This window comes from Eleutherodactylus coqui, chromosome 6 (genome assembly GCF_035609145.1).
Source record: "Eleutherodactylus coqui strain aEleCoq1 chromosome 6, aEleCoq1.hap1, whole genome shotgun sequence".
In the NCBI taxonomy this organism is placed as follows: Eukaryota; Metazoa; Chordata; class Amphibia; order Anura; family Eleutherodactylidae; genus Eleutherodactylus; species Eleutherodactylus coqui.
In genome coordinates, this window is record NC_089842.1 from 113,692,517 (window position 1) to 113,764,605 (window position 72,089).

A 72,089-nucleotide genomic window follows, 5' to 3' on the forward strand; every position below is an offset into this window, starting at 1 on the left:
ATAAAACTTTTGATAACTTCTGTATGGCTCATAAATAATGCACAATGTACATTACAAAGTGCATTAATATGGCCATACAGAAGTGTATAGACCCACTTGCTGCCGCGGGACAACCCCTTTAAGAGGTAAGTCCCTCAAGTTGTCGGGGTGGTTTACACAACAACAAAGTTTAGCAGTTGCCATCGTACTAACTATAAGTTTGATATATCAGAATGATTCACTAGCTCACACAGGAAAGACAAAGTAAACACAAATTGAGGTACAAAAACTCAAGAAAAAAACAATATGCTGAAATAACAATAAAGAGAAGTGCTTTATACTGGTTACAACATGCACTAAACAGCAGAACCTTTATAGGCTAATGCCGCTACCTTTCTCGCACAACTACAATGTTCTGTAGTGTTCATATTTAGAACTTCATCCACTGTATCTTACATACAAATAAAGAGTTCAGCATAGTCACTGCTTTAATTATATATACATAATTCACCAGAAAAGGAGAGCACAAATGCACTTTTAATAAACAGAAAAAAAATGTAAATTACATAGAACCCTTATGTGATACATCATTTCCCAAAGTAAAATTAGGATTCTACACCCAAAAATCCATAAGAAATGATGTATCATGCACCAGATGCAAAAATGTTGTTGACTAGTGTTATGTGCTGACTTGTATAGTTATACTAAATATTTATTTTATTTCATTAGGCAAGGTCTGTTTCAGTTCAACTCTAAAATCAATTATTCAATCCCTACTAGATGGTTGATCATGCACTCCTTTTGAAAAACTATTGTAGACTGACAATTTTCTGTGGATTTTTTCCCCATTGATATTATGACAATAAAACAGATTTGTTTGACGTTGATTAATGTTTTATGTTAGGCTATTATAATACGTTACCTTGACTATCACATGAAGATAATAATACTCATGTGATAAGTCATTCCTGCTAACAAAAATTGCAGATCGATTTCCTAGTGATCATATAAAGACCTCCAGGTACAGAATCGGTCACTCAGTACTTACTTATCAGACTGTGAAGGTTAGATAATGGATTCCTCTACTCATAAGCTCTATCATGTACATGGCTTTGATTCCAGACACTTTCTGGAGGCTTACTTGTCAGATAAACCTGAGATGGTCTTTGGAGAGGAGTCCTTGATATTTCCCATTGAAAATCTTAAAAAAACTTTCACAGCAGGTATGTATTTTTCTACATTTAACTATTCCTATTTAATTTTTCAGTTTCTACATTTAATTTGTTGTACTTTTTTATATTTTTATTATAGAAGAATGTTTATACCTACAACACTAACTGTATCATTATCAATAATGCAACACGCACCCAACACTATGCAGCCCATGAGGAGACTGGGTGGGGGATTTTCTTATCTCCTCTCAGTACTTTAATTGATTTAATTGAAGGAGGATGAGCGACGGGAGAACGAAAACTGCACGATGTAAGTGCAGTTACACACAACAATTATTGCTCAAAAGACTGCTTTTCAGCAAATTTTGAGCAATAATCGTTGTGTCTCAATGGACCTTAACACAAAACCAAACCTTTTACTTACTTCTAAAAATTCAGTTATGGGACAATTCAAAGCTACTATTATCAGGCAATTGTGGTTTACTTATTTCTACTTCTGTCATTTCGTGACCTCTTCCACCTTTGTTTTTAATTAATTTAATTTCCAGAATTTAGTGCTCAATGCAAGATTTAATCTGTTTAAGAAAATGCACCAGCAATACGTTTATGCTCACCAATAGCAGAAATAATAATATTTTTCAACTAAAGATGTTTAGCACATTCTTCTCTGTGCATTGTTGTCATATTGCTGTGTTTAATAGAAGATTCTATGGAACTAGGAACAATTGTGATACCGGAGCAGATAAAAAGTCAACATTGAGATGGTCAAGAAGATACTGTAGGAGAACTAGTGAACAGAGATTATACCTGTGTAGTATCTAGTACCTAGTAAATGGTATAAAAATCAGACCCCCAGGCATCCCAAGAAAGAACTGCAGATATGGCTCTTCAGTGAAACTCAAGTAACCAAAAAGGTATCTAAGAATGCTATGAAAAATAGAATTTAGTTTATAAAAAATGTTTTCTAGATACTAATGCGCACTCCTAGGATTTCTGAGCCTGCATTTTGCTGTGTTTTATTAACCCCTTCCCTACAGACATACAGCTACTGTATATGCATCTTATTTGCACATACTCCATGCAGGTAGAATGTATATAGATATCCACAGCATATGCTGTGCATAGAATTGGCTTGGGAGCTGAGCTCTCTCCATACAAGGTAGGTATCCACTGTCTTTGCAGCTGACACTTACCCACAACAGCTGCAATCACAGCTGATAACCTTTTAAATGCCTTTGTCAGTTCTGACAGTGGCATTTATATTTCCTGACCGATGTGGATTTATTTGCCCCAAACAATTCTCCAAGGTTTACCCTGATGCTTTGCCTATTTAAACGTGCATGTGGCACATCTTTATTAGGTAGCGTATTAATACAATGTAATTAGGAGGTGATGGGTAGCGCTCACTTGAAGGGTGTTAAAAGATGAAGTTGGTGAAGGGTTAACATTGCAAAAGAAGGCAAATGTTCGTGGTTGCTTGGAAAATCTCATCTATATATATATATATATATAAAGCTGAAAGCCCTCACTAACTCACTGACTCACTCACTGACTGACTGACTGACTCACTGACTGACTCACTGACTCGCCAAAAGTTCTCCAACTTCCCGATGTCGTAGAAACATGAAATTTGGCGCGAGCATAGATTATCTCTAGAGATGAGCGAGCACCAAAATGCTCGGGTGCTCGTTACTCGAGATGAATTTTTCGCGATGCTCGAGGGTTCGTTTCGAGTAACGAACCCCATTGAAGTCAATGGGCGACTCGAGCATTTTTGTATATCGCCGATGCTCGCTAAGGTTTTCATTTGTGAAAATCAGGGCAATTCAAGAAAGTGATGGGAACGACACAGAAACGGATAGGGCAGGCGAGGGGCTACATGTTGGGCTGCATATGAAGTTCACAGGTCCCACTATTAAGCCACAATAGCAGCAAGAGTGCCCCCCCCCCAACAACTTTAACATCTGAAAAGCCCTCATAAGCAATGCATACCTTAGCTAAGCACCACACTACGTCCAACAAAGCACAATTACTGCCTGCATGACACTTCGCTGCCACTTCTCCTGGGTTACATGCTGCACAACCCCCCCCCCCGCATGACCCAGTGTCCACAGCGCACACCAAACTGTCCCTGCCCAGCTTTCAGCTGCCCTCATGCCACACCACCCTCATGTCTATTTATAAGTGCGTCTGCCAGAGGAAAAGCAGGCACACACTGCAGAGGGTTGGCACGGCTAGGCAGGGACCCTCTTTAAAAAGGGGCGGGGCGATAGCCCACAATGCTGTACAGAAGCAATGAGAAATCCAATCCTGTGCCACCTCCATCTGGAGCTGCACACGTGGGCATAGCAATGGGGAACCTATGTGCCACACACACTATTCATTCTGTCAAGGTGTCTGCATGCCCCAGTCAGACTGGGGTTCTTTAGAAGTGGAAACAGATGCATTTACAACTCCCTGTGGACCCACAGCATGGGTGGCTTCCTGGAACCCACCAGCGGTACATAAAAATATCCCATTGCATTGCCCAACACAGCTGAGGTAGTAATGTCATGTTTAATGCAGGTGGGCTTCGGCTCACACTGCATGCCCCAGTCAGAATGGGGTTCTTTAGAAGTGGACACATGTAGTTACAACTCCCTGTGCACACACAGCATGGGTGGCTCCCTGGAACCCACCGGCGGTACATAAAAATATCCCATTGCATTGCCCAACACAGCTGAGGTAGTAATGTCATGTTTAATGCAGGTGGGCTTCGGCTCACACTGCATGCCCCAGTCAGAATGGGGTTCTTTAGAAGTGGACACATGTAGTTACAACTCCCTGTGGACCCACAGCATGGGTGGGTGCCAGGAAGCCACCGGCGGTACATAAAAATATCCCATTGCATTGCCCAACACAGCTGAGGTAGTAATGTCATGTTTAATGCAGGTGGGCTTCGGCTCACACTGCATGCCCCAGTCAGAATGGGGTTCTTTAGAAGTGGACACATGTAGTTACAACTCCCTGTGCACCCACAGCATGGGTGGCTCCCTGGAACCCACCGGCGGTACATAAAAATATTCCTTTGCATTGCCCAACACAGCGGATGTAACGTCAGCTGTAATGCAGGTGGGCTAAAAATTCCTTTGATTACACTGTAGGCGAGGGCCCACAAAAATTGCTGTATCAACAGTACTAATGTACATCAGAAAAATTGGCGATGGCCAACCAAGAGGGCAGGTGAAACCTATTAATCGCTTTTGTTAATGTGGCTTAATTGGTAACTACTAGGCCAGGAGGCAGCCCAGTTAAAATAAAAATTGGTGGAGGTGAAAGTTTCAACGCTTTAATGAGCATTGAAACGTATAAAAATTGTTTAGAAAAATTATATGACTGAGCCTTGTGGGCCTAAGAAAAATTGCCCGTTCGGCGTGATTATGTGAGGTTTCAGGAGGAGGAGCAGGAGGAGGAGGAATATTATACACAGATTGATGAAGCGAAAAGGTCCCCGTTTTTGATGGGGATACAGAACGATGCTTCCATCCGCGGGTGCAGCCTACCTATTGCTTAGGTATCGCTGCTGTCCGCTGGTGGAGAAGAGAAGTCTGGGGAAATCCAGGCTTTGTTCATCTTGATGAGTGTTAGCCTGTCGGCACTGTCGGTTGACAGGCGGGTACGCTTATCTGTGATGATTTCCCCAGCCGCACTAAACACCCTCTCTGACAAGACGCTAGCCGCAGGACAAGCAAACACCTCCAGGGCATACAGCGCGAGTTCAGGCCACGTGTCCAGCTTCGACACCCAGTAGTTGTAGGGGGCAGAGGCGTCACGGAGGACGGTCGTGCGATCGGCTACGTACTCCCTCACCATCCTTTTACAGTGCTCCCGCCGACTTAGCCGTGACTGGGGAGCGGTGACACAGTCTTGCTGGGAAGCCATAAAGCTGTCCAGGGCCTTAAAGAGTGTTGTCCTGCCTGTGCTGTACATGCTGCCTGATCTCCGCGCCTCCCCTGCTACCTGGCCCTCGGAACTGCGCCTTCGGCCACTAGCGCTGTCGTATGGGAATTTTACCATCAGTTTGTCCGCCAGGGTCCTGTGGTATAGCAACACTCTCTAACCCCTTTCCTCTTCGGGTATGAGAGTGGAAAGGTTCTCCTTATACCGTGGGTCGAGCAGTGAGTACACCCAGTAATCCGTAGTGGCCAGAATGCGTGTAACGCGAGGGTCACGAGAAAGGCATCCTAACATGAAGTCAGCCATATGTGCCAGGGTACCTGTACGCAACACATGGCTGTCCTCACTGGGAAGATCACTTTCAGGATCCTCCTCCTCCTCCTCAGGCCATACACGCTGAAAGGATGACAGGCAAGCAGCATGTATACCCTCACCAGTGGGCCAAGCTGTGTCTTCCCCCTCCTCCTCATCTACCTCCTCCTCCTCCTCACGCGCTGAGATATGGACAGGAGGGTGCTCTGACTATCCAGCGACATACTGTCTTCCCCCGGCTCTGTTTCCGAGTGCAAAGCGTCTGCCTTTATGCTTTGCAGGGAACTTCTCAAGAGGCATAAAAGAGAAATGGTGACGCTAATGATTGCAGCATCGCCGCTCACCACCTGGGTAGACTCCTCAAAGTTTCGAAGGACCTGGCAGATGTCTGCCAACCAGGCCCACTCTTCTGAAAATAATTGAGGAGGCTGACTCCCACTACGCCACCCATGTTGGAGTTGGTATTCCACTATAGCTCTGCGCTGCTCATAGAGCCTGGCCAACATGTGGAGCGTAGAGTTCCACCGTGTGGGCATATCGCACAGCAGTCGGTGCACTGGCAGATTAAACCGATGTTGCAGGGTGTGCAGGGTGGCAGCGTCCGTGTGGGACTTGCGGAAATGTGCGCAGAGCCGGCGCACCTTTCCGAGCAGGTCTGACAAGCGTGGGTAGCTTTTCAGAAAGCGCTGAACCACCAAATTAAAGACGTGGGCCAGGCATGGCACGTGCGTGAGGCTGCCGAGCTGCAGAGCCGCCACCAGGTTACGGCCGTTGTCACACACGACCATGCCCGGTTGGAGGCTCAGCGGCGCCAGCCAGCGGTCGGTCTGCTTTGTCAGACCCTGCAGCAGTTCGTGGGCCGTGTGCCTCCTATCTCCTAAGCTGAGTAGTTTCAGCACGGCCTGCTGACGCTTGCCCACCGCTGTGCTGCCACGCCGCGCGACACCGACTGCTGCCGACGTGCTGCTGCTGACACATCTTGATTGCGAGACAGAGGTTGCGTTGGAGGAGGAGGAGGAGGAGGAGTGGGGTTTAGTGGAGGAAGCATACACCGCCGCAGATACCACCACCGAGCTGTGGCCGCAATTCTGGTGGTGGGTAGGACGTGAGCGGTCCCAGGCTCTGACTCTATCCCAGCCTCCACTAAATTCACCCAATGTGCCGTCAGGGAGATGTAGTGGCCCTGCCCGCCTGTGCTTGTCCACGTGTCCGTTGTTAAGTGGACCTTGGCAGTAACCGCGTTGGTGAGGGCACGTACAATGTTGCGGGAGACGTGGTCATGCAGGGCTGGGACGGCACATCGGGAAAAGTAGTGGCGACTGGGAACTGAGTAGCGCGGGGCCGCCGCCGCCGCCATCATACTTTTGAAGGACTCCGCTTCCACAACCTTATACGGCAGCATCTCCAGGCTGATAAATTTGGCTATGTGCACGTTTAACACTTGAGCGTGCGGGTGCGTGGCGGCGTACTTGCGCTTGCGCTCAAACACTTGAGCTAGCGACGGCTGGACGCTGCGCTGAGAGACATTGCTGGATGGGGCCGAGGACAGCGGAGGTGAGGGTGTGGGTGCAGGCCAGGAGACGGTAGTGCCTGTGTCCTCAGAGCGGGGTTGGATCTCAGTGGCAGGTTGGGGCACAGGGGGAGAGGCAGCGGTGCAAACCGGAGGCGGTGAACGGCCTTCTTCCCACCTTGTGGGGTGCTTGGCCATCATATGCCTGCGCATGCTGGTGGTGGTGAGGCTGGTGGTGGTGGCTCCCCGGCTGATCTTGGCGCGACAAAGGTTGCACACCACTGTTCGTCGGTCGTCTGCACTCTCAGTGAAAAACTGCCAGACCTTTGAGCACCTCGGCCTCTGTAGGGTGGCATGGCGCGAGGGGGCGCTTTGGGAAACAGTTGGTGGATTATTCGGTCTGGCGCTGCCTCTACCCCTGGCCACCGCACTGCCTCTTGCAACCTGCCCTGCTGCTGCCCTTGCCTCCCCCTCTGAAGACCTGTCCTGAGTAGGCGTAGCAAACCAGGTGGGGTCAGTCACCTCATTGTCCTCCTGCTGCTCTTCCTCCGAATCCTCTGTGCGCTCCTCTCTCGGACTTAATGCCCTTACTACTACCTCACTGATAGACAACTGTGTCTCATCGTCATCGGCCTCCTCACCCACTGAAAGGTCTTGAGACAGTTGCCGGAAGTCCCCATCCTCATCCCCCGGACCCCGGGAACTTTCCAATGGTTGGGCATCAGTGACGATAAACTCTTCTGGTGGGAGAGGAACCACTGCTGCCCAATCTGAGCAGGGGCCCGAGAACAGTTCCTGGGAGTCTGCCCACTCCTAAGAATGTCTCATTTTCATGGAGTGAGGAGGCTGGGAGGAAGGAGGAGCAGCAGCCAGAGGATTCTGAGTTGCAGCAGTGGACAGCGCAGAACTCTGGCTGGACGATAGGTTGCTGGAAGCACTTTCTGCCATCCACGACAGGACCTGCTCACACTGCTCATTTTCTAATAAAGGTCTACCGCGTGGACCCATTAATTGTGAGATGAATTTGGGGACGTCAGAAACGTGCCTCTCTCCTAATGCCGCAGCAGTCGGCTGCGATACACCTGCATCAGAAGCTCGGCCTGTGCCCACACCCGGACTAGGGCCTCCGCGTCCTCGGCCGCGCCCACGTCCTCTAGGCCTACCCCTACCCCTCAGCATGCTGTATTACCAGGAATGCAGAAACACAACACTGTAATTAAATGTGCCGCTTATTGGCCTGTGGTTTGAGGCTGAGTTCGCTTACGGAACACCAGGAAATAATTTGGCGCAAGCCTGCTGTAACACTTAGCTGGCTGTGTATTTATTTGTAGCAATTTTACCCCCAGCAGACACGGACCCACAACACTGAGCAGATTGACAGGCAGGCCAAATAGATTTTTTTCAAATCTTTTTTTGCAAAAGTAAGGACCACTGCGTATATTCAATCTATAATATATGTCTTCTGGCCCTGCCTACACAATTCTGTCCCTGATGTGTGTGTCACGGAACTGCAGTGTTACACTGTTATTAAGTGCAACAGAACGGTGATTTCAGAGCCAGGAAATTATTTGGCGCAAGCCTGCTGTAACACTTAGCTGGCTGCGTATTTATTTGGAGAACTACAACCCCCAGCAGACACGGACCCAGAACACTGAGCAGAGTAACAGGTAGGCCAAATAGAATTTTTTCAAATATTTTTTTCCAAAGGACCACTGCGTATATTCAATCTATAAGATGTCTTCTGGCCCTGCCTACACAATTCTGTCCCTGATTTGTGTGACGGAACTGCAGTGTTGCACTGTTATAAAAGGGGTTGTCCCGCGAAAGCAAGTGGGTCTATACACTTCTGTATGGCCATATTAATGCACTTTGTAATGTACATTGTGCATTAATTATGAGCCATACAGAAGTTATCATAAGTTATTCACTTACCTGTTCCGTTGCTAGCGTCCTCGTCTCCATGGTGCCGTCTAATTTTCAGCGTCTAATCGCCAAATTAGACGCGCTTGCGCAGTCCGGGTCTTCTTCTTTTCTCAATGGGGCCGCTGGTGCCGGATGCCGACTCCGTGTAGCTCCGCCCCGTCACGTGCCTATTCCAGCCAATCAGGAGGCTGGAATCGGCAATGGACTGCACAGAAGAGCTGCGGTCCACCGAGGGAGAAGATCCCGGCAGCCATCTTCAACCGGTAAGTAAGAAGTCACCGGAGCGTGGGGATTCAGGTAAGCGCTGTGCGGATTTTTTTTTAGTTCCCTGCATCGGGTTTGTCTCGCGCCGAACGGGGTGGCTGTTGAAAAAAAAAAAAACCCGTTTCGGCGGGGGACAACCCCTTTAAGTGCAACAGAGCGGTGATTTCCGAGCCAGGAAATAATTTGGCGTACGCCTGCTGTAACACTTAGCTGGCTGCGTATTTATTTGGAGAAATTTTACCCCCAGCAGACACGGACCCACAACACTGAGCACAGTGACAGGCAGGCCAAATAGATTTTTTTCAAATCTTTTTTTCAAAGGACCACTGCGTATATTCAATCTATAAGATGTCTTCTGGCCCTGCCTACACAATTCTGTCCCTGTAGTATTACTGCAGAGCGCAATGCTCTGCACGGCCGATATAGCAAAAAAAAAAAAAAAAAAGGGCAACACTGCTAACAGCAGCCTCCACAGTACTGCACAAGGTTAGATGTGGCCCTAAGAAGGACCGTTGGGGTTATTGAAGCGTACACTAACTCCTAACACTCTCCCTACAGCAGCTCCAACACAACAGCACTTTCCCTCAGCTAAGTCACAACTCATCTGAGGCGAGCCGCGGGTGGGGCCGATTTTTATACACCTGATCTCCCCAGCCACTCACTGCAGGGGGGGTGGTATAGGGCTTAAACGTCTCAGGGGGAAGTTGTAATGCCTTCCCTGTCTTTCAATTGGCCAGAAAAGCGTGCTAACGTCTCAGAGAGGAAAGTGAAAGTTACTCGAACATCGCGTGGTACTCGTTACGAGTAACGAGCATCTCGAACACGCTAATACTCGAACGAGTATCAAGTTCGGACGAGTACGTTCGCTCATCTCTAATTATCTCCAAAATAGGAAAATTAATTGAGTCCCAACTCGATTATTCAATTCTAGCGCAAAAGAATTGGCGTCGAAATTTAACGTACATAATCTAAATCACTCACTTCCCAATGTTATAGAAACCTGAAATTTGGCACGAGCATTGATTATGTCATAAATAAAAAAAGCTAATGGGTCCCAACTCGATTATTCAATTCTATGCGCAAAAGAATTAGCGTCCAAATTTTACGTGCGGAATGTAATTTTCTCACTTTCCGGTGTCAAAGAAACGGGAAATTTGGCACGCACATTGATTATGTCATGAATAGGAAAAGCTAATGGGTCCCAACTCCATTATTCAATTCTATGCGCAAAAGAATTAGCGTCCAAATTTTTCATACGGAATCTAATTTTCACTTTCCGGTGTCATAGAAACAGGAAATTTGGCACGAGCATTGATTATGTCATAAATAGGAAAAGCTAATGGGTCCCAACTCCATTATTCAATTCTATGCACAAAAGAATTAGCGTCCAAATTTTACGTGCAAAATGAAATTTTCTCACTTTCCAGTGTCATAGAAACGGGAAATTTGCACAAGCATTGATTATGTCATAAATAGGAAAAGCGAATGGGTCCTAATGCCATTATTTAATTCTAGCGCAAAAGAATTGGCGTCGAAATTTTACGTGCGGAATCTAAGTCTCTCACTTCCCAATGTCATAGAAACGTGAAATTTGGCACGAGCATTGATTATGTCATAAATAGGAAAAGCTAATGGGTCCCAACATGATTATTCAATTCTATGCGCAAAAAAATTAGCGTCCAAATTTTACGTGCGCAATGAAATTTTCTCACTTCCCGGTGTCATAGAAACGTGAAATTTGGCACGAGCATTGATTATGTCATAAATAGGAAAAGTGAATGGGTCCCAGCTTTATTATTCAATTCTAGCGCAAAAGAATTGGCGTCGGAATTTTACGTGCGGAATGTGATTTCTTCACTTTCCGGTGTCATAGAAACAGGAAATTTGGCACAGGCATTGATTATGTCATAAATAGGAAAAGCTAATGGGTCCCAACTCGATTATTCAATTCTATGCGCAAAAGAATTAGCGTCCAAATTTTACGTACGGAATCTAATTTTCTCACTTTCTGGTGTCATAGAAACATGAAATTTGGCACCAGCATTGATTGTGTCATAAATGGGAAAAGTTAATAGGTCCCAACTCCATTATTCAATTCTAGCGCAAAAGAATTGGCGTCGAAATTTTACGTGCAGAATGTAATTTTCTCACTTTCCGGTGTCATAGAAACGAGAAGTTTGGCACGAGCATTGATTATGTCATAAATAGGAAAAGCAAATGGGTCCTAATGCCATTATTTAATTCTAGTGCAAAAGAATTGGCATTGAAATTTTACGTGTGGAGTGTAATTTCTTCACTTTCCGGTGTCATAGAAACAGGAAATTTGGCACGAGCATTGATTATGAAATAAATAAGAAAAGTTTTTGGGTTCCAACTCGATTATTCAATTCTATGCGCAAAAGAATTAGCGTCCAAATTTTACGTACGTAATCTAAATCTCTCACTTCCCAATGTCATAGAAACGTGAAATTTGGCACGAGCATTGATTATGTCATAAATAGGAAAAGCTAATGGGTCGCAACTCGATTATTCAATTCTATGCGCAAAAGAATTAGCGTCGAAATTTAACGTACGTAATCTAAATCTCTCACTTCCTGGTGTCATAGAAACGGAAAATTTGGCACGAGCATTGATTATGTCATAAATAGGAAAAGCTAATGGGTCCCAACTCCATTATTCAATTCTATGCGCAAAAGAATTAGCGTCCAAATTTTACGTGCGGAATGTAATTTCTTCACTTTCCGGTGTCATAGAAACAGGAAATTTGGCACGAGCATTGATTATGTCATAAATAGGAAAAGCTAATGGGTCCCAACTCCATGATTCAATTCTAGCGAAAAGAATTGGCGTCGAAATTTTACGTGCGGAATGTAATTTTCTCACTTCCTGGTGTCATAGAAACGGGAAGTTTGGCACGAGCATTGATTATGTCATAAATAGGAAAAGCGAATGGGTCCCAACGTGATTATTCAATTCTAGCGCAAAAGAATTGGCATCGAAATTTTACGTGCGGAATGTAATTTTCTCACTTTCCGGTGTCATAGAAACATGAAATTTGGCATGAGCATTGATTATGTCATAAATAGGAAAAGCTAATGGGTCCCAACTAGAGATGTGCGAACGTACTCGTCCGAGCTTGATACCGGGGCGAATATTAGCGTGTTCGGGATGCTCGGTACTCGTTAGCGAGTACCACGCGATGTTCTGGTTACTTTCAGTTTCCTCTCTGAGACGTTAGCGCGCTTTTCTGGCCAATTGAAAGACAGGGAAGGCATTACAACTTCCCCCTGTGACGTTCAAGCCCTATACCGCCCCCCCTGCTGTGAGTGGCTGGGGAGATCCGATGTCACCCGAGTATAAAAATCTGCCCCTCCCGCGGCTCGGCTCAGATGCCTTGTGAGTTAGCTGAGGGAAAGTTCTATCGTGCTGGAGCTGCTGTAGGGAGAGTGTTAGGAGTTAGTGTAGGCTTCAAGAACCCCAACGGTCCTTCTCAGGGCCACATCTAATAGTGTGCAGTACTGTGTTAGCACTGTATTTTTTTTTCTTTTTCAAAATTGGATCTGCAGAGCTTTGCGCCCTGCAATAGGGACAGAAGTGGTGGTTAGGCAGGGAGAGTGTTAGCAGTGAGTGTAGGCTTCAAGAACCCCAACGGTCCTTTCTAAGGCCACATCTATCCATGTGCAGTACTGTCCAGGCTGCTGTTGGCAGTGTTGCATATTTTTTTTTTTTTCTCAAAACCGGCTGTGCAGACCATTGCACCCGGCATTAATACTACAGGGATAGAATTGTGTAGGCAGGGCCAGAAGACATACATTATTCATTGAATAGACGCAGTGTGGCTTTTCCTTTGAAAAACAAGGGAAAAAATTCTATTTTGCCTGCCTCTGACAGTCCTCAGGGCTCTGGGTACGTGTGTGCTGCGTGCAGAACATTAAAAAAAAAAATCAGACGCAGCCAGCTACGTTTTACTGCAGGCTTGCGCCAATTTTTTTCCTGCATGGGAAATCCCTGATCTGCTGTAGTGAATAACTTTGCATCACTGCAGTTCTGTGACACATTTGCAGGGCCACAACACAGTTATTAAACTTAGTAGTATTCATTGAATACACGCAGTGTGGCTTGTCTTTGAAAAACAAGGGAAAAAATTCTATTTCGGCTGCAGGCTTGCGCCAATTTCTTTCCTGGCTTGGAAATCACTGGTAATACAGCATGCTGAGGGGTAGGGGTAGGCCGAGAGGACGTGGACGCGGCCGAGGACGCGTAGGCCCAAGTGAGGGTGTGGGCACAGGCCGAGCTCCTGATCCAGGTGTGTCGCAGCCGACTGCTGCGCGATTAGGAGAGAGGCACGTTTCTGGCGTCCCCACATTCATCGCCCAATTAATGGGTCCACGCGGGAGACCTTTATTAGAAAATGAGCAGTGTGAGCAGGTCCTGTCGTGGATGGCAGAAAGTGCTTCGAGCAAGCTATCATCCACCCAGAGTTCTGCGCCGTCCAGTGCTGCAAATCCGAATCCTCTGTCTGCTGCTCCTCCTTCCTCCCAGCCTCCTCACTCCACTACAATGACACATGCTCAGGAGCGGGAACACTCCCAGGAACTGTTCTCGGGCCCCTGCTCAGATTGGGCAGCAGTGGTTCCTCTCCCACCAGAGGAGTTTATCGTCACTGATGCCCAACCATTGGAAAGTTCCCGGGGTCCGGGGGATGAGGCTGGGGACTTCCGGCAACTATCTCAAGACCTTTCAGTGGGTGAGGAGGACGATGACGATGAGACACAGTTGTCTTGCAGTGAGGTAGTAGTAAGGGCAGTAAGTCCGAGGGAGGAGCGTACAGAGGATTCGGAGGAAGAGTAGCAGGACGATGAGGTGACTGACCCCACCTGGTTTGCTACGCCTACTAAGGACAGGTCTTCAGAGGGGGAGCAAGGGCAGCAGCAGGGCAGGTTGCAAGAGGCAGTGCGGTGGCCAGGGGTGGAGGCAGGGCCAGACCGAATAATCCACCAACTGTTTCCCAAAGCGCACCCTCGCGCTATGCCACCCTGCAGAGGCCGAGGTGCTCTAAGGTCTGGCAGTTTTTCGCAGAGACGCCTGACGACCGACGAACAGTGGTGTGCAACCTTTGTCGCGCCAAGATCAGCCGGGGAGCCACCACCAACAGCCTCACCACCACCAGCATGCGCAGACATATGATGGCCAAGCACCCCACAAGGTGGGACGAAGGCCGTTCACCGCCTCCGGTTTGCACCGCTGCCTCTCCCCCTGTGCCCCAACCTGCCACTGAGATCCAACCCCCCTCTCAGGACACAGGCACTACCGTCTCCTAGCCTGCACCCACACCCTCACCTCCGCTGTCCTCGGCCCCATCCACCAATGTCTCGCACCGCACAGTCCAGCCGTCGCTAGCGCAAGTGTTGGAGCGCAAGCGCAAGTACGCCGCCACGCACCCGCACGCTCAATCGTTAAACGTCCACATAGCCAAATTTATCAGCCTTGAGATGCTGCCGTATAGGGTTGTGGAAACGGAGGCTTTCAAAGCTATGATGGCGGCGGCGGCCCCGCGCTACTCAGTTCCCAGTCGCCACTACTTTTCCCGATGTGCCGTCCCAGCCCTGCACGACCACGTCTCCCGCAACATTGTACGCGCCCTCACCAATGCGGTTAGTGGCAAGGTCCACTTAACTACGAACACGTGGACAAGCACAGGCGGGCAGGGCCACTACATCTCCCTGACGGCACATTGGGTGAATTTAGTGGAGGCTGGGAAAGAGTCAGAGCCTGGGACCGCTCACGTCCTACCCACCCCCAGAATTGCGGGCCCCAGCTCGGTGGTGGTATGTTCGGCGGTGTATGCTTCCTCCACTAAAGCACCCTCCTCCTCCTCAACCTCTGTCTCGCAATCAAGATGTGTCAGCAGCAGCAGGACGTCGCCAGCAGTCGGTGTCGCGCAGCGTGGCAGCACAGCGGTGGGCAAGCGTCAGCAGGCCGTGCTGAAACTACTCAGCTTAGGAGATAGGAGGCACACGGCCCGCGAACTGCTGCAGGGTCTGACAGAGCAGACCGACCGTTGGCTTGCGCCGCTGAGCCTCCAACCGGGCATGGTCGTGTGTGACAACGGCCGTAACCTGGTGGCGGCTCTGCAGCTCGGCAGCCTCACGCACGTGCCATGCCTGGCCCACGTCTTTAATTTGGTGGTTCAGCGGTTTCTGAAAAGCTACCCACGCTTGTCAGACCTGCTCGTAAAGGTGCGGCGGCTCTGCGCACATTTCCGCAAGTCCCACACGGACGCTGCCACCCTGCAACATCGCTTTAATCTGCCAGTGCACCGACTGCTGTGCGACGTGCCCACACGATGGAACTCTACGCTCCACATGTTGGCTAGGCTCTATGAGCAGTGTAGAGCTATAATGGAATACCAACTCCAATATGGGCGGCGCAGTGGGAGTCAGCCTCCTCAATTCTTTTCAGAAGAGTGGGCCTGGTTGGCAGACATCTGCCAGGTCCTTGGAAACTTTGAGCAGTCTACCCAGGTGGTGAGCGGCGATGCTGCAATCATTAGCCATGCTATGCATCTTGAGAAGTTCCCTGCAAAGCATGAAGGCAGATGCTTTGCGCTCGGAAACGGAGGCGGGGAAGACAGTATGTCGCTGGATAGTCAGAGCACCCTCCTGTCTATATCTCAGCACATTCAGGAGGAGGAGGAGGAGCATGAGGAGGATGAGGAGGAGGGGGAAGAGAAAGCTTGGCCCACTGCTGAGGGTACCCATGCTGCTTGCCTGTCATGCTTTCAGCGTGTATGGCCTGAGGAGGAGGAGGAGGAGGAGGATCCTGAAAGTGATCTTCCTAGTGAAGACAGCCATGTGTTGCGTACAGGTACCCTGGCACACATGGCTGACTTCATGTTAGGATGCCTTTCTCGTGACCCTCGCATTACACGCATTCTGGCCACTACGGATTACTGGGTGTACACACTGCTCGACCCACGCTACAAGGAGAACCGTCCGACTCTCATTCCCGAAGAGGAAAGGGGTTCGAGAGTGTTGCTATACCACAGGACCCTGGCGGACAAGCTGATGGTAAAATTCCCATCCGACAGCGCTAGTGGCAGAAGGCGCAGTTCCGAGGGCCAGGTAGCAGGTGAGGTGCGGAGATCGAGCAGCATGTACAGCCCAGGCAGTGCAACAGTCTTTAAGGGCCTGGACAGCTTTATGGCTCCCCAGCAAGACTGTGTCACCGCTCCCCAGTCAAGGCTGAGTTGGCGGGAGCACTGTAAAAGGATGGTGAGGGAGTACGTAGCCAATCGCACGACCGTCCTCCGTGACGCCTCTGCCACCTACAACTACTGGGTGTCGAAGCTGGACACGTGGCCTGAACTAGCGCTGTATGCCCTGGAGGTGCTTGCTTGTCCTGCGGCTAGCGTCTTGTCGGAGAGGGTGTTTAGTGCGGCTGGGGGAATCATCACAGATAAGCGTACCCGCCTGTCAACCGACAGTGCCGACAGGCTAACACTCATCAAGCTGAACAAAGCCTGGATTTCCCCAGACTTCTCTTCTCCACCAGCGGACAGCAGCGATACCTAAGCAATACGTAGGCTGCACCCGCGGATGGAAGCATCGTTCTCTCTCACCATCCAAAACGGGGACATTTCTGCTTCATCAATCTGTGTATAATATTCCTCCTCCTCCTCCTGCTCCTCCTGAAACCTCACGTCATCACGCTGAACGGGCAATTTTTCTTAGGGCCACAAGGCTCACTCATATAATTTTTCTCAAAAATTTTTATACGTTTCAATGCTCTTAAAAGCGTTGGAACTTTAACTTGAACCAATTTTCCGTTAAACTGGGCTGCCTCCAGGCCTAGTTACCACTTAAGCCACATTAACCAAAGCGATTAATGGGTTTCACCTGCCATCTTGGTTGGGCATGGCCAATTTTTACTGAGGTACATTAGTACTGTTGGTACACCAATTTTTTTGGGCCCTCACCTACTGTGTAATCATAGCAATTTCTATGTTCTTCGCCTGCACTCATGGTACAGAAAGGTGTGTGGGGTTGGCCTACACTTTAGCTACATAAATGTAACTTGGGCCTTGGCTATACTGCAGCTACTGGAATGGAACTAAGACTGCGCTCCCACTATACTGCTGCTTCGGAATTGTTCCTGGGGCCTATGTAGGCTGCTACTATTACTTAAATGGAACTTAGACTATGCTCCTCCTATACTGCTGCTTCGGAATTGTTACTGGGGCCTGTCTTGAGTGCTACTATTACTGAAATGGAACTAATACTGTGCTCCCCCTATAATGCTGCTAGTGATATGTTAGTGGGGCCTGTCCTAATGCTACGGCTGAAATGTTACGAATTATGGGCTCTGCCTATACCGCTGCTAATGGTATGTCTCTGGGGTGTGAAAACAGAGGCTTCCCAAAGACATGATGGCGGCGAGGCGAGGCGAGGCCAACGCGAGGCCAACGCGGTTACTGTTAAGGTGCATATAACCACGGACACGTGGAGAGGACACGTAGTGCCTCAAAAACATCCCCCTCCTCCTCCAACAATGAAAACATTCTTGGCAAATGCCTTTGCATTGGTTCGTCTGGTGACAGTCCAAGAATTTCACCTTTACCGACACAACAAGAGAGCCCCCCCACCATCCCCCGCCACGGCCCACTTAATCATGGCCACATTCCGAAAACCAACAAAATAAAACCGCGCTACTAGGTCCGCAGTCACCACCACATTACCACCAACGTGGTTACTGTTAAGGTACATATTAACAGTCTGACTGGGGCATACAGACACCTTGACAGAATGAATAGTGTGTGGCACATAGGTTCCCCATTGCTATGCCCACGTGTGCAGCTCCTGGTGGAGGTGGCACAGGATTGGATTTCTCATTGCTTCTGTACAGCATTGTGGGCTATCGCCCCACCACTTTTAAAGAGGGTCGCTGCCTAGCCGTGCCAACCCTCTGCAGTGTGTGCCTGCAGTTCCTCCTCATGGCAGACGCACTTATAAATAGACATGAGGGTGGTGTGGCATGAGGGCAGCTGAAGGCTGCGCAGGGACAGTTTGGTGTGCGCTGTGGACACTGTCGTGCAGGGGGGGAGGGGGGTTGGGCAGCATGTAACCCAGGAGAAGTGGCAGCAGAGTGTCATGCAGGCAGTGATTGTGCTTTGTTGTAGGTAGTGTGCTGCTTAGCTAAGGTATGCCATGCTAATGAGGGCTTTTCAGAAGTAAAAGTTGTTGGGAGGGGGGGGGGGGGCCCACTCTTGCCGGTATTGTGGCTTAATAGTGGGACCTGTGAACTTGAGATGCAGCCCAACATGTAGCCCCTCGCCTGCCCTATCCGTTGCTGTGTCGTTCCCATCACTTTCTTGAATTGCCCAGATTTTCACACATGGAAACCTTAGCGAGCATCGGCGAAATACAAAAATGCTCGGGTCGCCCATTGACTTCAATGGGGTTCGTTATTCGAAACGAACACCCGAGCATCGCGAAAATTTCGTCCCGAGTACCGAGCACCCGAGCATTTTGGTGCTCGCTCATCTCTAGTCCCAACTCCATTATTCAATTCTATGCGCAAAAGAATTAGCGTCCAAATTTTACATGCGGAATATAATTTTCTCACTTTCCGGTGTCATAGAAACTGGAAATTTGGCACGAGCATTGATTATGTCATAAATAGGAAAAGCGAATGGGTCCCAACTTGATTATTCAATTCTAGCGCAGAAGAATTGGCATAGAAATTTTACGTGCGGAATCTAATTTTTTCACTTTCCGGTGTCATAGAAACGTGAAATTTGGCACAGGCATTGATTATGTCATAAATAGGAAAAGCTAATGGGTCTCAATTCGATTATTTTTTTTTAAACATTAAGTTTTTTATTGAGGAAAAGAAAATGATATACAACCGGATATTGCATGTGATACACGGTCAACAAAGTGTGCTGATTTAGAAATATAATAAACATGCCGATACAAAACCTTCCTCTATATTTTCTTAAATAACTCTTGGACTGAATCTCTACAACGATTAAGCTTGTCAATTATTTCTTGTACATAAACTTTGTAAACACTTTCTTTGTTATATTGTAATATGCTACCAATTACTCACATAGGTTAGTCATATATATCCATAACCAGAGCATCACATGAAAGTACTAGAATAAAAGAGACATTATACAAAACAAAACCAAGGCATCACAAGGCATTTAAATGCAAACCATTTATGTAGATTCCCTCCACAAGCTCCACATCTCCTCGTGTTTAGACATGGTATTTCCCCTGAATGCCAACCATCTCTCGTATACTCTCTGCTCCGCCATTTGGGTTGTAAATTCTTGAAATAATGGGGGGGCGGGTCCCTCCAGTGTCTTGCAATCAAAGTCTTTGCAGACATCAAGGCATGCCCTACCAAAAACCTAGTTGGGTGGGGGGGGGAAGCCCTCCAGGCCTACCAACAACATAATCTGTTTTGCGTTTCTTTGTACGTGAATCTGTAAGACTCTGTCTAATAGGTTTAGAATTTCGTTCCAATAAGCGTACAGTTTAGGGCAGGACCAGAAGATATGGGAGAGAGTGCCCCTTCTCCCACATTTCCTCCAACACCCACCATCTCCTCTCTGAAATCTGTTGCAAAGAAGTGCCGGGGTGTAGTACCACCTCATATTAATTTTTACTTGCACTTCTAGTATTCCCATCCCTTTAGTGGCTTTTCCAGCCAGTTTAAAGGCATTTGTCCAGGACTCGATCGGGATATCTGTTTTTATCTCTTTTTCCCAATTCAACATATGCACTTTTTTGGTCGGGGTGTTATTGCCGGTCAGTATGTCGTAGTAGACCCTCGTTTCGGATTTCTCCACCTTAGGTAAGGAAGAGATCCTATTCATAATGTCCCGTGGTATTTTTATTGTGTGTAGTTGAGTTTTAGACAGGAAATGTTGTATCCTCGAGAATTTGTATGAATCTCCTTGTTGCAAGTTATATAAGGACCGCAAGTCGTTAAAGGTTTTTGCCGTGTTTCCTGACAGTAAGTCAGTCACGTTTAGTACGCCTTTCCTTTTCCATTCCCTCAGATCCAAATCCTGTAAGAACATACACATAGTCTCTAGGGGAATTTGAGGGGTTTCCAGAGTATCATATGATGCTACTTTCTTTGTTAGTTCCCTCCACACCTCGAAAGAAGCAATCATGGTGGGTGAAAGGCCTCTTGTGTCCACTGTCAGATTTGTTTTTGAGTTTGGGGGACCTGACATGGCTTCCAAAGACGCCGCCAAGAGGATTGGCCTGCAAGAGTCAAGCCTCGCAAAGCTACGCTCCATACCCACCCAGCCCATCCTATCCTCCTGTAGGAGCCAGTTCCTAGTTTGATTCAGGAGAGAAGCCTTAAAGTATTTTGTTATATCCGGAATATCCGCTCCACCCCCAGACCGCCTCATCGCAAAAATAGACAATGCCAAGCGAGGCTTCTCCCCCCCCCCCCACACACACACACACGTAGCCTGACAGTTGTTTTTGAATTTTCAGTAACGTAGCTCCCGAAACCACGATCGGCAGGACTCTAAATAAATATAAAATTTTGGGAAGGAGTTTAATTTTGTATGTCATAATTCTGCCGTACCATGTTAAGTTGAGCTTAGCCAGACGCTCTCTCTCTTTTTGTATGGAGTCTAGCAGCGGAGGGAAGTTAATTTTTTCTAGATCATTCGTATTGGGAGATAGGTGAATACCCAGATACGGGAGATTGTTTTTTCTCCACTCAAATGGGAACTCTTTTTTTATCGCTTCTCTCAAGTCCCTTGGCACATTCACTCCCAAGATCATGGATTTGCTAATATTTAGTTTGTATTGTGAAACCTCACTAAAGTCTTGTAGGATTTGCTGGGCGGCTCTCAGTGAATCTAGCGGATGTGACAAGGTAAGGATTACATCATCCGCGAAGAGTCCGATTTTGTGCTGTCGAGAATTTAATGGGATCCCTCTAACTTCGGACGACGATCTGATAAATTCTGCTAGCGGCTCGACCGTGAGGACATACAGGATAAGGGACAACGGGCAGCCCTGTCTAGTGCCATTCGTTATTACAAAGGGTTCTGATAATATTCCATCTACCAGCGTCCTGGCAGATGGTGCAGAATACAGGGCGCGGACGGCCCGCACCAGCCCCTCTCCCATGCCAAATTTCTCCAAGGTCTTAAATGCATACTCCCAATGAACACGATCAAATGCCTTTTCGGCGTCGAGTGCAAGCATCACCGCGGGGGAGCGGGAGGACTTCAGGGAGTGCAGGAGGTTTATTATCCTACGCGTGCCGTCCGAGGCCTGTCTCCCCTTCACAAAACCGACCTGGTCGGAGTGGATGATTTCTGGGAGGATTTTAAAGAGTCTTCCTGCAAGGGTTTTGGAGTATATCTTAACGTCAGTATTTAATAATGATATAGGTCTAAAATTTGAGGGGTTGTCGGGAGATTTGCCTTGTTTGGGTAAAACTACTATAGTTGCTTGAAGGGATTCACCCGGAAATGAGCCGCGCCGCATAGCTATATTGAAATTCTTTACTAAGTGTGGGGCTAGTGAGCTCTGGAATAATTTATAGTATTCGGCCGAAAAGCCATCGGGGCCCGGGGCTTTTTGATTTTTCATAGCTAGGATTGTATCTGCGACCTCCGCCTCCGACATCTCCTTATCAAGTTCTTCCGCTTGGGAGGTGGATGTTTTTGGTAAGTTTAGTTTGCTTAAAAATTCCTCTATCGCGGCGCTCTTTGGATGGTCTGTGGAGGGATCATCCTTCAAATTGTACAAGTCACTATAGTACAACCGAAATTTTTCTGCGATTTGTTTGGGGTGGGATATTTTAAACTCTTTCTTTTTTGAGTTCCACACGAAGGGAATGTTAGCTCAAATTATTCTTTTTTTTACTAGGTTGGCCATCCACTTTGATGGTTTGTTTAGCGAGGAATAAATATTAGCCCTCCGTGCAGTGATTTCTTTATCGAAATCACATTGTAAGATATTCCGTAGATCAAGTCGTGCTTTAATTAATTTATAATGAGTGAGCGTAGATGGAGTTGTCTGCATTTCGTTCTCTAAGATTTGGTTATTAGCCACTAAGAGCTCTGTTTTTTTGAGTTTCTTTCTTTTATACCTGGCGCCCAATTTTATAAGGACCCCACGCATAAAAGCCTTGTGGGTGTTCCATAGAACGCTCGGGTCCATACCTGGAGTGTCATTTAGCGCAAAGAATTCTTCCAGGTTGTCTTTTATTTCTTTCTTATATTCTGGGATTTTCATTAAGTATGTGTTGTTTTTCCACGGTCTGGCGGATTGGCGGGGGCTACCCAGGGCTAATGTTGTCATTATCGGGGCATGGTCCGACCATGTGGCCGTACCGATTTCCGCCTTTGCCACTGTGGTAATTAGTTGTTTGTCGACTAAGCACAAATCAATACGCGAGAACGTTTTGTGTCGTGGTGAGTAAAATGTATACTCCCTTGACGATGCATTAAGACAGCAGAACGTATCCAGGAGAGCATTTCTCCGGAGCCAATGGCCCAGTGAAGTGGCCCTCCTCGTGGGATGGTGGGTGGTGTCTATGCTACCCTCTGGTATCAAATTAAAGTCCCCGCAAAAGATCAACGGACCCTTTGCTATTTTAGAAATCTTCTTCAGGAGCCTGTTCAGGAAGTGTATTTGTTTTGCGTTCGGCACGTAAACGATAATTAATGTAATTTGTGTTCCATTCAGAGAGCCCACTAGAACTATATAACGACCCTTGGGATCGCATAATTGTTTTTCAACATTGAACGAAATGGACTCTGACTGCAACCAAAACGCCTGCCTGTTTTTTTTGGGCGCACGCGTATGCAATATGGGGGAAACTCTTATGTGTCATGCGTGAACAATCTGTGTCGAGTAGGTGTGTCTCTTGGATACATACAACGTCTGCGCTGCATCGGGGGGCCTCTTTCCATACGGAGCTTCTCTTTTGTGGGGAGTTCACCCCGTTGGCATTCAGTGATAGTATTTTCAACGCCATTTCCATTGAAACGGCATAGCGGAGCTAGGAGCAGGGAAATCCAAGTAGTAAGCAATGCCTGTTGAAACAAAACTACAAACAAAACGGAAAAAGCAAATTTTGGTTATGCAGAAATACATGCAGCTGAGGGGAGTGCCTTTAAGATGCAAGAACACGCTGCATGTCGAGTGAAAACAGCAAAACCTACTGGAGTAGGATAGGCAAGCGGCTGCTTGCTGACTCATTTAGGGGGATAAAAGTTCGCAGGAGTGTGTGCGTGTGCGACCTTCACACCTGTGGGTCCGTAGTACGGAAAGGCTTCATGGGGAAGTGTATAAGTCCTGTATGTCCGCGTGGGATAGGACCATTAAGAATTTCTCGCCCGGGTTCCTCCAGGGCGGCTTTCTGCACGAGTGGATGAAGAGTCGTTTATCTTGATGCCCCACACTTTCATAGTAGCTTTAGCTGAGGCTGGGTCATGAAAGATGTGTAAGGAGTTCTCCCTTGTTGCAATAATTTTTGTGGGAAAACCCCACCTGTATGGGATCTTCGCCTCTCTCAAGGCTAATGTAATGTCCGCAAAGTTGCGTCTCGCCTCCATGGTGGCTTGAGACAGATCGATAAACAAACGTATCTCCGAATAGGGGCTCGGCAAAACTTTAAATTTCCTTGCGGCGTTCATAAGAGCCTCTTTTGTGCTATAATAGTGGATACACACTATAATGTCTCTTGGACTATTCTCTTTCAAAAATTTTGGTAGAGGTAGCCTGTGCGCTCTATCTATTTTGAGCTCATGTTCAGGGATGTTAGGAAGGATTTTCTGAATTAGGCGAATAACATAGTCGTGAATTTCTGTGTTGGTAATCTTCTCTGGAACGCCTCTTATTTTAATATTATTGCGCCTATTTCTATCTTCAAGGTCCGCTATTTTATTCTGCAGCTTAGTAACAGTGTTCTCCAAATCATAGTGCGCATCTATAAGCTTGTTATGAGATTTTACAAGCTCCTCCATTTTATTTTCTGTGTTGTTCAGTCTATTAACCTCTAGGACAGAGGTGTCCACATGTTGGGTTAGGCTTTTCAGATCTGCCTGGATCGTATTTCTTAAGGCCATTATGGCCTTTTTAATATAAAGTTCGGAAGCTGGTCTTTCTGTGGCTACTAAATTATCTATTTCTCTTTCTTTTGCAACACTGGAGACATTCTCCTCGGGATTATTGCCCTCTGTTACTACCGACATTTTCTGCCGTTGTTTGGCTGGGCTATTAGAGGCAGAAGCAGGCTGATCTCTCTGCAGCGTGGCCGCCGCCATTTTGTTTTTTATATTGCGGCCAGGGGGGGGCACCTGATTTCTTCTTGCCCTCTCCCTCTTTCCCCTTGGCCTGGTCCTCCTGCCTCTTCCCGCACGCTACCTTCCTCCACGCTACACCCAAGGAGCGGGACAGGGGAGTTGCGGGGATTCCTTACCGGACCTCCGGCTTCAGGCGCTGCCGCTTCATCCGCCACCATTTCAGGGAGAGGAGCGCGTGGAGCGAAAAACTCCTCCAAACGCATCGGGTTGGCTTTGGAAGTCCTCCTCCTGGATGCCGCCATGTGCTGTGAAGCTTCCCCTGGCAGTGTGGTGAAACAAAAAAGCCCTCCGTCGCTTTTGTTAGTCGCTAAAGGTCGCTACCGAGCGGAGCCTATGCAGACACGGCCATCTCGGTCTCTCTCCAAGCCACGCCCCCCCAACTCGATTATTTAATTCTATGCGCAAAAGAATTAGCGTCCAAATTTTACGTGCGGAATGTAATTTCTTCACTTTCCGGTGTCATAAAAACAGGAAATTTGGCACGAGCATTGATTATGTCATAAATAGGAAAAGCTAATGGGTCCCAACTCAATTATTCAATTCTATGCGCAAAAGAATTAGCGTCCAAATTTTACGTGCGGAATGTAATTTTCTCACTTTTCGGTGTCATAGAAACGGGAAATTTGGCACGAGCATTGATTATGTCATAGGGAAAGCTAATGGGTCCCAACTCCATTATTCAATTCTAAGTGCAAAAGAATTAGTGTCCAAATTTTATGTATTTAATCTAATTCTCTCACTTCCTGATGTCATTTTATATAAAGGAAACGTTGCATGGTTACCTCCACGTGGCGTTTCCTGGGTAACACAGAGAACTATGCAAAATGGTGAACATATGTTTTTCCTCAGTATCTCTAAAGAAACCACGACTTCATAAGATTTTCCATGTGAACACCAGATAAACACCAGTACCAAATTAACTCGGGCGAAGCCGGGTATATCAGCTAGTGTATAAATATGAGAGAGCAGCTAGAGGGAGCTCCAATCATGTAAATGAGGGAGAAGGATGAATGCAAACAAAAGAAGAAAAATCCTCAGCGCTCGATCAAGCAAGAAAATTTGGCAAGATTAAGGAATAAGTTGCATAACTTACTTCATGGAGGTGCCTATGTGCAGGTGCCTCCTAATCCCGGATGGCATATCACAAAGTCAGTGGACACCCACAGCGATGAAAGTTCCACAGTTTAATACTCACAATGATATACAACGCGTTTCGGCCCGGGGCCTTTTTGAAGTATACATTATGTTAAAAATCATACATATGTATATAAAATCTAAAATTACCTGACAAGATAAGTGCGGGTGCAGCAAGTAAGGTTTCTGGATTCACCGGCGGCGTCACGTGACGTTTACGTCTTGCACGGTGACGTGTAGTCACGTGGGTACAGTAGAAATAGGAAAGTCCCGCAGCACACCTAACACATGCACTTCAGTGCAGAGGTTCCAGTCTGTATATGCCAAGCCACCTGTGGGGTCATGAAACCAACCCCAAATAAATGCAATGGTATCCAAGGAGGCAGCAGCATCAACGGTGTAGAGATTGTAAAAAAAAAAAAGGCTTTATTGCTCCATAAAATGGCGACGTTTCGACTTAATCTAAGTCTTTTTCAAGCCTAATACATTGCCATGAACACACATCTTATATAGTGAGGACAGACAGGGAGGACACTCCTCCAACTCCTTAATCAGTAAGTAATACAACACACATGAAACAAAAAACAGACATGGACTATACAAAAGACAAGGTTCTCTACACATATACATTAAGGTAAAACCTGGACTGCATCCATGTGTTGGGCTGCTCCACACAGCGTTCCACTATGTCTCCATTCATGTGTTCAGCCGGATATACTGTCAGGGGAATCTTCCTGGCGCACCGCGCGTACGCGGATTGCGTCACAACCAACCACAGTAACACTGCCGATCAGCGTTTCGGCCATCCACTATATGGCGCTGACTCTAGCAGGAACTAGTCATGTATAATGGCACTTCTGGAATTAGAATAAGCACGGCCAACCACAAGATGGCACCTCCGTAATAGGAAACAATGGAACACGCCAACCAAGGGTGCCTATACATAAAGTATATTATATATAGTAGCAAAAATTACTTTGGCACATAAGGGAATACTGCAAATTCACAAAAAGCTCTCACAAGGTGCCAGCAAAACATTAAAGTCACCTATACTAATAAGGCAAAACAGAAGAGAATAATTGTAGATAATAAAACCTATATCCAAAAAATGTGTGCCAAAAAATAAAAAAAAATTTTAAGAAAAAAAATTTTTTGAAAAATTTTTTTTTGAAAAAATGAAAAAAGTGTTAAAAATAAAAACATGATGAAGTAGTATATGCGCATGTGTGTAAAGAATAATTGTATAATGGTGAAAAAAATCTAAATAAATATACATAAATTCACAAAAAAAAATTCACAAAAAAAAATATTAAATATAAATAAAAACCAACATATAACTGGACAAAAAGTGGACAGAAAATAGCAAACCTAAATAGGTGTGAATAACTAGTCTTTCAAAAGTACGGTGCATAAGCAAGTAAACTTCAAAAAAAAAATTATAAAGATAAAAAAAATGTTTTAAAAACGCTAATTGAAAAAAAAATTTTTTGCTTTATTGATACGGAATTTTTTTTTTTTTTTTTTATATAATGCATGACAATGTTACAGAGAAAATACAAATTGTCAACTGACAATATTAGACATAGCAAGGACATAATTGTAATAGTGAATAAATAGCCGGAAAAAACGCGAACTGTGGAGAAGACCAACACAGAGACCAGGAGAGAAATCTAGGGAAAAAAGAAAAAAGGATTAAAAACAGGCATCTAAAAACTGTATACATCAGATGAGGATCCTTAAATATAAGGGACAAAGACATACTCCATGTTTAAACCAAAAGGATGTAACTAGAGATGAGCGAACATGTCCGTTACGGACACATCCGCACCCGGACACCGGCTTTGCCGAACACTGCAGTGTTCGCGCGTAAAGGTCCGGGTGCCGCCGGGGGGCGGGGAGATGCGCGGCGGCGCGGGCGGCAGTAGCGGGGAACAGGGGGGAGCCCTCTCTCTCTCCCTCTCCCCCCCCACTCCCCGCCGCACCCCCCCCCCCCCCCCGCGCTGCCACGGCGGCCCCCGAACTTTTTCGCCCGAACACTGAAGTGTTCGCAAAGTTCGGTGTTCGGGCGAAAAAGGGGCGGGGCCGAACGTGTTCGCTCATCTCTAGATGTAACGTATTGAGGGTGTGAATTCAGCGCAACTCTTTCTTTTTGAGAAGAGCCTCCCTGTCACCTCCTCTGGTCAACGGTGGAACATCATCAATAATCCTGAATTTAAATTGACTTATACTATGCTTTTTCTCATGGAAATGCTTGGGGATCGGCAGGTCCAAGCACTTGGTACGTATAGTACTCTTATGTTTAATCATACGACTACGCGCTTCGAGAATCTTTTCCCCCACGTATCCAAGTCCGCAGGGGCAGGTGACCAAATAGATGACATAAGAGGAGGTGCAGGAATATCTCTTCCTAATTTTGAATTTCTGGCCTGTATATGGATGATGAAAGCTATCACCCTTGACAAGATTGCCGCAGCAAACACAGCCAAGACAGGGAAAATTGCCCTTCTTGGCTGGTGCTAGTACTCGCTGTGTATGACTCACCTTCGGTACAATTGATTTCACTAACTTGTCACGTATGTTTAGGGGTCGTCTATAGGCCATCATCGGTTTTTCGTTAAATTCTGGTACCACACTTAAGCCTTTTGTCAGAAGGGACCAATGTTTGTTTATTATGGAAGAGGCCTGCCCACTATGTCTACCAAAAGTGGAGATAAAAGGCACTCTTGCTGGTTTGGTGGTTTTACTTTTAGGTATCAACAAGGTGTCACGCTGCAGTTGTCGTACTCCGTCAACTGCCCTGTTGATAAGAGGTCTCGGATAACCTCTCTGCAAAAATTTAGTGAAAGTTAGTGAAATCAATTGTACCGAAGGTGAGTCATACACAGCGAGTACTAGCACCAGCCAAGAAGGGCAATTTTCCCTGTCTTGGCTGTGTTTGCTGCTGCAATCTTGTCAAGGGTGATAGCTTTCATCATCCATATACAGGCCAGAAATTCAAAATTAGGAAGAGATATTCCTGCACCTCCTCTTATGTCATCTATTTGGTCACCTGCCCCTGCGGACTTGGATACGTGGGGGAAACGATTCTCGAAGCGCGTAGTCGTATGATTAAACATAAGAGTACTATACGTACCAAGTGCTTGGACCTGCCGATCCCCAAGCATTTCCATGAGAAAAAGCATAGTATAAGTCAATTTAAATTCAGGATTATTGATGATGTTCCACCGTTGACCAGAGGAGGTGACAGGGAGGCTCTTCTCAAAAAGAAAGCGTTGCGCTGGATTCACACCCTCAATACGTTACATCCTTTCGGTTTAAACATGGAGTATGTCTTTGCCCCTTATATTTAAGGATCCTCATCTGATGTATATAGTTTTTAGATGCCTGTTTTTAATCCTTTTTTCTTTTTTCCCTAGATTTCTCTCCTGGTCTCTGTGTTGGTCTTCTCCACAGTTCGCGTTTTTTCCGGCTATTTATTCACTATTACAATTATGTCCTTGCTATGTCTAATATTGTCAGTTGACAATTTGTATTTTCTCTGTAACATTGTCATGCATTATATATAAAAAAAAATAAAATAAAAATTTTTCCGTATCAATAAAGCAAAAAATTTTTTTTTCAATTAGCGTTTTTTAAAAAAATTTTTTATGTATCTTTATAATTTTTTTTGAAGTTTACTTGCTTATGCACCGTACTTTTGAAAGACTAGTTATTCACACCTATTTAGGTTTGCTATTTTCTGTCCACTTTTTGTCCAGTTATATGTTGGTTTTTATTTATATTTAATATTTTTTTTCGTTAATTTTTTTTCGTGAATTTATGTATATTTAATTAGATTTTTTTCACCATTAGGCCTTAGTCACACGGGCGTTTATTGCCGCGATTTGCGCATGTGCATGCGTCCGGCGATTTTTTAAAACCATTGCTTTGCAATGGTATCGGACACATGAGCGCTTTTTATGCGCTCGTCCGATAAATTATGGAACAGAAATCGCAGATCGCACCTATCTGCGATTCCTGTTCTCTTCTCTATATGCGCTCAACGGGGCCGGCGGCAGCAGCGCCGACCCCATTGAGAACATACAGAAGACAAATCATTCTTCTCTGCCACAGCTGGAACAGCTGTGGCAGAGAAGAACGATGTTTGCCCATTGAATTCAATGGAGTCGGCAATACAGCCGACTCCATTGAAAGCAATGGGCTGCCGGCGTGCGCGGGATGAATTGTCGGGAAGGGGTTAAATATATAACCCCTTCCCTGCAATGCATCCTTAAATGTGAAAAAATAAAAAAAATGTATGTACTCACCGGCTCCCGGCAGCTGGAGATCCCGGCAGCCGGCCTGCAGTAGGTGTGAAGGGGTGTGACTCAGACTGGCCCCTGATTGGCTCAGCCTGAGCCAATCAGAGGCAGATCTCAGTCACACCCATCCATGAATTCATGAATGGGTGTGACTGAGACTTGCCTCTGATTGGCTCAGCGCTGAGCCAATCAGGGGCAAGTCTGAGTCACACCTCCTTCACACCCACTGCAGGCCGGCCGCCGGGATCTCCAGCAGCCGGGAGCAGGTGAGTACATACATTTTTTTTACTTTTTCACATTTAAGGATGCATTGCAGGGAAGGGGTTATATATTTAACCCCTTCCCGACAATTCATCCCACACTCGCCCGCAGCGCTTGCATTCAATGGAGCCGGCTATATTGCCGGCTCCATTGAATGCAATGCGCTGGACAGCTCCGGCCCGTTTCTAATGAAACGCGGCTAGGAGCAGATTTTCGGGCGATTTTTGGGCTGATTTTTCGGCGCCGGTCACGCGATTTGCGCATGCGCATCCGTCATGCGATGCGCAAATCGCGTGAAAAAACGCCCGTGTGACTAAGCCCTTATACAGTTATTCTTTACACACATGCGCATATACTACTTCATCATGTTTTTATTTTTAACACTTTTTTCATTTTTTCAAAAAAAAAATTTCAAAAAATTTTTTTTCTTAAAATTTTTTTTTTATTTTTTGGCACACATTTTTTGGATATAGGTTTTATTATCTACAATTATTCTCTTGTTTTGCCTTATTAGTATAGGTGACTTTAATGTTTTGCTGGCACCTTGTGAGAGCTTTTTGTGAATTTGCAGTATTCCCTTATGTGCCAAAGTAATTTTTGCTACTATATATAATATACTTTATGTATAGGCACCCTTGGTTGGCGTGCTCCATTGTTTCCTATTACGGAGGCGCCATCTTGTGGTTGGCCGTGCTTATTCTAATTCCAGAAGTGCCATTATGCATGACTAGTTCCTGCTAGAGTCAGCGCCATATAGTGGATGGCCGAGACGCTGATCGGCAGTGTTACTGTGGTTGGCTGTGACGCAATCCGCGTACGCGCGGTGCGCCGGGAAGATTCCCCTGACAGTATATCCGGCTGAACACATGAATGGAGACATAGTGGAACGCTGTGTGGAGCAGCCCAACACATGGATGCAGTCCAGGTTTTACCTTAATGTATATGTGTAGAGAACCTTGTCTTTTGTATAGTCCATGTCTGTTTTTTGTTTCATGTGTGTTGTATTACTTACTGATTAAGGAGTTGGAGGAGTGTCCTCCCTGTCTGTCCTCACTATATAAGATGTGTGTTCATGGCAATGTATAAGGCTTGAAAAAGACTTAGATTAAGTCGAAACGTCGCCATTTTATGGAGCAATTAAGCCTTTTTTTTTTTTTACAATCTCTACACCGCTGATGCTGCCGCCTCCTTGGATACCATAGTCACGTGGTTACGTCTCATAGGAAGATTGTTAGAATGCGTGTAGTGACGTATGGTCACGTGATTGCGTCTCATAGGGGAGTTACTGGAGCGTCATTCGGACGTAAACGTCACGTGACGCCTCTGGTGAATCCGGAAACCTTACTTGCTGCACCCGCACTTATCTTGTCAGGTAATTTTAAATTTTATACATATATGAATGATTTTTAACATAATGTTTACTTGAAAAAAGCCCCAGACCGAAATGCGTTGTATATCATTGTGAGTATTCAGCTGTGAAACTTTCATCGCTGCCGGTGTCCACTGACTTTGTGATACGCCATCCGGGATTAGGAGGCGCCTGCACATAGGCACCTCCATGAAGTAAGTTATACAACTTATTCCTTTATCTTGCCAAATTTTCTTGCTTGATCGAGCGCTGACGATTTTTCTTCTTTTGTTTGAATACAATGTAATTGTCACATTGTGCTTAAGGGACCTGTAGTTCTGTGGGTTTCCAGCAGCACACTTGCACAGGTGTGGGATGATTTTGTTGGCTGCATGTGTATTGCTCCAGTCCGCCAATTACCACTGGTCTGCTACACATAAATGCCAGCATCACTTGCTAGAGGGAGCTGGACATTTATCTTTCTCATCTTTCCCTCTCAGAACGCTGGTGTTTGGAGTCATGCATATGTTGCTTACTGTTGCTTCATGCATGAGGATTTCAGTGTGATTCCCTGTTGATATAAACAGTGTCCTGTTCAGCTTGTATGCTATTTACCATCTATGGTGAGCCAGGCACCTCGGTTCCAGCTTGGGGCTGCCTCTATTTAGACAATCGCCCTGCTTACAGGCAGGACTCCCTGTGGTTTGAGTTTTCTCATTAGGGTAGGAACTTACAAGATAACAAGGACCCTTGTCATGGGTTCATGAGCTTAAGTATCTTGGCCCAAAATATGACGCAATACCTTATAGTATTCTTTTGCTATTCCATCTACTTATGCGTTTAGTATTCTTGGTAAATGTTTTAGCATTTGTCATTTGTTGTTGGATGTCTGCTCACAAGTCTCATTTACTGTTCAGTCTGTTTCAGTGTCTGTTTGAATGAATTCTTCTCCTATTTGTGTTTGTCCTGGGCATGGTGTGAATTATGCTCAAGTTGGACATGATGGTAATGCATTACAATGGTATTGCATTATGCAAAATAAGAACTCAAACGATCACAAGTTCAAGACTCCTATAGGGACTAAAAATAACGGCTTTTTATTATTATAAAAAATAATTAAAAGTTTAAAAAAAACTTTTTCCAGTCATTGCTTCAAAATATAATTCAATTTACAAAATGTAAAAACTGGTATTGCTGCATTCATAAGGGTCTAGTTTATTAAAACATCACATAATTAATCCTGCATGGTGAACATTGTAAGATAAAAAATGCAATGCAGAATTGTGCTTTCTTTGATCACCTCCAAAAAAAGTTAATACACTACCATAAAAGCTTTAATATACCCCCAAATCATACCAAGAAAAACTAGCTCACCATGCAAAAAATAAGCCATCACACAGCCCTGTTAGATTTTGTTTTAAAGTTATGGGAGTTAATAGATGGCAATAGAAAGCAATAGATTTTTTTAATGAAAATAAGTATTTTTTTTGAAGTAGTACTAGATAGAAAACTTTATAAATTTGATATTGCTGCAATTGTATGACCCACATACTAAATATAACATCTAATTTGTTACTGTGTGCTGAGTGCCATAAAAACAACCCCCTCCAAAATGGTACAATTACATTATTTCTCATTTCGCCCAACTTAAAAATGTTTTAAAGTTTTCCAATATATTATATGGTATGTTAAATGGTGCTATCTAAAAATACAACTCATCCTGCAAAAAAAAGCCCTCATGTAGATATGTCACAGAAAAAAATATATTAAAAAGATGATTTTTTAAAGTGGAAATACCAGAACAGCAGAATGTGACCTGGACATAGGAGCATCAGTGACTCTTGGTTATGAAAGGGTTAAATACACTCTTATCTTTTTTAATATATATATATACTCATGGGTGCATGCTGGTTTTGTCTTTTTTCCCACTTTGATATTTATTCTACATCATGATCAATGAGTTGCAGGGAGACAAGTGGACAGCTGCACCCCTGGTTATTGATGATACATAAAGTGAAATAACACCATTCCATCATCTTAGCATCTCACCTTTTAGTAATTGTTGAATATATTTGGATGGTTCTGGTCACACTAGCCTTTTGAGCCTCCTTTCTCCTTTTCTCTTACTGTAACCAGAAGACTTCAAGGTCACCCAGCAGTCTGCTCTTTCTGAGAAAAATTAATGGCATTAACATACTGTAGGAAAGCTTTGGTGGTCCTGCTCTTATAAAGGGCTATTTACTTGAGACTACCCATTATCATCTACCCTACTATGCAATTTTAAGTCAAGAGCAATCACAAAGATTGTCTATCATTTTGAAGGATCTGTCCTGCACTGCATTGCTAGGGTAATCTGTTGATTCGAAAGGGCACTGTGTCATGCTGAATTTTCCATGTGGTTGTGCTGCATGGAAATTGAACAGTCACTGTCATGGTTCCTCACAGATTACAGCTGATTGCTGTAATCCTGCAGGTCCTGGAAGGGTGATACTTATGATCTTATTGTCAAGGGAATCTTCTAACAAGTAGGGATTAATCGAAGTGTAGAACCACTTTAGTGTGGTTTTAAGAAGTATTAGATAAAAGGAGTTGTCTGGCTGTGATAAGATTGTTTAAAACTGGATCCAAATATGGTAAAACAATAAAAACAGCGGTACTTACCGATCCTCTTCCTCAGTGATCCAGTGCTGCAGACCTGTGGTCCACAAAGTCTTCGTTTAAAAAAGTGCCATTACTGGGAGCTGGGACATTTCAGCTGGGAGATTGGCACATGCCCGCTGCGGCCTGTGATTAGTAGCTGATCCTAAGCAAAGACCAGAAGGATCTAAGGACTGTAGCAGCGAATCACTAAGCCAGTGAATTCACGTAACAGTTGCCTTGTCAATGCCATATTTGGTTATTTTTTCAATAAGGTTCATATGAAATATTTTGTCAAATGCTTTGCTGATGTCAAAATATACTACATCAGTTTCATTTCCCTGATCAAACCAGTCCGTGTTCTGTAATAGAAGACAATTAAATTGGTCTAGCATGACTTGTTTATTACAAACCCATGCTGGCTCTGATTAATTACTATATTCTTACCCAAGCACTTGCATACAAGCTGTTTAATAATTTCTTCAAAGGTATTTCCCACTATAGAAGTTAGGCTCACAGGCCTGTAGTTGCCTTAGTCCACCTTCTTCCCTTTTTTGAAGATAGGCACAACATTTGGCCTTCTTTAATCTTCTGGGACTTCTCCTGTTCTCAAGGAATTTTCAAAGATTGAGGGGAGTGGTTCAGTAATTACTTCTGCTGCTTCCTACAGTATCCGATGATTTAATTCATATGGACCCTGAGAATTGAATTCATTTAAGTTAGCTAAGGATTCCCTCACCATTTTCTGCTTATAGATGGCCTGCATTCTATTATTCCTTCAATAGTACAGGGGAAATCAGTTTATGTTACATTTACTTCCTGAGAAAAAATGAATATGAAATAGGAATTTAAAGGTTCCGCCTTCTCAACATAATTTTTAACCAATTCACAATTTTCATCCTGTAAACATTCTATGGCATCTTTGAATTTTCTTTTGCTTTTGATATACCCCAAATAATCCCATTTATTGCTTTTGGCCTTTCTAGCAAGACTCAGTTCATTATCAGCTTTAGCTATTCTGACACTTGCACTACAGTTTTTGCAGACTGCATTATATTCTTTGGATATGCCCTGCTCTATCCATTTAATAAACTGATTTTTCTTCCTTTTTAGCATGTATTTAAGTTCTGTGTTCATCCATCCTGGTCTCTTTAAATACTTCCCATTCTTCCTTCTTTTAGGGATTGTTTTTTTTTTTTAAACAATCTTGTTTTTATTGAATACAGAGATAATCGTATACAAACAATGGGTGGCTTCTTACATAAATAAAGCCGTCATAGGATATTATTATCAGATCAAAAAATTATGAGCGTTACATATTTGGGTAGGGATAAGGTGCACAATTCTTGCTTCGAAGGTTGTATAGATATAGGTTGGGTGCAATCAGCTGATGGGTGCTATGTGTGCGTGTGGGAGCCACATCCCCACATCGTTAGGGGTCTGTTCAAATGTGTAATCAGCGAGGTATGCGAGTGGGGGAGAGGACAATGGAGGAAACGATTTGGTAAATCGGATCTACTGAGGGCTCCCACCCGCACCTGTTACAGCGTCCCGGCTTTTTATTTGCGATCTTTGGTAAGAAACTTAACAATGGGGGGGGGGGGGGACAGCCATCGAGAGGAGCACCCAAGTGAGTATGTTGCTGCTAGGTACTCTTATACGTCACCCCGTTTAAGGCTACTTGGATAGAGCTGTGTTATCTAGTCTTTTAGGTGTGTGTACCACGGTGACCAGAGTTTGAGTAATTCTTCCCTCGAGTTGGTTTCCCATGCGGCTAGTTCCTCAAATCTATAGATTTGTGAAATTTTATCTTTCCACTGTGCTATCGTAGGTGTCTGATTTGATTTCCATAGTGGTGGAATGAGTAGTTTTGCTACCACAATTAGTATGGTGGGGAGACAAATTTTTGAAGGTGTGAACTGTTTCGAGGGTTTCCAAAGTAAAACTTCCTCGGGTGTAAATGTGTATGTGGTGTTACATATTTTATTTATCTGGTTTGTGAGGTTTTGCCAGAAGGGGTTGATTTGTGGACAGTGCCACCAAATATGTACTAGGTTCCCTCTATCTGAGTCACATCTCCAACATCTGTCGATTTGTGTAGCATTAGGTTTGGAGAGCGAGACCGGTGTTTTATACCATCGGGTTGTCAATTTGAATGAGTTTTCCTGAATGAGGACGCATTTCGAGAAACCATGTGAGTTTGTCAAGATTTTTTTAGTCTCTTCCCTATCAAAGGTTGTCCCCAATTCTCCTTCCCAAACTCCAAAGAAACCATGGCTTGTCGGGCGCGGCGTTCAAAAGTAGGCCTCTGTATACGTGTGTCATGAGTTTCTTTGGTCTCTCTGGGACAGTGAGGTAAGCTTCGAACCAAAGCGGGTCTCGCAGTTCTCTTTGAAATTTCTCCTGAAGCTTTTTGAGTGAGGAATAGATACCTGATATGTCTAGGAAGTTTAGAGAGTGGTTTGGTAAGAGCAGGTCGATATGTGAGGGGTTGTTTATTTTAGTTCCCTTAATGATGTCTTGGATTGTTAGAGAATTTAGTTTAGCCCAGGTGTTGGTTGGTTTAATTAGCTTATTAGCTATAATAGAGGGGACCAGTGATGCGGGAATCATTGGTGCTAGCTTGTGTTGATCTCCCGTTTCTGTTCTGATAGAATGCATTACTTTGATTGTGCCTCTTAGTGTCAGGCTGAGTGTTTGTTTTTTAAAAGACATTTTATTGTTGGTCCAAAGGAGGAATTGACCAATTTGATCTATTAGCGTTCTCTCTAGATTTAAAAAGGGCGAGTCTAGTTTGCGATCCACCAAGTCAAACCATCTAGCCATGTGGATCGCTTTGTAATAGGTAGATATGTCTGGTAGGCAAAAACCTCCTTGTGGGTTCTTTTGTGTCAAGTATGAAAATGCTAGTCGTGGTTTCTGCTTATTCCAAATAAATGTCCTGAACAGTTTGTTAAGATTTAAGAAGAATTTGCAGCGGATCTCTATCGGGACTGTTTGTAGAACATAGAGAATATATGGTAGTATTTAGGTTGATACCAGTTTTTTTCTACCCAGCCACGAAAGCAGGGGTGTGTTGCGAAAACCCAGGTGTGGGTGGAGCCACCGAACAGTGGCCGAGCTCTTCACCGCAAGGACTAAGCCAGTTGCATAGAAGGCCAGGCCTAGGTGACAAATCCCACCTGCGTGTTTGGGGGGTGGCTGGCCGCACTCCATTGATTCTAGCAGACCACCGAGACTTCGTATTAGAGAAAATAGCGAGTCGTCTTTGAGTGAGATTTTATCTTAAATATTTTGGCTTCTAATGTCAGACAACTCCTATTGTTATTGAAACTAACCGAACTGAGCTGTATGTGAACAGCCTTTTTTAACAGAGTCTAAAAACATAACAAGGATTAGCTAAATTCAGGATAAGACCTGTCCCAATGGCCGGGGGTCCCGATTCCTCCACGTCCCGCTTCATGGGGTACTTCTGTGGGTTCGGGGGCCCGGGGTCATTAGGAGGGACCTCCACGAATGAAAAACAGGTATAGCATGTTGACCGTACACAACTCCCCAGCCCTTCCCGCGCGCCAACTGCTGGTAGCCGGTTATGACTCACAAGTCTCTGATGTATTTAGGGCTGGGGGTGTCCCCCGTCTCCTCCGTAGGAACTGTAAAGTCCTCTGTCCAGCTGTGGTGGCTTGTTCTTGCCCTGCAAGGTTAGGAAGCAGAAGAGAATGATAGGGAGAGAGATAAGGAGAGGGAGGGGGGGCGGTGGGTGTGGAGAGTCCGAGGTGTAAACCTCCGAGCTGGGGTGTAGATCGTCCTTTTGGAAAATGAATATTGTGGTTAATTATTTATTGGAAGGTTGGGACTTCTTAGTTGACTTGAGTTTTGAGCTGATCTTCCAGTCCTCCGGTTTCGAGAACAGAGGTATCACATGTTGGCTTTGTACTGGTAGCCAGGAGGGGATGTCGATCGGCGAGATGTCTAATTTTTCCCATGCTTTTCCTAGGTCTTCTGGAGTTCGAATGGTTATTTGTTGCCCGTCGTTGAAGGTAGCTAAGCCAAATGGGAAGAGCCATTTCACTGGGAATTTTTTCGCTCTCAAGGCATCTGTTAAAGGTTTCAATAAGCGCCTTTTAGCTAGCGTGCTTGGTGCTAAGTCCTGGAAGAGTAATATTTTGCTGTTTTCAAATAGTGTATCTTGGGTCTCTCATGCTTTTTGAAAGATATCTGCAGTATCTACGTAGCTTAGTAGTCCGCATATGACATCTTGTGGAGGGGCTGAAGCGATAGGCCTAGGTCGTAAAGCTCTGTGGATTCGTTCAATAGTGATATTATCTGCCCTCTCTTCTCTTAGGAGAGAGCCAAATATTTGTATGGCCGCTGATTTAAGAGCTTCTGGTGCAGTGGACTCTGGAAGACCTCTTATTCTGACGTTTTTTCTCCTGCTCCTGTTCTCCTGGTCCTCCAAGAGAAGGAAGGCTGGGTTGAGATTGTCTTGTTGAGAGAGTAGATTGCTCTGTACTGCCTTGCTGTGGTGGATTAAAGCAGTTGTCCGGCCATAAACATTAGGTCTCATTACTTCTGTTTGCCCAATACAATGCACTTTGTAATATACATTGTGCATTGTAAATTAGGCAAACAGAAGTTATTCACTTACCTTTTGGGGTGCCCCCTCCTGTGTTGCTCCTCGGTTGCCATTGGTTCCGACAAGTCTGCTGGCTCTTCATCTCCAAGGTAAGAATGAGTGAAGGGTCAGGCTCTTGCGGGGGGGGGGGGGGGAGAGGGAGAAAAGGGGGAGGATGGATGGATGTGTGCAAGTGGTGTGCAGGGACCCAGCTGACAGAAGTCGCAGGGGGGGGGGGTGCAGTGGTTGTGTGTGTGTGTGTGCGGTAGTGGTGTCAGGAGACCCGGCTGTCAGAAGTCCCGGGGGGGGGGGGGTGCAGTGATGTGTGTGTGCTAGTGGTGTCAGGAGACCCGGCTGTCAGAAGTCCGAAGGGGGGGGGCGGGGGTGCAGTGATGTGTGTGTACTAGTGGTGTCAGGAGACCCGGCTGTCAGAAGTCCCGGGGGGGGGGGCAGGGGTGCAGAGATGTGTGTGTGTGTGTGTGTGTGTGTGTGTGTGTGTGCTAGTGGTGTCAGGAGACCCGGCTGTCAGAAGACCAGGGGGGGGGGGAGTGCAGTGGTGTGTGTGTGTGTGTGTGCTAGTGGTGTCAGGAAACCCGGCTGTCAGAAGTCGCAGGGGGGAGGGGGGGTGCGGTCACATAGACTTGTAGCGGTGGAGTGTGCGGTCACATAGACTTGTAGCGGTGGAGTGTGCGGTCACATAGACTTGTCGCGGTGGGGTGTGCGGTCACATAGACTTGTCGCGGTGGGGTGTGCGGTCACATAGAACTGTCACGGTGGAGTGTGCGGTCACATAAACTTGTAGCGGTGGTGTTTGCGGTCCCATAGACTTGTAGCGGTGGGGTGTGCGGTCACATAGACTTGTCGCAGTGGGGTGTGCGGTCACATAGACTTGTCACGTTGGAGTGTGCGGTCACATAAACTTGTAGCGGTGGGGTGTGCGGTCACATAGACTTGTAGCGGTGGGGTGTGTGGTCACATAGACTTGTAGCGGTGGGGTGTGCGGTCACATAGACTTGTAGAGGTGGGGTGTGCGGTCACATAGACTTGTAGCGGTGGGGTATGCGGTCACATAGACTTGTAGCGGTGGGGTGTGCGGTCACATAGACTTGTCGCGGTGGAGTGTGCGGTCACATAGACTTGTAGCGGTGGGGTGTGCGGTCACATAGACTTGTCGCGGTGGGGTGTGCGGTCACATAGACTTGTCACGGTGGAGTGTGTGGTCACATAAACTTGTAGCGGTGGTGTTTGCGGTCACATAGACTTGTAGCGGTGGGGTGTGCGGTCACATAGACTTGTCGCAGTGGGGTGTGCGGTCACATAGACTTGTCACGGTGGAGTGTGCGGTCACATAAACTTGTAGCGGTGGTGTTTGCGGTCACATAGACTTGTAGCGGTGGGGTGTGCGGTCACATAGACTTGTCGCAGTGGGGTGTGCGGTCACATAGACTTGTCACGTTGGAGTGTGCGGTCACATAAACTTGTAGCGGTGGGGTGTGCGGTCACATAGACTTGTAGCGGTGGGGTGTGCAGTCACATAGACTTGTAGTGGTGGGGTGTGCGTTCACATAGACTTGTAGCGGTGGGGTATGCGGTCACATAGACTTGTAGCGGTGGGGTGTGCGGTCACATAGACTTGTCGCGGTGGAGTGTGCGGTCACATAGACTTGTCGCAGTGGGGTGTGCGGTCACATAGACTTGTCACGGTGGAGTGTGCGGTCACATAAACTTGTAGCGGTGGGGTGTGCGGTCATATAGACTTGTAGCGGTGGGGTGTGCGGTCACATAGACTTGTCGCGGTGGGGTGTGCGGTCACATAGACTTGTAGTCGTGGGGTGTGCGGTCACATAGACTTGTAGCGGTGGGGTATGCGGTCACATAGACTTGTAGCGGTGGGGTGTGCGGTCACATAGACTTGTTGCGGTGGAGTGTGCGGTCACATAGACTTGTCGCGGTGGGGTGTGCGGTCACATAGACTTGTAGCGGTGGGGTGTGCGGTCATATAGACTTGTAGCGGTGGGGTGTGCGGTCACATAGACTTGTCGCGGTGGGGTGTGCGGTCACATAGACTTGTAGTGGTGGGGTGTGCGGTCACATAGACTTGTAGCGGTGGGGTATGCGGTCACATAGACTTGTAGCGGTGGGGTGTGCGGTCTCATAGACTTGTCGCGGTGGAGTGTGCGGTCACATAGACTTGTAGCGGTGGGGTGTGCGGTCACATAGACTTGTCGCGGTGGAGTGTGCGGTCACATAGACTTGTAGCGGTGGGGTGTGCGGTCACATAGACTTGTCGCGGTGGAGTGTGCGGTCACATAGACTTGTAGCGGTGGGGTGTGCGGTCACATAGACTTGTCGCGGTGGAGTGTGCGGTCACATAGACTTGTAGCGGTGGGGTGTGCGGTCACATAGACTTGTCGCAGTGGGTTGTGCGGTCACATAGACTTGTCACGGTGGAGTGTGCGGTCACATAAACTTGTAGCGGTGGGGTGTACGGTCATATAGACTTGTAGCGGTGGGGTGTGCGGTCACATAGACTTGTCGCGGTGGGGTGTGCGGTCACATAGAATTGTCGCGGTGGGGTGTGCGGTCACATAGACTTGTCGCGGTGGGGTGTCCCGTCACATAGATTTGTAGCTGTGGGGTGGGGGTGGTCTGTCACAGTAATTTGTCACGTGGGGTTGGAGGGGGCTGTGGCAGTAATTTGCCACGCTGGGGGGGGGGGGGGGGGGTAGCGTGAGGCTGTCACAGTAATTTTTCACACAGTATAATCCTGCCTGTGCAGGGAGGGGAGGAGGGGAGCTGTGTCTGTTGTGAATGGTGGATCCTGTGTTATCTATATATAGGTATCACTGTACTTGTAGGGGTGAGGGGCAGGGGGTGCTGTTAGTGTACTTGTGTGTGGGCACTGTAAAGGGGGACTCTGTGGGGGAGGTCACAGGGGCGGGCACTGTATAGGGACGCTGTGGATGGGGGGACTGTGGGGGGCATGTGGAGGGGGGCTACTTTGGAGTGCACTGGGGGGGACTCTGGGTGGTGGCATGTGTAGGGGGGGTACTGTGGAGGACACTGTGGGGGGAATACTGGGGGGGCACTGTTGAGGGGGGACTGTGGAGAATGCTGTGGTTGGGGGAATGAGGGGGGCTACTTTGGAGGGCACTGTAAGGGTGACACTGGGGGGCACTTTGGGGGGGCATGTGTAGGGGGTACTGAAGAGGGCACTGTTTGTGTCACTGTGGGGGATCATTAGGGGGGCACTGTGGGAGAGTGCACTGTGGGGGTGGGGGGTCATTGTGAGGGGGGGGGGTCGCTGTGGGAGGGGCACTATGAGGGCATGTTGGTGTGGGGAAATGTTTTGTTTTACTTTACTTTAGCAGGGTGGGGGGGCAGTAGGTAGCCTTGCAGTGGGAGGCTGCAGGAGAGTTCTCTCTCGGCTCTCCCCACCCCTTCTCCATTCACTATACACTGTGCTGCCGTTTACACTCATGCCAGGATTTTATCCTAAACCATGAGTGTATAACGCAGTCTCCCCTGGCCACACCCCCTCTGAGTATAGTATGCATTAGGGGGCGGGGCCTGGGCGGGGAGAGACTGTAGAGCAGTTCAATAGAGGTGGGCGTGTCGTGGGCGGGGCTAGGACGTGAGCTGAGGGAGGCCATGAAATCCTGCCTTTTCATGCCTCTTACTGCCATCGGGAGCGCGCACACAGAGGAGGGAGAGCGCAGAGCATTGTGGGAAGGCAGCACAGAGGCGCCATCTTTGAAAGCTGCAGTGAAGATCAGATTCTAAGGTAAGAAACTGACATTCCAGCTGATCTGCCTGCCGGTTTGAGCCCCTGTATGCTACTATCCCTACTGAAAGGGAAGCAGCAGCATTATAAAAATTTTTACCCTGTGTGGCCGGACAACCCCTTTAATTCTAGTTGGGTGTTCTCCAAGTGATCTACCCTGCGGCCTATATGTTTGACATCTGTTTTGATGTCGGCAAGTTCTTGTCAGACCGGGGAGAGAGCTTTGGTTAGTATTTTTTTGATGAAGGAGCGAGAGATTGGGCCTCTATCTTGTTCTTCGTCTTGGTCCGAGTGTGTTGAGCCACAGTCTCTGTCAGAGTCGATCAGGTCCTGGTCGTTAGAGGCTTCATGTGTAATTTTGGCTCTTTGCGCCGCTGGCGAGTGATGTTTTTTCTTTAAGTATTTATCCATTTCTAGTTGATTTTTATTGTGTTTCTGTTAGTTTTAACCATGTTGAGGTCAGGTCGCGTGTTAGGTTCTGCTGAAGTCTCGGTGGTGTCTACGTAGTAGTTAGTTAAGCACAGCGTCCTTCTTGTATTTTTTTTTTGAGGCAGAAATCATTTTTAGACTCACAGGATTGAGAGAGAAGAGATTTTGTCTCCCTGGGACCTTTATATAGGTAGTTGCTAAGGAGATTCAGATTTTATGTGGGTTCTCTTGGCTCCTGATGGCGTTTGGTTAGAGGTGAGTGGCATCTTGTAGCTTCAGGAAGCTGTGTTATATCGTATTTGTCTGCTGCAGTTGTTGGGCCACCAAGGGTTAATGCGCCTCTCTGATTCTGTGTATAGTTAAAACGTTGGTGTGGACTGATTTGGGGTGGCCTGAGACCTCAGGCTGTGGTGTTAGAGACGTATAAGAGGTAAAAGTGGAGAACCCTCTGCGGCTCTGCTTTAAATCTCTTGCAGGGGAGGGGGGGTGCTCCTTTAGATGTCGGGTGGCACAGTCTTATGTCTCATGCAGCGTCTGTGGGTCCAGAGAGGGGGGGGCAGAAGGGGTGATGATCTCCCTGCTGGCCCATCTGCTCCGGCTATGAGTTAAATGGAGAGACAGGGAGGGGGGATGGTGACTCTGCACCCTCTCCTGTAGGCTCAGTCCCCGGTATGTGCAGTCTCCTCGTATCCCTCAACACCTGGCTGCCTCGTCTCGGTAGGGGAGCAGAGTCCCTGTGCCTGAATGTCTCCGTAGGCGCGGGGGGAAGCGTCACCAGGGCCACCCGCGGGTTCGGCAGTGGAGAGCGCTCACGTCGAGGTTTACTGGCAGAGGCACTCACCCGGCTCTAGTGTCTGCTGCGGATTCGCTCGGTGGGGGAGATGTCGTCCGAGCGGTCCGTATCCAGCCCCAGCGGCAGGAGATCGAGGTAAGAAGATGGCAAAGGGGGGGAAGGTGAGGCGGGAATCGCTCTGTGCCGCTGGAGCCATTCGTCCGCTGTGGAGCTCCAAAAGTCCTTAGTCTCCTACCAGGTCACCGGGGGTCTTCTTGATGGTAAGTAGACCGTCTTTGGTGTCTGTGGCAGTTGATTTTCTGCAGTTTATTGCGCTCCTTAGAAGGGTTTGCTAGTGAGCGGAATGGGACACGTCCTTCCCGCTCTGTAGCTAAGCCACGCCCCTTTTAGGGATTGTTAGCAGTTGTGTTTTGAGAATCTCATTTTGGAACATATCCCAACCTTCTTGTACATTTCTGTCCAAAAGTTTCTGTGATGCCTATGTCATCACATTTCTTTTCCTGTGTTATGAGCTCTAATTCTCCTTACTTGTTTCCCATGCTCTGTACATTTGTATAGTAACATTTTATTTTGATGGGTGTTTCTTGCTCCTCTACTTTCCTTCCGAATGTTTTGTCTTTGTTCTTTCTTTTGACTTCTAATAGCAAGATTCACAATTTGTACTAATTAGTTGTATATTTTCCCTGGCCTTTCACTTCCCTTCTCATATTATTCAAGTGTAAAGCTCTCCTGATGAGTGTAGCAAGGCACCTTCCAAATATATGCTTTTCTGTCTTTGCAAGGTGCCACCCATCTCTAGCAAGGAGTCTATCCTGTAGGTAATTCACTCCATGGTCTAGAAATCCAAATCTTTGCTGATGGCACAGTTGATCATTTGGAAGTTCTTTGGTAGAAATTGAAAGAAAACATATTTATATAATGTTTATGAATATACGCACAACAAAATGAGGCATGTGGGGAAACCACTGTGACTCCATTGTCCAACAAATACGTGGAGCAAGCTCTGCATGAGGGTTTAACATATTACTGTATATGCTTCAATATTTGCAATTTATTTTAACAGGTCACATTAAAGGAGAGATCTGTATTGACCTCAGCCTTGGTCCCATGATTCATCATTTGTATGCGGCCTGTGAGTTTTTCAAGCACATTATAGTGCTGAAGGCCAGAGACAGATGCATCCTGGAGCTGAAAAGATGGCTGGACACACGTACGGGAGCATTTCATTGGGGCCATGCCACACAGCTTCATGTAGACACAGAGGGAAACAGGTGAAATATTTTATCAAATATTAGGGGAAAACCTGCTGCCATTGTCATCATTGCAACCATACAAATAATATGAAGTAGATCTAGGGAATGTTTTGGCAATATATCTTCTATCTACTTTATATTATAAACACAGTAAAATAATATTTTAGACTGAAAACAGACTTGTGTCATTCCAGTTCAGCCTATTTTCCTGCAATCTTGATCTAGAGAAAGGCAAAAAACCTCAATGAGGTAGAAGCGATAGGTAGAACAACACCCTGAACCAATAACCCCTCTGTAGTAATCAGTGACTAACAAGTAATATTGACTTTAACATGCAATAGGTTATGGGGAAGATATCTGTATTGACCTCTGATATACTTACACATAGTTATTAGGTCGCCCACTCAGCTATCTCTTTTAAAGTAAATAACCCCAATTTTGATCATTCCATTAGTTACTGGTCTTTGAACCGACTCAAGCTCTGATAAGTATCTCTTGAGTACTGGTGCCCAAAATTGTACACAATAATCCATGTGTAGTCTGATCAGTAATTCATAAATTGGAAAAACAATGTTCTTGTCATGTGTCCCTAGATCCCTTTTAATTCACACCATGATCCTATTTAACTTGGCAGCAGCTACCTGAGACATGGTGCTGCAGTTAAGTTTGCAGTGAATTAAAATCCCAATGTCTTTTTTCATGTTAATAAGGAAGATGGTACAATATCTCTGCAGCGCCACCTATTGGATGGCAACATTCCTTCAAATCATTGAATGACTTTTTAACAAGTCTGTAAAACAATAATTGGCAATAGAAAACCAAGCCAGAAAACCTTACACAGACAGCTGTTTCAAGGTGTTTGCCCCTCATCAGTGCACAGTAGGTTTCTGGCTTGGCTGGTGAGAGGCCTGTGACGTTGGTCAAGAGCGGTGGCACCCTTCTTGATCCGCTTTTTCATAATAGTTTTGCCCTTTGGCTTCCCATTTCATGTACACCGGTAGGCCTTTTTTACCTGACCATGTGCATAACCATACACTTATCAGTGTTAAACCTCATTTGCCATTTTTCTGCCCAAACTCTCAACTTATCCAGGTCCATTTTCAATTGTATGCTATCCTCTCTTGTGTTAATTACTTCACAGTTTTTTTCATCTGCAAATGTTGATATTTTACTGTGCAACCCTTCTACCAGGTCAATAATATACTAAAAAGAAGTGGGTCCAACACATTTGTAATGCTAGTTTATTCCAGATCTCATTTCAGAAGTCAATAGTAAAATCAAAATTTAGCCACTCAGACAAATATTCTCCATCATGGTTCCTTGTATAATAATAGTTACTGTTGGAAGTGCACAGTATAAGCCTGACACTTAGTATACTGGTCTTGATTGAATTCAAATCTTTCTACCAGTACTGGGAGCCAACAATCTACAGATTACTGATGTATAGAGCTACTGCTGAGCTTTAATACCCATGGTGATGTTGATGGGATAATTACTTTCTTCATTTTTCCCATTTGTTTCAGAGACCAGTTACAGGACAAAGAAGAAAAAATGAGATCAGCAGTTCAACATGTTATGAAATGTGACTTTGAGAAAGAAAATATAATAGAACCGCTGGACCTACCACTAGCCGATTGTATTATCAGCGCTTGGCTTCTAGATGTTATCAGCAAAGATCATGATGATTACAGGGGATATCTCAGGAAGTACTCAAGGCTCATGAAACCTGGGGGATGCCTCATATTAATTGGGGATTTAGACACAACATATTTCACAATCCAAAAAGACAAGTTCCATGTTCTCAGATATGATGAGGATTTTGCCAGGAAAGCTCTAGTTGGAGAAGGCTTTGTTATTGATTGCTGTAAGGTTAAAGAGACAAAAGTTGTGAGTGACCTTTGTGACTACAAGGGCGTCATATTCATTGCTGCTTACAAGGAGAAGTAGAGAATTAATTTTAAATGTGCGAGTTAATAGCTCATATGTAAATTTTAAAATAGGATTTAATAACCAAACCAGGGCTTTCTGTATGATCTAACTCGCCTACAGAATTCATAGACAATTCTATTAATGTGCCTAAAGGTGTCTGTTATTTGCGAATATTTAATAGTGTCATTTAAACTTACAGTTTCATCATTGCAGCATGATGTGAGTGCTGTGAAGCAAGAGTCGAATGTATTCATGAAATATAAGTTCCCCCACCCTCCAGAATCTGATTGACAGCCTTCTTCCTTTGACAGTTTTCTCTCTTTACACAGTAAATCAGCAGTGGAAGATGCCTGTATCTCATAAATACATCTGACTTCAGTTTTATAGAAATGGCATTGTGCTGATATGATTAAACTGTGAGTTTAACTAAACTACAGCATATTCACCAATTACAGACACACTGGAATCAGCATGTGTATGATTACTTCATGCTGCTCTCTGACACAGTAGCATTATTGTGCTCACGGATTCCCTTTACATGGAATTTGTCAGCACCATCTCACCCATAAATCTAACTTTATTAGCCGTAATGGGATGAAAAATTATTGGCTTCTAATGCTTTTGCTATTCCTAATGAACCCATGTGCCTCAACAATTAAATAAAAGTTATCCTGTGCTGTATGAACATTACCAGGGAGGAGTCATCTGGCTGAAAAGATTCAAACTGAGCTATGAAGTTCGAGTCAGTTAATCCCACGGTTGGGTTTGCGTTACAGAAGTATAAATGAGTCTATAATACGCTTGTCTGAAACCAGCGTAGAGAAGGGATTTGTAGCTCTAAAACAGAGAAATGATGCACCAACCCCTTTAAAGATATAATGTGAAAATCGGAGTAGAAATAAAGATCCATTTAGATTAATTCCTTCTTGACACACATATAACTATGTACATCCTGACTGCATACAGAGCTGTACAGCGAAGCATGTAATGGACTATGGTATTATTTCAGATTATGATTTTAATAGGAATTTTTTGCCACGATGCTGTTAGAGCACGTGACAGGGAGCTGGTGATGTATTTTTTTATACTTGCTCGCTAGCTGGATATCTAGATACCAGCCATTGAAGTCTGCGCTACGGATGAAAATCTGACTCTTTTCAGATAGCCATGCATGTGATCTTTCATAGACTTGTGTGGACTTCAGTGGTGGGCACCAGAAGATTCATGTAGCAGGGAAGTATAAAAAATACATCACCCGCCTCCCTGTCACCTGACTTAACAGCACTGTAAGTTAAGGCCGATTTACACCGGACAAGTGTCGGGCAAACAATGCCACACACTCATCCCTGTATCCCCGCGCTCCCGTACTCCTGTACGGAAGCTAGCACAGCTGGTTCGCACATGGAGCATCCAGCAGGGAGGGGGGGCAGTGCAGCTCTCCTCTCGCTTCCCCACCCCTCTCCATTGACATAACACAGGTACCGTTGGCTGTTGAATGGCAGCTGTTTAAACTGCACGATGAGCGATGATCGTCATTTTTAGCAGCACATGCTGGCCGCTCCGTGTGTAAGCCAGCTGTGTTAGCTCCCGTGCAGGAGCACGGGAGCGCAAGGATACAAGGACAAGTGTCGGGCATCGGTTGCCCCACCCTCGTCCAATGTAAATGGGCCTTTAGTTTATGGTGCTTTAGGCAGGTAACAGGTTCCCTTTTAAAAAATGGCTAGTTGGCTGTTATTAACATTTTGTTTTTAGAAACTTTCTTTCGACTGATAATAGTCTTGAGACCTCATATGGTTGTCTGGGAAATCATGGGGTATTGTATGACTTCTGGCTATTTGCATTACATCAGACACTATTGCAATATGCTAATAAAGGTAAACATTTAGCTTTGAACTGTGTGTTTTGCTTGAGTGGATCAGTATGACTTGCCTGCTCTTTACTACATGATTATGAATCTTGATGTATGAGCCATGAAATCCTCATGTCTGAGATTCAAGGAATTAAAATGCATACAAATAAATATTAGCAGCATTCACCAAGAACTTTGCCTCAATCACTAATTATGACTTCATTTTGTATATAGTTCTAAGTGGTCCAACAAAGATGTGTATAAAATCTCCACTGTATGGTTGCATGCCTGTTTTCGTATGGCAGCATATAGAAGGTTGTTTTGTTGAATTTGATATGAAAATCATGGTATGCTCCATTTAACATGCATGCATAGAAGTATATCTCCTCACATCTGGCACACCAAGGAGTCCATAGGGCAACACATTAAGGCTGTAGAGCTCCATACTATGAAACCATATGGCCTCTGTGCAATGTTGTGTATGCTCCATGCACAAGGGGCTGCTGGGTGCACGAGCCCATAGTCCTGTTCGGTATTGGTTTTGGAAAATAAGGACACAGTGCTGATTTCTCCCTGGCTAAAAACCAGTATAACCCACCTTCCAAATGCTTTGACTACAATTGGCAACAAGTACAATGAGTCTATTGTCTCTTTGGTTATGACCAACACACTCACTGAAGTACAGAGAAATACAAGCCTGATAACTTTCTTGGAGACAAATGAGGGACACCACCCAGTGAATCTATGTGTCTTCATGTTGCAAGATAGATAAAATGTTGGGGGGGGGGGGGGAATAAGTATTTAACCTGGAAACATTAAGTAATTCCATTAATATAAAAAGAAAACATTTAAATAAAAATGTGAACGCTACATACAGATATTGTCAGGATCTTACGCTGGACATGTGTGTGGTCAGCAATGATGCATTTCACACTTAGTCTAGTATAATGTCCAAACTTGCTATATTTAGTCCATGCAAGCAGTTGTAGCAGAATTAGGTGCATTCTTTCTAGCTGGAATAACTAAATACCATCAGGGTTCTTCACCTATATGTGAATTACAGGGGTTTTCCGGTTTCTAACGGTCACTCAGCCACTTCTCTCAGAAAGGGACTGTGTCTATACAGCATTTTTCCTTAACAGTGCAACCCTCAGCAAAGCTGAAGAAGGGGTATTATGCCCCACAACACCTTACTTTTGCTGGTTAATAAATAAAAGAGAAGCTGGACTTTATCCAATTGCCTTAAATTGTCTGAATTGGAAGTTTGAATTGTTACCAGGGTTTAGTATCCGTTTTCACATTTACTATGAATACCTACTTCTCTTGTAGATGTGGCAAACCTTCTGGATTGACAGGACTTCTGTATTTCCCATTCTCCACACTTTGTTACACCATTTAGGCTCTACATACCCAACTCAGCAGTAGCTTCACCAGCTTTTTCTCTTTACTTTGCCTACTATTTGGTGTCATGACAACTAATGACCTTGAGAAAGCCCTTAGGGCTGCCATGTATTCCTACATTTTAAGACGTGTCTATGCCACATCTTAATAGAATTAATGAAAAAATAAAACATACAAAATACTGCAATACTTCACTATTATAGTATAAGTTATTCCAAGTTCAAATGCCTTTAAAGGACTAAAAAAAATACAAATAAGTGAAAAATGTGTTAGATTTATTACAAAAAAATAATAAATATTAGAGATGAGCGAGCACCAAAATGCTCGGGTGCTTGTTACTAGAGTTGAACTTCCCGCGATGCTCGAGGGTTCGTTTCGAGTAATGCGACTCGAGCATTTATGTATATCTCCGATGCTCGCTAAGGTTTTCATTTGTGAAAATCTGGGAAATTCAAGAAAGTGATGGGAACGACACAGAAATGGATAGGGCAGGCGAGGGGCTACATGTTGGGCTGCATCTCAAGTTCCCAGGTCCCCCTATTAAGCCACAATAGCAGCAAGAGTGGGCCCCCCCCCCAACAATTTTTACTTCTGAAAAACCCTCATTAGCAAGGCATACCTTAGCTAAGCACCACACTACCTCCAACAAAGCACAATCACTGCCTGCATGACACTCCGCTGCCACTTCTCCTGGGTTACATGCTGCCCAACCCCCTCGCACGACCCAGTGTCCACAGCGCACACCAAAGTATCCCTGCGCAGTCTTCAGCTGCCCTCATGCCATACACTGGCCTCATAGCCACACCACCCTCATGTCTATTTATAAGTGCGTCTGCCATGAGGAGGAACCGCAGGCACACACTGCAGAGGGTTGGCAGGGCCAGGCAGCGACCCTCTTTAAAAGGGGTGGGGCGATAGCCCACAATGCTTTACAGAAACAATGAGAACTCTAATCCTGTGCCACCTCTGTCAGGAGCTGCAAACGTGGGCATAGCAATGGGGTATTCATGTGCCACACAGTATTCATTCTGTCAAGGTGTCGCATAGCTCAATCCACACTGCAAGGGGAAAGCCGTCAGCGCTCTACCCAAGTCAGTCAGTGCCTTTGTGCCAGACAGGTCAAACACCGCAATGGGAACTAAGTTTGCACCAACAGCATAGGTGGGTCCTAGGAAACCCAAGACACCTAAACATGAACAAAAAATTGATCTGAGCGGCCAAACATGGCAGACTTGCACCGCGCCCACGGCATAGGCCTCGGCCCACAGATTCAGCAATCCTAGGCTTGAAGCAGACTTTCACTGCATCCAGGACATAGGCCTCTGCACAAACCCTCAGCAATCGCGTGCCTACAGCGGACTCCAATGCTAGCGTAGCTGTACACGTCTCATTAGCGCTGTATTGCACCTGTAGTTTGTCCCAATGCAGTGCCCCGGATAGTAGAGCTAACGTCAGATTAAATACAGGTGGGCTTCGGCCCACACTGCATGCCCCAGTCTGACCGGGGTTTTTAATACATAGACACAGGCAGGTACAAATCCCTAATGTGAAGTCTGTGTGGACTCAAAGCATCGGTGGCTCCCTGGAACCCACCGGCGGTACATAAACAAATCCCATTGCAGTGCCCTGGACAGCAGAGCTAACGTCAGATTAAATACAGATGGGGTTCGGCCACACTGCGTGCCCCAGTTAGACTGGGGTTCTATATAAGTAGACACAGGCAGGTACAACTCCGTGTGGACCGACAGCATGGGTGGGTCCCAGGAAGCCACCGGCATTACATAAATAAATCCCATTGCATTGCCCAGCACGGCTAAGGTAACGTCAGATTAAACGCAGGTGGGCTTCAGCCCACACTGCATGCCCCAGTCAGACTGGGTTTTTTTTTATAAGTAGACACAGGCAGGTACAACTCCCTAATGTGAAGTCCGTGTGGACCCAAAGCAAGGGTGGCTCCCTGGAACCCACCAGCGGTACATAAACAAATCCCATTGCAGTGCCCAGCACAGCTGATGCAACGTCAGATTAAACGCAGGTGGGCTTCGGCCCACACTGCATGCCCCAGTCTGACCAGGGTTTTTAATACATAGACACTGGCAGGTACAAATCCGTAATGTGAAGTCCCTGTGTACCCACAGCATGGGTGGCTCCCTGGAACCCATCGGCTGCACATAAATGTATCCCATTGCAGTGCCCTGCTCAGCAAAGCTAACGTCAGATACAATACAGGTGGGCTTCGGCCCACACTGCATGCCCCAGTCAGACTGGTAATATGTACCTTAACAGTAACCGCGTTGGTGGGAATGTGGTCGCGACTGCGGACCTAGTAGCGCGGTTTTATTTAGTTGTTTTTTGGAATGTGGCCAGGATTAAGTGGGCCGTGGTGGGGGGATGGTGGGGGGGCTCTCTTGTTGTGTCGTTAAAGGTGAAATTCTTGGACTGCCACCAGATGGACCAATGCAAAGGTATTTGCCAAGAATGGTTTCATTGTTGGAGGAGGAGGGGGATGTTTTTGAGGCACTACGTGTCCACTCCATGTGTCCATGGTTATATGCACCTTAACAGTAACCGCGTTGGTGGGAAATGGCCTTGCCGCCATCATGTCTTTGGCAAGCCTCCGTTTCCACACCCCAGTGACACAGCATTAGCAGCGGTATAGGCAGAGCGGTAGCGGTAGCATTAGGGACAGTCCCCAGTAACATATCACAAGCAGCAGTGTAGGGGGAGAACAGTATTAGTTCTATTTCAGTAGTAGTAGCATACTGGACAGGCCCCAGTAACATATCACTAGCAGCAGTATAGGGGGAGCATAGTATTATTTCCATTTCAGTAGTAGTAGCAGTCAAGACAGGCTACAGTAACATATCACTAGCAGCAGTATAGGGGGAGCACAGTATTAGTTCCATTTTAGTAATAGTAGCAGTCAAGACAGGCCCCAGTAACATATCACTAGTAGCAGTATAGGGGGAACACAGTATTAGTTCTATTTCAGTAGTAGTAGAATACTGGACAGGCCCCAGTAACATATCACTAGCAGCAGTATAGGGGGAGCACAGTATTAGTTCCATTTCAGTAGTAGAAGCAGTCTGGACAGGCCCCAGTAACATGTCACTAGCAGCAGTATAGGGGGAGCACAGTATTAGTTCAATTTCAGTAATAGTAGCAGTCAAGACAGGCCCCAGTAACAATTCCGAAGCAGCAGTATAGGGGGAGCACAGTCTTAGTTCCATTTCAGTAGTAGTAGCAGTCAAGACAGGCCACAGTAACATTGCCGTTGCAGCAGTTTAGGGAGATAACTGTCTCTTTCACATTTCAGTAGTTGCAGTATAGACAAGGCCCCAGTTACATTTATGTAGCAAACGTGTCGGCCAACCCCACACACCTAGCTGTACCAACAGTACTAATGTACCTCAGAAAAATTGCCCATGCCCAATCAAGAGGGCAGGTGGAACCCATTAATCGCTTTGGTTACTGTGGCTTAATTTGTTGCTAGGCCTGGAGGCAGCCCAGTTAAAATAAAAATTGGTTCAGGTGCAAGTTTCAACGCTTTAATGAGAATTGAAACGTAAAAACATTGTTTAAAAAAGTACTATGACTGAGCCTTGTGGGCCTAAGAAAAATTGCCCATTCGGCGTGATTACGTGAGGTTTCAGGAGGAGGAGCAGGAGGAGGAGGATGAATATAATACACAGATTGATGAAGCTAAAAGGTCCCCGTTTTTTATGGTGATAGAGAACGATGCTTCCATCCGCGGGTGCAGCCTGCGTATTGTTTAGGTACCGCTGCTGTCCGCTGGTGGAGAAGAGAAGTCTGGGGAAATCCAGGCTTTGTTCATCTTTATGAGTGTAAGCCTGTCGGCACTGTCAGTTGACAGGCGGGTACGCTTATCCGTGATGACTCCCCCAGCCGACCTAAACATCCTCTCTGACAAGACACTAGCCGCAGGGCAAGCAAGCACCTCCAGGGCATACAGCGCGAGTTAAGGCCACGCGTCCAGCTTCGACACCCAGTAGTTGTACGGAGCAGAGGTGTCACGGAGGACGGTCGTGCGATCGGCTACGTGGGGAAAATCTAGCCTTTGTTCATCTTTATGAGGGTAAGCTTGTCGGTGCTGGCAGTTGACAGGCGGGTACGCTTATCCATGATGATTTCCCCAGCTGCACTAAACACCTTCTCTGACAAGACTCTAGCAGCAGGGTAGGCCAGAACCTCCAGGGCATACAGCGCAAGTTCGTGCCACATGTCCAGCTTTGACACCCAATAGTTGTATGGAGCAGAGGACGGTGGTATGATTGGCTATGTACTCCCTCAACATCCTTTTACAGTGCTCCCGCCGACTCAGCCTTGACTGGGGAGCGGTGACACAGTCTTGCTGGGGAGCCATAAAGCTGGCAAAGGCCTTGGAGAGTGTTCCTCTGACTGCGCTGTACATGCTGCCTGATCTCCGGGCCTCCCCTGCTACCTGGCCTTCGGAACTGCGCCTTCGGCCACTAGCGTTGTCGGATGGGAATTTTACCAACAGTTTGTCCACCAGGGTCCTGTGGTATAGCATCACTCTCGAACCACTTTCCTCTTCGGGTATGAGAGTGGAAAGGTTCTCCTTATACCGTGGGTCGAGCAGTGTGTACACCCAGTAATCCGTAGTGGCCAGAATGCGTGTAGCGCGAGGGTCACGAGAAAGGCATCCTAACATGAAGTCAGCCATGTGTGTCAGGGTACCTATATGCAACACATGGCTGTCCTCACTAGAAGATCCCTTTCAGGATCCTCCTCCTCCTCCTCAGGCCATACACGCTGAAAGGATGACAGGCAAGCAGCATGAGTACCCTCAGCAGTGGGCCAAGCTGTCTCTTACCCGCTCCTCCTCATGCTCCTCCCCCCTCCTCCTCCTCCTTCTCAACACGCTGAGATATAGACATGAGGGTGCTCTGACTATCCAGCGGCATACTGTCTTCCCCCGCCTCCGTTGCCGAGCACAAAGCGTATGCCTTTATGCTTTGCAGGGAACTTCTCAAGAGGCATAGGAGAGGAATGGTGACGCTAATGATTGCAGCATCGCCGCTCACCATCTGGGTAGACTCCTCAAAGTTTCCAAGGACCTGGCAGATGTCTGCCAACTAGGCCCACTCTTCTGTAAAGAATTGAGGAGGCTGACTCCCACTACGCCGCCCATGTTGGAGTTTGTATTCTACTATAGATCTACGCTGTTCATAGAGCCTGGCCAACATGTGGAGCGTAGAGTTCCACCGTGTGGGCACATCGCACATCAATCGGTGCACTGGCAGATTAATCCGATGTTGCAGGGTGCGCAGGGTGGCAGCGTCCGTGTTGCACTTGCGGAAATGTGCGCAGAGACGGCGCACCTTTCCTAGCAGGTCTGACAAGTGTGGGAAGCTTTTCAGAAACCGCTGAACCACCAAATTAAAGACGTGGGCCAGGCATGACACGTGCGTGAGGCTGCCGAGCTGCAGAGCTGCCACCAGGTTATGGCCATTGTCACACACGACCATGCCCGGTTGGAGGCTCAGCGGCGAAAGCCAGCAGTCGGTCTGCTCTGTCAGACCCTGCAGCAGTTCGTGGGCCGTGTGACTCTTCTCTCCTAAGCTGAGTAGTTTCAGCACGGCCTGCTGACGCCTGCCCACCGCTGTGCTGGCGATGTGCTGCTGCTGACACATCTTGATTGCGAGACAGAGGTTGCGTAAGAGGAGGAGGAGAAGAAGGGTGGTTTAGTGGAGGAAGCTTACACCACCGCAGATACCACCACCGAGCTGGGGCCCGCAATTCTGGGGGTGGATAGGACGTGAGCGGTCCCAGGCTCTGACTCGGTCCCAGCCTCCACTAAATTCACCCAATGTGCCGTCAGAGAGACATAGTGGCCCTGCCCGCCTCTGCTTGTTCACGTGTCTGTTGTTAAGTGGACCTTGCCAATAACTGCATTGGTGAGGGCGTGTACAATGTTGCGGGAGATGTGGTCGTGCAGGGCTGGGACGGCACATTGGGAAAAGTAGTGGCAGCATCCCAGGCTGATCAATTTGGCTATGTGCACGTTTAACGCTTGAGCGTGTGGGTGCGTGATGGCGTGCTTGCGCTCAAACAGTTGCGCTAGCGATGGCTGGACGCCGCGCTGAGAGACATTGCTGGATGGGGCCGAGGACAGCAAGGTGAGCGTGTGAGTGCAGGCCGGGAGACGGTCGTGCCTGTGTCCCGAGAGGGGGGTTGGATCTCAGTGGCAGGTTGGGGCACAGGGGGAGAGGCAGTAGTGCAACCCGGAGGCGGGGAACGGCCTTCGTCCCACCTTGTGGGGTGCTTGGCCATCATATGCCTGCGCATGCTGGTGGTGGTGGCTCCCCGGCTGATCTTTGCACGACAAACCTTGCACACCACAGTTCGTCGGTCGTCTGCACTCTCAGTGAAAAACTGCCACACCTTTGAGCACCTCGGCCTCTGTAGGGTGGCATGGCGCGAGGGGGCGCTTTGGGAAACAGTTGGTGGATTATTCGGTCTGGTCCTGCCTCTACCCCTGGCCACCGCACTGCCTCTTCCAACCTGCCCTGCTGCTGCACTTGCCGCCCCCTCTGAAGACCTGTCCTCAGTAGGCTTAGCAAACCAGGTGGGGTCAGTTACCTCATCGTCCAGCTGCTCTTCCTCCGAATCCTCTGTGCGCTCCGCCCTCGGACTTACTGAAATTACTACTACCTCACTGATAGACAACTGTGTCTCATCGTCCTCCTCACCCACTGAAAGCTCTTGAGACAGTTGCCGGAAGTCCCCAGCCTCATCCCCCGGGAACTTTCCAAAGGTTGGGCATTGGTCACGACAAACTCCTCCGGTGGGAGAGCAACCATTGCTGCCCAATCTCGGCAGGGGCCCGAGAACAGTTCCTGGGAGTCTGCCTGCTCCTCAGAATGTGTCATTTTCATGGAGTGAGGAGGCTGGGAGGAAGGAGAAGCAGCAGCCATAGGATTCAGAGTTGCAGCTGTGGACGGCGTAGAAGACTGGGTGGTCGATAGATTGCTGGATGCACTTTCTGCCATCCACGACAGGACCTGCTCACACTGCTCAGTTTCTAATAAAGGTCTACTGCGTGGAAACATTAATTGTGAGATGAATCTGGGGACCCCAGAAACTTGCCTCTCTCCTAATCCCGCAGCAGTCGGCTGCGATACACCTGGACCAGGAGCTCGGCCTTTGCCCACACCCTGACTTGGACCTCCGTGTCCTCGCCCGCGTCAACGTCCTCTAGGCCTACCCCTACCCCTCAGCATGGTGTATTACATGTAGAGCAGAAACAGAATGCTGTAATTAAATGTGCCGCTTATTGGCCTGTGGTTGGAGGAACGCACAGCAGAGCTAGGAAACAATTCGCTTACGGAATGCACAGCAGAGCCAGGAAACAATTATGTGCAAGCTTGTAGTGAGACCTAGGTGCGTATGACTGAGCTACTGGAATTCACAGCGCAGAACCAGTCAAGTGGCCAAAGGCCAGTGGTAGGCCTTAAAAATTTTGCTTCAATTTTTTAAAATGGTGAGGTGAAAAACCAGACAGACACCGTATACAGCGTATATATATATATATATATATATATATATATATATATATATACTCGTTCACAGGCAGCCCAGATATAGTATTTTTGTCCAATTTTTGGGAAAAAGCCGACTGCCTATATAGCCTGTATATTGATTTCCCTGTTGGAGGATGACTGTGGTTATTGAAAGCACAGTGCAGCCAGAAAAAATTATGCGCAAGGCTGGGTATTAATGAGCGACTACTAGTACCCAAAGTAGACACGCAGTAAACTGAAGACGGTCACAGGCAGCCCGAATATTGTATTTTTTTCCAATTTTTGGGAAAAAGCCCACTGCCTATATAGCCTGTATATTGATTTCCCTGTTGGAGGATGACTGTGGTTATTGAAAGCACAGTGCAGCCAGAAAAAATTATGCGCAAGGCTGGGTATTAATGAGCGACTACTAGTATCCCCAGCAGACACGCAGTAAACTGAAGACGGTCACAGGCAGCCCAAATATAGTATTTTTTTTCCAATTTTTGGGAAAAAGCTCACTGCCTATATAGCCTGTATATGGATTTCCCTATTGGAGGATGACTGTGGTTATTGAAAGCACAGTGCAGCCAGAAAAAATTATGCGCAAGGCTGGGTATTAATGAGCGACTACTAGTAACCCCAGCAGACACGCAGTAAACTGAAGACGGTCACAGGCAGCCCAAATATAGTATTTTTTTTCCAATTTTTGGGAAAAAGCTCACTGCCTATATAGCTTGTATATGGATTTCCCTGTTGGAGGATGACTGTGGTTATTGAAAGCACAGTGCAGCCAGAAAAATTATGCGCAAGGCTGCAGTAAAACCTGGCTGGGTATTAATGAGCGACTACTACCCCCAGCAGACACGCAGTAAACTGAACACGATCACAGGCAGCCCAAAATTTTTTTTTCCAATTTTTTTGAAAAAGCCCACTGCCTATATAGCCAGTATACCTCTTTCCCTGTACCACTGTCCCTGCCTCACCAGTACTGCCCCTATACTCAGTAAAATGACTGCAGACTGAGGACGCTATGGTCTGCACGCCCGATATACAAAAAAAAAAAAATTGCAAAACTGCTAAAAGCAGCCTCAACAGTACTGCACACGGTCAGATGTGGCCTTAAGAAGGATCGTTAGGGTTCTTGAAGACGAAGATAACAGCCTAACACTCTCCCTATAGCAGCTACAGCAAGACGGCACTTTCACTAATGTCTCTCAGCGTGCATCTGTGGCGAGCCGCGGACGGCCCCAGTTTATATGCTCGGGTGTTACCTGATCTCCCCAGCCACTCACTGCAGGGGGTGGGATAGGGCTGGAACTTCACAGGAGGAAGTTGTAATGCCTTCCCTGTGTTTCTATTGGCCAGAAAACAGCGTAAAATTTTCTGGGAAGAAAATGGAAGTGACTCGAACACCGCGTGGTGCTCATCTCAATTACCCTAATACTCGAACGAGTACGCTCGCTCATCTCTAGTTGTTGTTGTTAAACATTTCTCAAAGCTACTATCTGATATACAAATTCTGCATGAAACCACATAACTTTCTAGGAAGAAATGATATAGATTTATGAGAAGAGATCATTGCTGGAGCCAGCACTAGACTATTAGTGGTTGTTGAGTTCTATTGTTTTGTTGACTACTCATGAACTTCACTGCTTCATGGGATTATACTTCTATATTGTCAGAAGTCACAAGGAGTCAGGTGGTGGCAGAATAATGTCTGGAAGTAAAATGAATGTAATTTTATTTCTATGAGGCTTGTAAACAGAATTTTATGTAACTAGTAGAGATGAGCGAGCACCAAAATGCTCGGGTGCTCGTTACTCGGGATGAAATTTTCGCAATGCTCGAGGGTTCGTTTTGAGTAACAAACCCCATTGAAGTCAATGGGCGACCCGAGCATTTTTGTATATCGCCGGTGCTCGCTAAGGTTTTCATTTGTGAAAATCGGGGCAATTTAAGAAAGTGATGGGAACGACACAGCAACGGATAGGGCAGGCGAGGGGCTACATGTTGGGCTGCATCTCAAGTTCACAGGTCCCACTATTAAGCCACAATAGCGGCAAGAGTGCCCCCCCCCCCGCACTGTCAGCATAAAGATCGTTCTTCTCTGCCATAGCTGTAACAGCTGTGGCAGAGAAGAACGATGTTAGCCCATTGAATTCAATGGAGCCAGCAATACAGCAGGTTCCACTGAAAGCGATGGGCTGCCGGCGATCGCAGGATGAATTGTCGGGAAGGGCTTAAATATATAAGCTCTTCCCTGCAATTCATCCAGAAAAGTGTTAAACTAAAAAATATATATATACTGACCTGCTCCCGGTAGCCAGAGTTCCGCGCGGCCGTCCTGCAGTGGGTGTGAAGGGGGTATGAGTCAGACCTGCCCCCTGATTGGCTCAGCGCTGAATGAATTGCAGGGAAGGGCTTATATATTTAAGCCCTTCCCGACAATTCATCCCGCGCACGCCGGCAGCCCATTGCTTTCAATGGAGTCGGCTGTATTGCCGGCTCCATTGAATTCAATGGGCTAACATCGTTCTTCTCTGCCACAGCTATTACAGCTGTGGCAGAGAAGAATGATTTGTCTTCTATATGTTCTCAATGGGGTCGGCGCTGCGGCCGCCGGCCCCATTGAGCGCATATAGAAAGGAAGAAGGACCCTTGGGGTTCTTGAAGCCTAAAATCACTCCTAACACTCTCCCTATAGCAGCTCCGGCATCAACAACATTTTCCCTCCTCTATGTCAGAACACATCTGTGCCGAGCCGCGGGCCGGCAGATTTTAATACTCGGGTGACACCTAATCTCGCCAGCCACTCACTGCAGGGGGGTGGTATAGGGCTTGAACGTCGCAGGGGGAAGTTGTAGTGCCTTCCCTGTCTTTCTATTGGCCAGAAAAGCGCGCAAATTTCTCAGGGAAGAAAATGAAAGTAACTCGAACATCGCGTGGTACTCGTTACGAGTAACGAGCATCTCGAACACCCTAATACTCGAACGAGTATCAAGCTCGGACGAGTATGCTCGCTCATCTCTAGTAACTAGTTATAAAAAAAAAAACTATGCTATGAAGGTTAGAGTTAGTTCACACAACTATTTTTTTTCTCTTTTCTCTTCTGGTTGAATACTTGTAGTAGAGGAAAATTATGTTATTTTAAGAGAGACGAATTCCACTAAGGGGTTGCTTGGACCAAGCCTCCCCTGCTTCTGCCCCCCCCCCTCTTTTTTTACCGGGATGCATCAGACAAGCCAATGGGAAGCCCCTATAGCCCCCATGGGTGGGCCTGACCATGTTGGCTGGGCAGTGGAGGGGGTGTGGGGAGGAGACGGAACTCAGATTGAAATCTACACTATATGGACAAAAGTATTTGGACACTGCATGTTTTTCAGAAAAAGTGCTTTATTATTTTATTTAGTAACGTGTCAGCATTCCTTTTGCTTGTATCACAGCAGCAACACATCTCTGTAAGTCTTGGCAGGAATAGCTTGCCATTCCTCATGCAAGGCTGTGAGAAAAAAATGTTGTGAAGATGGGCATGGGTGGCAGTGTCGTACCTGTCGCTTTAGGTGATCCCACAAGTGCTCGATCGGATGAATGAATAGTTATTACAAGATGAGCAGCTTTTTGTTTTACCCATGCCCTTCCCAACATACCGTTCGGCATACTTGCTGATTTTCTGCTGGGTCCAAATACCTTTGCCCATATAGTATATATCTTAGTTACCATACACAATAGGATACTGCCGTTAACACATTGAAACAAGGTGGAGACAATGAGGAGAAAAACATTTCTTACCACGCAAATTTCTAGCAGTATAAACATAGTAACATAGTGTGACTAGTTTGACTAGTTTAGTTCTACTTCCTGGGTAATTTAATTAAAATATTTCCTCACCACAGACTGGGCATCTCCCAGGTCCAGCTAAGAAAGATACATACAAATCCACCACTCTCCCTCTTTCCTGTTCCCAAACACACCCCAAAGAAAGTTAACCCTTTTCAATCCCCTGTCTGACATCTGAAGACATTATGATTTAAGGCTGTATGGCTCTGATCTTGCAAGACGTTCGCTGGGCTTCTCTTACTGTATATTGCCAGCCTCTCTGCTGTTGAAGCTTATCCAAAAGGTCACCTCATGCAGTACTGGCTTTAGCCAACATATAACACTGTTGTATAATGGCAGAAAAATGGTAAACCCCCTAGAAAACCAGGATATGAATTGGATTGGAAAGGCTTGAAAAAGAGAAATATCTTCAAACATCTACTACTACAACACCTTTATACTCACAAATCTGTAGATTTTATACTACACACGTATGACAAACACCCTCACTATCACGTCACTGAACACCAAAGGACTAAACTCTGCACAGAAAAGAAACAAAGTACTCTTGCTCTTAAAGAAGCTGAAAACAGCAATGGCTTTCTTACAGGAGACCCATTTTAAAGGAGGTAAGACCCCCAAATTTTCAAGGCCCCCCCTTCTCTAAATGGTTTAACAACAATCACCCTTCTAAGGTGGCAAGGGGAGTAACCATCGCAATAAATCACTCAGACCTATTCACCATCGATAGACAATTTAATGATGCAGCAGGTTGAATGCTTTTCTTAAAAGGCAGGCTTGCGACAGAAACAATTACATTAGCGAACCTATATGTCCCACATAAAAACCAAATTCCAGGGCTGATAGAATCCCTGAATAAATTTGCGTTATTCGTGGAAGGTAGAATAATAATAGGATCAGACCTCAACCTAACTTTAAATCCCATCCTAGATTCATCATCAGGAAAATCCCAGATCTCGCAATGCGCAAGAAAAATGCAACATAAACTCTCAGAAGAACTACATGTAATAGATGCTTGGAAAACATTTAATCTACCAACTAAGGATTTCTCCTTCTACTCTCCCATACACAATACATGCCAAAGATTAGATTACATCTTAGTTTTCTGCTCCCTAATTTCGCAAGTCAGGTACACAAACAAAGGGAACATAACCGCATCAGGCCATTCATCAGTAACAGTCACACTAAACTTAACTGCACTTCCACACAGAAGTTGGAGACTTAATAAATCACTCCTAGAAAACCAAGAAGCCTACAAAACCCTATCAACACATTTAAAACTTTTCTTCAAGGAAAACTCACAATAAGCTGACAAACATCACATGGTATGGGAAATACATAAAGCCTACATCATAGATTTACTCATAGCTATAGGATCCTCAGACAATAAGAAAATACAAAATGAGGGGGCGTGGCTTGGAGAGAGACCGAGACGGCCGTGTTCACATAGGCTCCGCTCGGTAGCGACCTTCAGCAACCAGCAAAGCAACGGAGGGCTTTCCTTTTTTCACTGCACTGCAAGGGGAAGCTTCACAGCACATGGCGGCATCCAGGAGGAGGAATTCCAGAGCCAACCCGACGCGTTTTGAGAAGTTTTTCGCTCCGCGCGCTCCCCTCCCCGAAATGGCGGCGGATGAAGCGGCAGCGCCTGAAGCCGGCGGTCTGGTAAGGGACTCTCGCAACTCCCCTGTCCTGCTCCCTGGGTGTAGCATGGAGGAAGGTAGCGCACGGGAAGAAGCGGGAGGATCGTGCCAAGGGGAAAGAGAAGCAGAGGGAGAGGGCAAAAAGAAGCCAAATGTCCCCCCTGGCCGCAATACAAAAAACAAAATGGCGGTGGCCACGCTGCAAGAAGGCCATCCTGCTTCGGCCTCTAATAGCCCAGCTAAGCAGCGGCAGAAAATGTCTGAAGACACAGAGGGTGATAACCCTGAGGAGATTACTTCCTATACTGTTAAAGAAGGAGAAATAGATAATTTAAGAGCAACAGAAAAACCAGCCTCCGAACTTTATATTAAAGAGTCCATAATGGCCTTAAGTAACACGATTCAGGCAGATCTGAAAAGTCTAACTCAACATGTGGATACCTCAGTCCTAGAGGTTAAGAATAGACTAAATAACACAGAAAACAAAATGGAGGAGCTTGTAAAATCTCACAACAAGCTTATAGATGCACATTATGACTTGGAGGGCACTGTTACCAAACTGCAGAATAAAATAACAGATCTCGAAGACAGGAACAGGCGCAATAATATTAAAATAAGAGGTGTCCCTGAGAAGATCATCATGTTATACGCCTGATCCAGAAAATCCTACCAAACATTCCCGAACACGAGCTCAAGATAGATAGAGCGCACAGATTACCACTACCAAAATTCTTGAAAGAAAATAGTCCAAGAGACATTATAGTGTGTATCCACTATTACAGCACAAAAGAGGCTCTTATGAACGCCGCAAGGAAACTGAAAGTTTTGCCGAGCCCTTACTCAGAGATACGTTTATTTATCGATCTTTCTCAAGCCACCATGGAGGTGAGGCGCAACTTTGCAGTCATTACATTAGCCTTGAGAGAGGCGAAGATCCCATACAGGTGGGGTTTTCCCACAAAAATTATCGTAACAAGAGAGAACTCCCTACACATTTTCCATGATCCAGCTTCAGCTAAAGCTACTTTGAAAGTGTGGGGTATCAAGATAAATGACTCCTTGCCCACCCACGCAGAAAGCCGCCCTGGAGGAACCCGGGTGAGAAATTCCTAATCGTCCTATTCCGCGTGGATATACAGGACTTGTGTACTTACTAGAGATGAGCGAGCGTACTCGGAAAAGCACTACTCGCTCGAGTAATTTGCTTTATCCGAGTATCGCTGTGCTCGTCCCTGAAGATTTGGGTGCCGCTGCGGCTGACAGGTGAGTCGCAGCGGGGAGCAGGGGAGAGCGAGCGGGAGAGAGGGAGAGAAAGATCTCCCCTCCGTTCCTCCCCGCTCTCCCCTGCAGCTCCCCGCTCCGTGCCGGCACCCGAATCTTCAGGGACGAGCACAGCGATACTCGGATAAAGCAAATTACTCGAGCGAGTAGTGCTTTTCCGAGTACGCTCGCTCATCTCTAGTACTTACCCATTAAGCCCTACCGTAATACGGATCCGCAGGTGTGAAGGTCGTACACACACACACTCCTGCGAACTTTCATCCCCCTAAATGAGACCGCAAGCACTTGCTTGCCTATTTTACTTCAGTATGTCTTGCTGTTTTCACTTCACATGCAGCGTGTCCCTGCATTTTAAATGCACACCTCTCAGATGCATGTATTTCTGCATAACCAAAATATGTTTTTTCCGTTCTGTTTGTAGTTTTGTTTCAACAGGCATTGCTCACTACTTGGGTTTCCCTGCTCCTAGCTCCGCTATGCCGTTTCAACAGAAATGGCGCTGAAAATACTGTCGCTGAATGCCAACGGGGTGAACTCCCCACATAAGAGAAGCTCCGTATGGAAAGAGGCTCTCAGATGCAGCACAGACGTTGTATGTATCCAAGAGACACATTTACTTGACACAGACTGTTCACGCATGACACATAAGAGATTTCCCCATATTACATACGCGTGCGCCCCAAAGAAACAAGCAGGCGTTTTGGTTGCAGTCAGAGATTCCATATCGTTCAATGTTGAAAAACAATTATGCGACTCCAAAGGTTGATATATAGTTCTAGTGGGCTCTCTGAATGGAACACAAATTACATTAATTAATATTTATGCCCCAAATGCAAAACAAATACACTTTTTGAACAGGCTCATGAAAAAGGTTTCTAAAATGGCAAGGGGTCCTCTGATCTTTTGCGGGGACTTTAATCTGATACCGGAGAGTGGCATTGACTCCACCCACCATTCCCCGAGGAGGGTCGCCTCTCTTAGCCATTGGCTTCGGAGGAATGCTCTCCTGGATACGTTCCGTTGTCTTAATGCATCGTCAAGGGAGTATACATTTTACTCGCCGCGACACAAAACGTTCTCCCGTATTGACTTGTGCTTAGTCGACAAGCAACTAATTACCTCAGTGGCAAAAGCGGAAATCGGTACGGCCACATGGTCGGACCATGCTCCGATAATAACAACAATAGCCTTGGGTGGCTCCCGTCAAGTGGCCAGATCGTGAAAAAATAACACATACTTAATAAAGATGAGCGAACACCAAAATGTTCGGGTTCGCGTTATTCGAAACGAACTTCCCGCGATGTTCGGGTGTTCGTTTTGAATAACGAACCCCATTGAAGTCAATGGGCGACCGGAACATTTTTGTATTTCGCCGATGCTCGCTAAGGTTTTCATGTGTGAAAATCTTGGCAATTCAAGAAAATGATGGGAACGACACAGCAAGTTCTCCTCTGCCACAGCTGTAACAGCTGTGGCAGAGAAGAACGATGTTAGCCCATTGAATTCAATGGAGCCGTCAATACAGCCGACTCCACTGAATGCAATGGGCTGCCGGCGATCGCGGGATGAATTGTCGGAAAGGGGTTAAATATATAAGCCCTTTCCTGCAATTCATCCAGAAATGTGTAAAAATAAAAAATATATATATACTCACCTGGTGCCGACAGACGGAGTTCAGCGCGGCAGGCTGCAGTTCTCCTGAACTGCTCTGAACAGCTGTGAGTAGTATTCAGCAGCCGGGGATTTAAAATCCCCGCCTGCTGAATAAGATGCCTCTGAATGGTCACAGCCTGACCAATCAGAGGCCAGCCCTCACTCACACCCATTCATGAATTCATGAATGGGTGAGTGAGGGCTGCCTCTGATTGGCTCAGGGGCAGGAGAGTGCCCCTGAGCCAATCAGAGGCAGCCCTCACTCACCCATTCATGAATTCATGAATGGGTGTGAGTGAGGGCTGGCCTCTGATTGGTCAGGCTGTGACCATTCAGAGGCATCTTATTCAGCAGGCGGGGATTTTAAATCCCCGGCTGCTGAATACTACTAACAGCTGTTAAGAGCAGTTCAGGAGAACTGCAGCCTGCCGCGCTGAACTCCGTCTGTCGGCACCAGGTGAGTATATATATATTTTTTATTTTTACACATTTCTGGATGAATTGCAGGAAAGGGCTTATATATTTAACCCCTTTCCGACAATTCATCCCGCGATCGCCGGCAGCCCATTGCATTCAGTGGAGTCGGCTGTATTGACGGCTCCATTGAATTCAATGGGCTAACATCGTTCTTCTCTTTCACAGCTGTTACAGCTGTGGCAGAGAAGAAGGATTTGTCTTCTATATGTTCTCAATGGGGTTGGCGCTGCTGCCGCCGGCCCCATTGAGCGCATATAGAAATGATTTCTCAGGGAAGAAAGTTAAAGTAACCCGAACATCCGAACATCGTGTGGTGTTCGTTACGAATAACGAACATCCCGAACACCCTAATATTCGCCCGAGCATCAAGCTCGGACGAGTACGTTCGCTCATCTCTAATACTTAATGAAAATTCCTGAATATAAAAAAGAAATAAAAAACAACCTAGAAGAATTCTTTGCACTAAACGACACTCCAGATATAGAAAACAATACACAGTTAAAAAAAACTCTGCGCTGCCCGAGATGGTGTGAGAATAAAAAGATTTTTTTGTCTCTATTTTTTAAAAGAAGGTGGTAAACAAACACTTACTTTTTAGGAGGGGGGTATGTGATGCAGAATCCCCCTCCTTGTAGTGAAGACTCCAAATGATTAAACCAATCTTCATACGACCAATATATAAGAAAGATTCTTCACAGGTTTATTAATCCTTCTCAAAACATAACTGCTGTATGTGTAAAACACACACGTGTAGAGCAGACCAACACAAATGCCGTACGTGTGCCACACACACGTGTAAAGCGGACAACGCGTTTCAGTACCTCCACGGTACCTTTCTCACTGGACTTGAGAAAGGTACCGTGGAGGTACTGAAACGCGTTGTCCGCTTTACACGTGTGTGTGGCACACGTACGGCATTTGTGTTGGTCTGCTCTACACGTGTGTGTTTTACACATACGGCAGTTGTGTTTTGAGAAGGATTAATAAACCTGTGAAGAATCTTTCTTATATATTGGTCGTATGAAGATTGGTTTAATCATTTGGAGTCTTCACTACAAGGAGGGGGATTCTGCATCACATACCCCCCTCCTAAAAAGTAAGTGTTTGTTTACCACCTTCTTTTAAAAAATAGAGACAAAAAAATCTTTTTATTCTCACCATCTCGGGCAGCGCAGAGTTTTTTTTAACTGTGTATTGTTTTCTTGTTTTTGGGGGCTCTCTACTGGGAACCCCTTTTTCACCCTGCAGCTCTCCCTATGTTTAGGGGATTTGAGATTGGTGACTTCAGAAAGGAACAACAGGACCTTGTGGCGCACATTCCATTTGTTTTTTTACTCCAGATATAGATCCTAGTGTTCTATGGAATGCCCATAAGGCTTTTATACGGGGGGTCCTCATAAAGTTGGGCACCAGGTATAAAAGAATGAGGCTCAAAAAAACAGAGTTCCTAGTGTCTAATATCCAACTCTTAGAAAACGAATTGCAAACAGCTCCGTCTACGCTCATTCACGACAAATTACATAAAGCACGACTTGAGCTACGGAATATTTTACAAAGTGATTTTGATAAAGAAATTACTGCACGGAGGGCCAATATTTACTCCTCGTTAAATAAACCGTCAAAGTGGATGGCTAACCTAGTTAAAAAAAGGACAATTAGAGCTAGTATCCCTTTCATGTGGAACTCAAAAAAGAAAGAGTTTAAAATATCCCACCCCCAAAAAAATCGCAGAAAAATTTTGTTCGTATTACAGTGACCTGTACAATTTGAAAGACGATCCCTCCACAGAACAACCAAAGAGCGCCGCGATAGAGGAATTTCAAAGTAAGTTAAACCTACCAAAAATGTCCACCTCGCAAGCGGAAGAACTCGATAAAGAGATGTCGGTGGCAGAGGTCGCAGATACAATTTCAACTATGAAAAATCAAAAAGCTCCAGGCCCCGACGGCTTTTCGGCCGAATACTATAAATTATTCCAGGGATCACTGTCCTCATATCTAGTAAGGAACTTTAACATAGCTATGCAACGTGGCTTATTCCCAGGAGAATATCTCCAAGCAACTATAGTGGTTCTACCGATGTCTCCCGATGATCCCTCAAATTTTAGACCAATCTCATTATTAAATACTGACGGTAAGATATACTCCAAAACCCTTGCAAGGAGACTCCTGAAAATCCTCCCAGAAATCATTCACTCTGACCAGGTCGGTTTCGTGAAGGGGAGGCAGGCCTCGGACGGCACGCGTAAGATAATAAACCTCCTGCACTCCTTGAAATCCTCCCGCTCACCCGCGGTTATGCTCGCACTCGACGCCGAAAAGGCATTCGATCGTGTTCATTGGGAGTACGCATTTAAAACCTTGGAGAAATTTGGCATGGGAGAGGGGTTGTTACGAGCCGTCCGCGCCCTGTATTCTGCGCCATCGGCCAGAACGCTGGTAGATGGAATACTGTCGGAGCCCTTTAAAATAACAAAAGGCACAAGACAGGGCTGCCCGTTGTCCCCTATCCTATATGTCCTCACGGTCGAGCCACTGGCGGAAAGTATCAGGTCATCACCCGAAGTTAGAGGGATCCCACTAAATCTTCGTCAGCACAAAATTGGACTTTTCGCGGACGATGTAATCCTTACCTTGTCACACCCGCTAGGTTCCTTGAGAGCCGCCCAACAAATTCTACAAAACTTTAGTGAGGTTTCGCAATACAAACTAAATATAAACAAATCCATGATCATGGGAGTGAATGTGCCAGGGGACCTGAGAGAGGCAATAAAAAAGGAGTTCCCATTTGAATGGAGAAAGAGTAACCTCCCGTATCTGGAAATTCACCTATCCCCCAATACGAGCGATCTAGAAAAAATTAACTACCCCCTGCTGTTAGACTCTATACAGAAGGAGATAGAGCGTCTAGCTAAGCTCAATTTAACATGGTACGGCAGAATCATGACGTACAAAATGAAACTCCTTCCCAAAATTTAATATTTATTCAGAGTCCTGCCGATCGTCACTTCAAAGGCCACGTTATCTAAAATTCAAAAACAATTGTCGGATTACATTTGGGGGGGGGGGGGAAGCCTCGCTTGGCATTGTCTATTTTGGCAATGCGGCGGTCTAGAGGCGGAGCGGACATCCCAGATATAGCAAAATATTTTAAAGCTTCTCTCCTGAACCAAACTAGGAATTGGCTTCTACGAGAAGATAAGATGGGCTGGGTGTGTATGGAGAGTAGTCTTGCGAGGCTTGACTCGTGCAGGCCACTCCTCCTTGCAGCGTCTTTAGAAGCCATGTCATGTCTCCCAAACTCAAAAGTAAATTTGACAGTAGACACAAGTTGTCTTTCTCCCACCACTAGAGATGAGCGAGCATACTCGTCCGAGCTTGATACTCGTTCGAGTATTAGGGTGTTCGAGATGCTCGTTACTCGTAACGAGCACCACGCGGTGTTCGAGTTACTTTCACTTTCATCTCTGAGACGTTAGCGCGCTTTTCTGGCCAATAGAAAGACAGGGAAGGCATTACAACTTCCCCCTGCAACGTTCAAGCCCTATACCACCCCCCTGCAGTGAGTGGCTGGCGAGATTAGGTGTCACCCGAGTACTGAAATCTGCCCCTCCCGCGGCTCGCTACGGATGCATTCTGACATTAGTTCAGGGAAAGTGCTATCGTGTTGGAGCTGCTATAGGGAGAGTGTTAGGAGTATTTTAGGTTTCAAGAACCCCAACGGTCCTTCTTAAGGCCATAAATCTTCTCTATATGCGCTCAATAGGGCCGGCGGCAGCAGCGCCGACCCCATTGAGAACATAGAGAAGAACGATGTTTGCCCATTGAATTCAATGGAGCCAGCAATACAGCAGGTTCCACTGAAAGCAATGGGCTGCCGGCGAGCGCGGGGATGAATTGTCGGGAAGGGCTTAAATATATAAGCCCTTCCCTGCGATTCATCCAGAAATGTGTTACAATAAAAATATATACCAGCGTATAAGGTGACGGGCGTATAAGACGACCCCCCAACTGTCACCTTATACGCCGGCAATACAGTGGAGCAAAGAATAAAAAGCATTACTTACTTCTTCAGACGTCCTGCGGTGCTCCTGCAGGTTCTCACTCCCTCCTGGTTCCTGGCAGAGCATTGATTTCTCTACGAAGGGCTTTAAATCCCCGCCTCCAGAAACACACGTGCCTTCAGCCAATCACAGCCAATGACAATGATGTCATTGAATGGCTGTGATTGGCTGTGTTTCTGGAGGCGGGGATTTCAAGCCCTTCGTAGAGAAAGCAATACTCTGCCGTGGACCAGGAGGGAGCAACAGCCTGCAGGAGCGCCGCAGAACGTCAGAAGAAGTAAGTAATGATTTTTATTCTTTGCTCCACTGTATTGCCGGCGTATAAGGTGACAGTTGGGGGGTCGTCTTATACGCCCCGTCGCCTTATACACCGGTATATATTTTTATTGTAACACATTTCTGGATGAATTGCAGGGAAGGGGTTATATATTTAACCCCTTCAAGACAATTCATCCTGCGATCGCCGGCAGCCCATTGCATTCAGTGGAACCTGCTGTATTGCTGGCTCCATTGAATTCAATGGGCAAACATCGTTCTTCTCTGCCACAGCTGTTACAGCTATGGCAGAGGAGAATGATCTTTACGCTGACAGTGCGGGGGGGGGGGCCCACTCTTGCCGCTATTGTGGCTTAATAGTGGGACCTGGGAACTTGAGATGCAGCCCACCATGTAGCCCCTCGCCTGCCCTATCAGCTGCTGTGTCGTTCCCATCACTTTGTAGAATTGCCCAGATTTTCACAAACGAAAACCTTAGCGAGCATCGGCGATATACAAAAATGCTCGGGTCGCCCATTGACTTCAATGGGGTTCGTTACTCGAAACGAACACTCGAGCATTGCGAAAATTTCGTCCCGAGTAACGAGCACCCGAGCATTTTGGTGCTCGCTCATCTCTAGTGAAAACCCAACTCACACAATTCAACATACCACTGATCTCATGGCTGGGCAGAAAGAACCTCATCTCCACTTATATTCTTCCCCAAATAATTTATATTCTGCACTCGGTCCCAATAGAGATACCTAGCTTTTTCTTCACACACCTACATAAACTCTTCAGGCAATTTATATGGGATGGGAACAAACCACGGTTAGCATTCTCTATCCTCACTCAAAAACGCCCCCTGGGAGGTGCGGGGCTCCCGAATCTCCAGCTTTACCACAGGGCGATACATATCGCCAGATGGATCTCCCTGATAGACAGAAGAGCATCTACCCCCTCACTGGACATGGAAAAAGAGATGCTAGGCAGGGGCAACCAAGCACTGCTCTGGATTAATGGGCCCCCTCTTGTTAAACACACATACCTTAGCCCGATCACGAAGTGCACAATAAAAATACTGAGACTGGTGAGATCGGGGACATCAGGAGAAAATTCCCTCCCCCCAATGACACCGGTCG

At 46.3% G+C, this 72,089-nt stretch overlaps 1 protein-coding gene across 1 annotated transcript; it reads left to right on the forward strand.

Moving 5' to 3' along the window:
• Positions 1-1,035: 1,035 nt before the first annotated feature.
• On the forward strand, positions 1,036-49,000 carry LOC136632478 (nicotinamide N-methyltransferase-like). Its single transcript, XM_066607404.1, has 3 exons — positions 1,036-1,202; positions 44,823-45,030; positions 46,536-49,000. Exons 1-3 carry the CDS (start codon positions 1,052-1,054, stop codon positions 46,957-46,959), a joined length of 783 nt encoding a protein of 260 aa, XP_066463501.1. The 5' UTR covers positions 1,036-1,051; the 3' UTR covers positions 46,960-49,000.
• The last annotated feature ends 23,089 nt before the right edge of the window (positions 49,001-72,089 follow it).

Bases quoted from the DNA above. Each gene is read 5' to 3' on its own strand.
- LOC136632478 (XM_066607404.1), top strand. From the start codon at position 1,052: ATGGATTCCTCTACTCATAAGCTCTATCATGTACATGGCTTTGATTCC. The intron at 1,203-44,822 runs GTATGTATTTTT...TTATTTTAACAG, and splicing joins TAAAAAAACTTTCACAGCAG to GTCACATTAAAGGAGAGATC. The intron at 45,031-46,535 runs GTGAAATATTTT...CATTTGTTTCAG, and splicing joins GTAGACACAGAGGGAAACAG to AGACCAGTTACAGGACAAAG.